We start from the raw sequence: 72089 nt of genomic DNA on the forward strand, positions 1-72089 counted from the left end.
GTCATGTGACGCATATCGGTTAGTCAAATGAGTCATGAGTAATAACCAAGTTATGATTTAACTAACGTATTATTGTATTCAGGAGTTTAAATTATTATTGTATGTTTTTAAGTTTGTTGAACTTACCTTGATAACAAATACGTTTTGGAAATTGTGTAATGGGACCTAAAGTGTTATTTAATGTATATTAAAAAGGAAAAAATTTTATGGGCCGGAAATGACGGGTTGAGTCGTTACATCTTTAGATTGAAACTTAATGCATTATAAGACATATTACAGCCAATAGAGTATCCACATGCAGTCAAGTTCCATTGTTGTCTACTTTCCTCCACAAAATCATTCTCAAAAACCACAAATTCATTGCCAGTATCATCAATATCTGGAGCAACATAATCCAGTTTCATAGTAATTCCTCCTTTGTTAATAATACTAGCATAAGTAGTAGTTTTAGCCTTATCATCACAATGATCGGAATATGCTTTAGCATCATTAACATGTAACATGTTATTAACACTATCAGTTTCTGCAGTAGGTTGATCAGTTATGGACTTACCACAATCAATAACATCTCCACACTCTTCTTTTGAGCCTCTTTCGATTCAATCAAGTCTCTAGGTTTCTTCAATCCAGTCATCTGACTTTGATCCTTGTTCTTATTACTAAGGCCATGAATTGTGTCCACAAATTTTTCAGGAATTTTGCCCTTACGAGATGATTTCCTAGGTTGTGTGTTCATGGTTCAATTCACAGAATCAAAGCAGGTTAAAACAAATCAAACCTTACAGAGATGCTCGCCTCTCACTAACGGGAAGATTTAGTGCAGAAATTATGTAAAATGATGGATTAAAGGTGGATCTATAGTGGATCAATGGTGGATCAATGGCGGATGGAGGTGTAACTAATTTTCCCGCCTAAATCACCATAGAGAGAGAAAGTTTTTTAATTCATGTATTTATCTTAATAATCGTATTTTAACTTTAAAAAAAAATTCTTAACTTTAATTTTCAATAACTATGTTTTATAAGCGATGAAACCCTCCAATGAATGAGGACATTGGCTCCATCACAAAAGGTAGAATCTCGGGTAATCAAGTCCCCCCGAGTGCGAGACCTGGTACCAGGTGAATTGCGCATTATGCGCACCCTCTAGTCACACTCTCTTTTTGAACAATTTGACATAGTCAGGAATCAAACTCGTGTGATGTGCTTCATAGGAAAACTCGGTGACCACTTAGGCAAGCCTGCACGGTTATCATCAAATATTATATAACACAAATTTTTTTATTAAAAGTCAAAGTTAATAAACAAAGACTTTTAAAAGTCAAAAGAAGACTATTAATTTGAGACAGAAGCAGTATTTATATAGGTAAAATTTTAAACGAGAACCACAGAAAATTGCGAGAACTGCAAAAATTTAGAGATTTTTGAGCAAAATATGAAAACTTTAGGAAAAATATGGAGACTTTTGTGCACACAAAAAATCAATAGGGGCAGGTGCCCCCTACCCCTACATCTTTTCGCCCGTGATTGTGTAAAAGCTCCTTCAAGTAATGGATTTAGGCCAACAAATAAAAGGCTCGGAGTTGTAAAAAATAATAAAGAATAATATGAAAGGAATAACAATTGAAACAATAGAGATTCAATTCGAAAAACCCTAAACACTAAAGACGAGTATAATTCAAGTGTCCCAATTGTCGGAAAGATTAGTTTCCATAAATTGAAAGTGTCAGCACGGAAGAAAGTGAAAGATAAAGGCAAGGTCAATTCACAAAAATCATTCACAAACTTGAAGGTACTCGGACCTTATATATTTATTCAAATCAAATATAAATATCGTTGGGCTCTTATTTAAGTACTAACATTAATAACATTAACTACCCGGACCTTATATATTTTTTAAATTTGTAGTTTATTTGAAGGTAAAGAACTACTAAAATAATATTCAAATATAATTAGTACTAAAAAAATTCACAACCCATTGAGTTCTGACCATAAATCGCCACTCCATATGAATATGTGTGTCAAAATCTCAACAATAATACCAAAGCGCTTACACATATATTCCACTTTACACCTATTGTAAGCACATTATTTCTACTAAAATAATATTCAAATATAATTAGTACTAAAAAAATTCACAAAATATGATCATAAATCGCCACTCCATATGAATATGTGTGTCAAACTCTCAACAACAATAACAAGGCGCTTAGACATATATTCCACTTTACCCCTCTTGTAAGCAACTTGTTTTCAACCACTTTATTTTTAAAGCTTCAAATCGATCGAAGAAACTCAACCCGAACACGATAAAAAAAGATAACTTAAAATAATATCGTATATCGCTACAGGAAGCCATATTTTGACCAAGTGTTCAGTCGATGTTTATGAGAACACAAACAAAATATTCTTTTTGAACCACCGTATAAAGAGCGTGCAATTATTTTGTGGATACACCGCGACAAGGAGAACAGATGAGCAAAAGATGAAGTAAAATTCAAAAAGATGTCAATATATTTATAGGCTTCTACACCAAACTTGAAGCTCATTGGCAAAGTGAAAATTCAACGCGGACATTATCTCAAATGTACGGGTGATGTTTAAGGAACAAACGTGGTTTGTGACGTGGTAAATATATAATTGGTAATTGGGTAAAAAGTGGTAAAACATGATTGGTAGTTGAATAAAAAAGTGGTGAAATAGTAATATATTATCATAATATCATTAATTTAATAAAGGAAAGAAATTTGATTGGTTAAGAGAATTTTTGTAAAATTCCAATTTTATTTTTTATTTTTTAATGAGTTTGTTTAATGATAGCCCTTAAGACTACTCTTAAGAGAATAATTTAAGCATTAAAAATAGTACATTGATGTTAGAGAGGTAGTTATTTGAGGTACTTTTAAACAAAGTACAAATGCATATTGCATTTTCTAACACCTATAGTCCTAAAGGCTATTCTTAGAAAAACTCTTTTTTATTTTTTTATTATCAACGCCTCACATTTGTTCCTACCCACAACGCCCCTTAGAGTCCGTTGTTTGTGTTGTCAGCAGGCTAGATCTGCCTAATGAGCGTTTTTGCTCGTACAGTGACGAAATTTGAACCCGAATACAGATGGGATGTGTGTAAAATTTAATAAATTTTTTATTTTCAGCCGATGTAAACAAAAAAAAAAACCTTATTTTCTAATAAAAAAAAATTTAGTATAATTTTTTTCCCTGTTAAATCTAGGTGTGACGGATACTCTCTTTCGGTAACATTATGTTCGCGTACGTTCTAATATTCATCACTTTAAATGACAATCTACTTTATAAGTCATCATAATCATAGTTTCTTTAACGTTTGATTTATTTAAATCTAAAACTTTTGCCACCTCTACTAAATATAATTTTTAGATGATTAAGGAAGTTAATATTTTAAATTTTATTTTGAAAATCAAATATAAAAGGAGGATAGGGATAGTAAAATGGATATCCCTGGTTCCACGTCGCCTATGGTGGTGAAGTTTGTTAATATCTAAATTTTTTTCAAATAATAATGACTTTAAACAAACTATCCAACACTATATTATCAACAAATAACCGTACGTACGAACTTACACTTCTAATTAACTAAACTAATTACCATTTTCTAAACCCTAATCAAAATGTCTCTCAGTGTATCATCAATCACTCACCACCTCTCCTATCAAACACAATTATTCGGTCTCAAACTATGGATCATAATTGTAATCTGCGTCGGTTTACTAGTCCTCATTTTCTGCCTTACATGTCTTTGTTCCTCGTGTTGTTATCCTCACAAACGTCATAAAAAATCCATTTTAGACTCTCGTCGAACGACGGATAGAAGGTACGTTCCACGTAGGCCGACACGGGATGAACACGTGGTTTACTCGGATCGTGTTCGTTGGTCCGGAAGTGTTGGTCGCGATCACTTGGTTGATATGCAACGGATGAGTATTAGTAGTAATGCATGGCGTTGCAATAGTTATAGTGCAAGGGAAATTGAGTTAGCAACGAATTGGCATGGGAATGTAATTGGAAATGGTAAACATGGAGTGGTTTATCATGGTGTTTTGTTGGACGGTAAAAGAGTTGCAGTTAAGGAATTATTAAACAACAGGTTTGGTTTGTTAATTTTAAAGTATTGTATCATATATGTATGATTTAATAACCACCATTTTAAAAGTAATAAATAATCACTATATAAAATAAATTAATGCTTGTTAAGTAGAAGTACAATTTTTTTTAATTAATTTTGCATTTCTCTAATTATGTTAAAATACATGAATGGTGATATTTAATTTCTTCCTAGTGGAAAAATGTTGGATTATTTCTTACTCTAACCACGTTTTTTTTATAGTTGATATATGTTAGCAAAAATAATATTTCTCAAACCCTAACTATTTAAAACTTAGTTTGATTTCACGAATGAAAACCTTTTTATATATGTTTGACATAATTACTGTACATCTATAGTTAATATTAAATCACTAAAATGATGATGTAATAAATAAACATTTTCTAAGCATAAAAATAATTTAAAAGAAAAAAGAAAAATTTTAAAACATCTTTGATGATGTCATTATTTTATATTAAATTTAATTAAAAAAATAATACGAAATATTTTATAAAAGGAAATATTAATCTTAAACAAAACACCAACCTATTTACAAATTTTAAATCATATTGTACAACCTTTATATAATAATAGTATTTAGTTTTTAAAAAAAAAATTCAAAAGACAGTTATTTTTACTAATAATTATTATTAAAAATATAAATACTCAACTTTAAGCAAACTTTATTATTATTATTATTTATTTTTATTATAGTAATTATAATTATAATTATAATTATCATAATATTAATATTCAAATATGGATTCTCTTTACGAGATTAATTACGTTATATATGTATGCGAAAGTACATGTCTCTATGTATTTGTAAAAACAACGACAAGTTTCTTAGTAGAACGGGTCATTAAAATAAATGACTTTAGCATTTAGATTTAGTTAATACCTAAAACATGTAATTAAATTATTTCGTTTAAATAAACCCGTAATTTCACGGGTACCCGTGATTCCACGGGTCATTTCACTAGTAAGTAAGAAAGTATATACATAAAAATTTACACACTGATTTGTCAGTTTTATATTGTCACATATAACATTTTTTTCTCTCTTAATGGTGCTATGACGTGCCAAATCATTAAGTCAATACAATAATGTAAGATTCATGTAGCCAAAAATAGTTTTTTTTCCCTCTTTATTCTTTTGTCAAACTTTGACTTTAATACGGAATACGTTATTTTGAATGAAAATCTCCCTGAAAGGTTTAACTGATTTATTATACAATCGGTTCTATTAATTAGTGGTAGTGTTGAAGAATTTATTGAAGAAGTGGAAGCAATTTGGTGCATTAGACACAAAAATTTGGTGAAGCTACTTGGTTACTCTATAAATGGAGCCAAAAGGTGGTGCTTATTACTTATCTAATATTTTTGGGCCCAATATTTTTTTACAAATATATCATGTATATACTTGATTCCAATTCAATAAGTAACAACAAGGGTTGTTATTGTTATATTTTAATTTCTTTTAGGATGCTTGTGTACGAATACATCAACAACGGCAATCTTCAACAATGGCTACACGGAACTTTAGGAAGAGTAAGCCCATTAACTTGGGACATTCGAATGAGCATTATACTCGGAATCGCTAAAGGGTAATTAGTATCGTTTTCTCGATCTATTTGAACATCTCTACGCAAAAACAAGTAATCAAGTATGATCGATAATTATATTGTTTCCTTGTAGTTTGGTCTATTTACATGAAGATAGTGAGCCTACCGTTATTCTTAAACGTTTGAAATCTAGTCATATACTTCTCGATCACCAATGGAATCCTAGGCTATCAAATATTGGCATCACACGACTACTAGCTCTTGGACCAAATCAATCTGTATCCGGAATGTCAGGGTACGTCAGTTTAATTTGTTGTCCATCATATCGTATTTCAGTCATCGATTGCTAGTTTACTATTTTTTGTTGCATAAAATTAATATCTTACGTGTTTTTGTAGCTATGTTGCACCAGAATATGTTGTTACACATAATTTTAACGAGAAGAGTGACATTTATAGCTTTGGTGTGCTGATAATCGAAATAGTATCAGGAAAAGCTCCCGTAGAATATCTCGAATCGGGTCAAAAGGTTAGACTTTTCTAAATTTTTTTACAAAGACTAACTTGTAATATACAGTACTGCTAGTAATACAAATATTCCTCCTCTCATATGGCTAGGACTTATCTTATTTCTTGTTAAGAAAGACTCAAGCTTTACTTATGAATCTTGTAATTATTTATAGGAGTACTTGGTAGAGTGGCTAAAAGAGATGGTTAGTGATGAAATGTTTGATGAAATACTAGACCCAAAATTAATACAAGAACCACCATCTTTAAAAGAACTCAAAAGGGTCACGTTGATTGCTCTCCGGTGTGTAGACCATGATGTTGAAAACAGACCTACAGTTGGCGATGTTATTCATATGCTTGAACCACGTGATTTGCTTCTTGATGACGTAAGTGACATATATTATGACTTCTCTTTTCTGTAATTAATTATTTAATTAATAATTTTTTTTTTTTTGATTAATAATTGCTTAATTATTTAGCATCAACTTAATATCTATTTCCTTGCAATTTCGTTATAAAATCATAATTTGGATGTTGATCATGCAGGATTCTGTTATTGATATGTAGATATAAACGAGTTAAATGATTGCTTCTTCTGAGGTACGGAGTGATCCGTAACTTCTTTTAGTTTAGACATGAATATGTGAAGTTACATAAATTGATGATTTCTGGATATCATCTTTTTTATTAACTTTTAACTTTTTGTATGTATATTAATATTATTATTATGGATTCTAATGATAGTCCTAGCTGTAATTACAATTTAATTTCTATCAAAATTGATGGTATATTGAGTTGGTTGAGGTTAGTTATTTTTATAAAATGAATGGTAATTATTATTGTCAAAATAAATAATGTATGTATCATTAGACCATTCTCTAAGTTAATTTTAATTGTTGTGGTGTTGTGAAAAGAATTTTTACTGAAGTGACATTGTTGTAGAATGAAAGGGACGTTATGGTTAATATATTGTTGTAGTGTTGTGATATTGTGGGTAAAATATAATTGATATTGAGTTAATTAATATTATATTTAAATAAATGAAAAAGAAAAAAAAAATTGATTGGCTTTACTCTTCGTTGTGAGCTCGTGGTCCTTTCCCACAACATTACAACAATGCTTTCTACAACAACCCTATAATGTCTGTTATGGGTTGTTGTAGCACAACAATGCTTAATGTTGTGAAACGTAACAAATGGTCTTAAAAGAGTCCTAAAAGGATTCTTAAGCGCCAATTGGTCTTCTTGATCTTAGTTATCAAATGAAAATAACAATAAGATTGTCATTTGTCAACGCTCGGTGGTAGGCGCTTGCTTGGTTAAGGGATAGAGTCGGGTTCGATTCCCACGGTCCTTATTTAATTTGTTTTTCACATTTTTTGAATATATTATATTATATTAACATATATAATTCATACTAATTATACTTATCTACCTAACTAACTAATTAATTATAATTTTATTTTTGTAAGCATTACTAATATATAAAATATAGTTGTTTTACTATAAAAGTATTCTCTCGTTTGTTAACGTGCTTAATGTAGTCATAAACTATTTCTTTTAGATTTTTTTCTTTTAAAAAAAATCTCTTCCACAACACGTGAGCTTTCTAATTCGAAGTATAATTACAGCTCATAGTTATAACGAGTTACGTGTGACTCGCGCGTCGTGAAGGAGAAGTTGTTGTTTTATATAAAAGGTACTTTAAAAAGTATTATCATTATCAGTTTTTAAATATAAAAGTTTATTATACTACAGAGTACAGTGGCATAGCTATGAATGACACCACTCAAATGAAAATATCTAGACTTACAACATTGTAATTGTAATTCATGCTATAATTTATTAATTGTTAAGCAATGACACCAGCCTTTTTGAAGATTGTTAAGTAAAGACACCAGCCCATTAAAATTCATATACCCATATTTAATTCACCGATATTTTGACGGCTGAATTAGGTTTATAATCGTATACATTCCATATTATGTACGTTGTATATTTATATATTTACAGTAAAACAATCTATTTAATAATATTTAATGCATTTGACAAAACTGCCTTATCTTATTCCACATGAATCGTCTAGTTCACTGAATAGAAAACATAAGTCGTCTAGTTCAATATAGTAGCAACAAAGACCCAATACCCCCATTGAATTTCTTATTATTCAGTTGCGGTAACTATCATTCTATTCTTATTTATCATTTATCAGCTTTGTATTGTGTATATATATGACCTCATTCATCTAAAATTCTGGCTTCGTCACTAACAGAGTAATTATTAATTATATGGTTTTGAAGATATTATTTTATGTGTTGGGGTGCAAACCCAATTCCACATAGGAGGAAGATAAATTTCAAGGGAAATATATAAGTTAGTGGGCTACTCTCTCTATCACCAATTGGTTTTAGAGTGGAACCTCATTAGCTTATATGATTGTGATACTTGGTGGTTAATTGGGCTAGTAAAAAAGGATCCTACAATCTGGTATTAGAGCTATGGTGAGCCCAATGGTGCCTTATATCGAAAGTCTTCCTTCCAAGGCGTGGAAGTGCGGCGTGTCCCGATGGTGAAAGAAAAGTGAAAGAAAGAGATCGACGGTATTAGAGGCGTGTCCCGGTAGTGAAAGAAAAGTGAAAGAAAAAGAGACCCGCGATATAAGATGGCGGGAGTATCGTTGAAGGGGAGGCTCGGTGATGTGGTCTTCGGTATGAGGGGAGGATTGTTGGGGTGCAAACCCAATCTCACATAGGAGGGAGATAAATTCCAAGGGCAATATATAAGTTAGTGGGCTACTCCCTCTATCACCAATTAGTTTTAGAGTGAAACCTCATTAACTTATATGATTGTGATACTTGGTGGTTAATTATGCTTGCAAAAAAGGATCCTACATTATGTTATTTACAAACCTTCTATTATACCTTTAATAACTCTTAGAGAACCTTACAAATATAATGTTTATAATTGAAATTTTACAATTTTATAATTATAATGTGCATGTAGTAGTATTAAATATTGAATAGGAGAAATTGAAAAGGTAAGATCAAAAAGTAAAAAAAATTGAAAAAGAGGAGAGTGAAAAAAATTAATAAGAAAGTGTCATAAAACTAATTAAAAGTGATAATTATAAAATTTGTTGAAGAAATGGGAAAAAGTTGAGTCTAAGAATTGAAAAATGAAAATTATAAATTTTGTAAGCATTCCAATATCAGTTAATTAATATGTACTAGTGCAGAGACCCGTGGAATCACGGGATTTTAAAGAAATTTTTTTTAATGGTACATTATATAATCACCATGTAGATAAAATAACATAATTCATCAAGTTTTACGAAATATAAAACAACAATGTTTAACCGAATCATTTTGTTTGTTAACTTTATGTAAACTCTTATAACCTTTGTAGGGATTCCTTGTACATTCTTTGCAATACTACCAACTTTCATATCATCATTATCATATGTAAGTACTTTTACTTCCTTATTACTTGTAACTCTCGAAATAGCCCAAGCACATAGGCAGTATAAATCGACAAATTATCGAAGTCATAATCGATCTTTCAAATTAGCAAACGTACCTTTCTACATCAATGGGCGAAAAGCGAACCAATAACATTAAAACCGACACACTTCATCAAGCAAAAATATCATACGCAATAGGAAAGCAAACTGAATCATCCTACAAAGCATAAGCTAAGGCCTGAACATGACCATAGAAGGCTATGCCTAAACATGTAAACCGCTGGTGTGACCAAACCATTCTCAACCTTTGAAGAGATAATTACGCCTCCCGAATTAAGATCCACGGGTTGTTGGAACAAATGTAAAACTGATGACTGAAGCCGCACAAACCGCTCATCGAAAGACTTTCAACTTAATAGTCCTCACCATTGAAGCCCAACATGAAAAGTCTACTTCAAACACAGCCTTATTTCTGGTCATCTAAATGGCCTAAATCATTAATGATTACTTTCTTACTTTATGTACACAAATAAAAGATGAAAGAATCATAATAACAATAACGATGATTTATATATAAACATGAATAATAAAAAGAGTAAACTGTCAGATTTTGTTCCATTGTGAGAAAACTTATAACATTTCGGTCTTGGTTGTGAAGACTGTTTCTATGCCACTTCCACCTTACTAATGATTTAGCTCTTGCTTGCGGAGATCATTAAGATCAAAATACATTTGGTATAAAAAAAAATCATAATACACTACTTATGAAAGAGAACAGTATAAACACTTAGAAATCATCAATGTAAAGCATCAAATCCCTTAAACTGTTTTGTTCAAAGATATATGGAGTAGTGACTTATAGGGTAATGTTATTATTGCCCTTCTCTACTATGTTAAGCATAAGTCCAGCTCCCATTTAAATACATTCCAATCTTGTAACTTACCAAATCTATTATCACATGATTCACATCATATAAATAATAGGCTTAGAGTAATTTGATGGAGTGGATCCCATTAATTTTTTGGATCCTTACCCTTATAAATTCGAAACTTGTTAAGAATGGCATATGATACCTCACTAACAAACATATAACCAGATATACTTATTGGTGAAGAAAAACTTGTAAGTAAGTAATATTGTAATTGTATTTTGTATTAATAAAAGTGTTCTTTGTTAAGTTTCCCGGTTGAGCCTTAGTTTGTGTTTAAGTTCTTAGTGCACTTGTGTTGTTCTTATTATATGGCCGGCACTGCCGCCTAAGTGATACATGGTCGGTTATACCGCCTAAATGATATATGGTCGACACTGTCGCCTAAGTACTATTGTGCACTAAGAATTCATAAAATTAAAGGCTAATCAACGTCAAAGTGTTGGTGTAGTGAGTCTAGTATAGTCTAGATCCTCTATAGTGGGTGTGTTGGGCTCGTCAAAGCTTCCAACAATTGGTATCAGAGTGGGTCATTCGGGACCATTTCTAGTGGAGGAAATCGGTAAACGTTGGACGTTTACATCGACTTATTTTCACCAAGGCTCTAAGGGAGATTCTGTCGGAGCACAGTTAGGAACTGTGAAAGCTCATCGGTCAGGGACCAAGCTTATTGGACGTTGGACGTCATGATGGCAGATCTTGCAAGTACGAGCTGTGGAATCAAGAGTCTCAATAACCACAACTATGGTTATTGGCGGACTTGCATAGAATCCTACCTACAAGGACAGGATTTATGGGAAATAGTTGCTAGCAGTGACACAACGCCTCCACCGAAAGAAAATGCCGAAGCCTTGAGAAAATGGAACATCAAGACCGGGAAGGCTTTATTTATACTAAAGACTACGATCGAGGAGGATCTATTGGAGCACATCCGTGACGAGAAAACACCAAAGGCAGCTTGGGAAACTTTTGAGAAATTATTTTCAAAGAAGAATGAAGCACGCCTCCAGCTCTTGGAAAATGAGCTCGCGGGTATCTAACAAGGAAGTCTGTCTATTTCTCAGTATTTCACCAAGGCTAAATCTATTTGCCGTGAGATATCTCAACTTGCTCCTGAAGAGAAAGTGAGTGATGCAAGGATGAAGAGAATTATCATCCACGGCTTAAGATCCGAGTATAATGGATTTATAGCCGCTGTGAGAGGATGGCCTACTCAACCATCATTAATAGAGCTGGAGAATTTATTGGCTAATCAAGAGGCATTAGCCAAGCAGATGAATGAAGTAACCATAAAATACGGAGAAGAAGCACTCTTCACCAATAAGAAGAAAGCTATGTCTCGAAGACAAGAAGTGACGAAAGAAAGACATACATATGGAGGCAAAGGTCATATAAAATCAAAAAGCAATGCTTCAGGGGGAGCTCAACAAGGAAGAAAAGATCATCGCCAACAATATGGAGAGAATGATAAGAGAAAGAATGGTGAATGCTTCAATTGTGGCAAGAAGGGTCATTTTGCTCGAGATTGTAGATTCCCCAGAAGGCGAACTTTCGAAGGAAATGTGGCCGCCACAAGAGATGAGAAGAAAGAGGTCACATTCGAAGCATCCATTAATGAGGAAACATGGGATGCAGAAGCTGGACTCTCTGTTGAAGCTGACATAGATGATCAAGCTCTTACAACAACTTTAAAGTCAAAAATAAACTACAAAGATGATTCGATCATCGATTCTGGGTGCTCAAATCATATGACCAATGATGAGACGAAGCTGCAAGAAATGGATGATTACAAAGGAAAGAGAGTCGTGTTGACAGCCGACAATTCAAGGTTGTCTATTTCTCACATTGGAAAGACAATAATTCCAAGTGAAGGTGGATCTCATAAGCTTCAACTCGAGAAGGTGTATCTTGTCCCTGGCCTAAAGAAGAATTTACTGTCAGTACCACAATTGACAGCAGAAGGGAATTATGTGCTCTTTGGACCAGAAGATGTGTCCGTATTCAAGAGAGTGAAGGTGGTTGGCAATCCAGTTATGCATGGAAGAAGAATAGAATGTGTCTATGTATTATCTGCTGAAACAGCTTATGTGGATAGGACTCGAAAGAATGAGACGGCTGATCTGTGGCATGAACGTCTTGGGCATGTGAGCTACAACAAGTAAAAGGAGATGATGGTGAAACACATAGTAAATGGGCTTCCTCAAATTGATATCCGAACAGATACAATTTGTGCTGGATGTCAATTTGGTAAAGCTCACCAATTGCCATTCAAGGAGTCAGCGCATCAGTCCAAGACACCACTAGAGCTCATACACTCAGATGTCTTCGGCCCAGTGAAACAAACATCACTTGGAGGTATGAAATATATGGTGACATTCATTGATGAATTCTCAAGATATGTGTGGGTTTACTTCATGAAGGAGAAGTCGGAGACTTTTCTGAAGTTTAAAGAGTTCAAGAACAAGGTAGAAAGTGAGCTCAATACTAAGATTCGATGCTTGCGCACAGATAATGGAGGAGAATACTAATCAACCGAGTTCAATATCTATCTTGAGAAGCACAAGATCAGAAGGCAATTAACTTGCCCTAATACTCCACAACAGAATGGAGTGGCAGAACGTAAGAATCGTCATCTTGCTGAAACTTGTCGAAGTATGCTTCATGGTAAGAATGTACCAGGAAGATTTTAGGCCGAATGTATGAGGACGGCTTCATACGTGATTAACAGACTCCCACAAACAAAGTTGGGATATATTTCACCGTATGAAATATTATGGAAGATCAAGCCAACCGTCAACCATCTCAAGGTTTTTGGATGTGTATGCTACGTCTTCGTGCCAGATCATCTAAGAAGCAAATTTGATAAAAAGGCAATTCGGTGCATTTTTGTGGGTTATGATGAATCAAGAAAAGGATGGAGATGTTGTGATCCAAATACCGGAAAGTGTCATACTTCAAGAAATGTGATATTTGATGAAGCTTCTTCATGGTGGTCACCTCAAAAGATAGAGCTTCCAGAATCTCATGAATTAGAAGAAGGTCCAGAAGAAAAAGAAGAGCCTAAAGAGCATATATTGGATCCAATAAAAGAAGGAGAAGAGTCGTACTCTAAGGAAAAAAGTCCATGGAAAACTGGTGTACATCAATCTATATCCGAGGAGGTTCGTCCAAGCCAAAAGGAAGTCGAGGAGCATGCACAAGAATTAAGGAGGTCAGCAAGGCCGAGACAACCTAATCCAAGGTATGCCAATGCTGCTCATGTGGATGAATCAATACCTATTGAGCCTTGCACTTATGAAGAAGCAGCACAAAGTCAAGAATGGCAGAAAGCGATGAAAGAAGAAATTAATGCACTAAAAGAAAACCAGACATGGAGTTTAGTTCCAAAGTCAAAAGATGTAAAGCCAATATCTTTTAAATGGGTTTACAAGGTGAAGACTCGACCAAATGGCTCCATTGAAAGGTATAAAGCTCGACTTGTTGCTAGAGGTTTTTCTCAACAATATGGGCTGGATTATGAAGAAACGTTTAGTCCAGTGATGAAGATCACAACAATTCGAGCTCTACTAGCTTTAGCCGCTAGCAAATCTTGGAAGTTATGGCAGATGGATGTCAAGAACGCTTTCTTATATGGAGAACTTGACAAAAACATTTATATGGAGCAACCAAGAGGTTTTGAGAACAAGATCCATCCTGAGCATGTCTGCAAATTAAAGAAGACATTATATGGCTTGAAGCAGGCTCCAAGAGCTTGGTACGGGAAAATTGGTGAGTTCTTGGTACAAAGTAGTTTTACAGTTGCTCCTTCAGATTCTAGTTTATTTGTGAAACAAGATCAAGGAAAACTAGCCATAGTGCTAGTATATGTGGATGACTTAATCATCATGGGAGATCACTATGAGGAGATCCAAAGAACAAGAGAGAATCTGTCTATCAGATTTCATATGAAGGAGCTTGGAGAACTCAAACATTTTCTTGGACTCGAAATAGAGCAGAAAAGAGAAGGATTATTTCTGGGACAACAGAAATATGCGCGTGATCTTTTACAAAAGTATGGAATCCTTAATTGCAAACCTATCTCAACTCCGATGGATCCGAATACAAAACTACGAGCATATGAAGGAAAAAGTCTTCAAGATGTTACCATGTATCGAAAGATGGTCGGAAGTCTTATTTATCTCACACTAAGCCGGCCAGACATATCTTATGCAGTTGGAGTGGTTAGTCGATACATGAGCAATCCGAAGAAGCCTCACATTGATGTTGTACAACGCATCTTAAGGTATGTTAAAGGCACTATTAACTTTGGCATTTTGTACAAGAAAACAAAAGAATGTCACGTGACAGGATATTGTGACGCTGATTACGCTGGAGACTATGATACACGACGATCAACAACTGGATACATGTTTAGTCTTGGATCAGGAGTAATATCATGGTGCAGCAAGAGACAACCAACTGTATCCTTATCAAGCACCGAAGCAGAATATCGATCGGCAGCATCAGCAACACAAGAAATTACTTGGTTGAAGCAGCTAATGGAAGATCTTCATCAATCAACAGATTATCAAGTAAAGCTTTTCTGCGATAACTTATCAGCTATACGTCTAGCAGAAAATCCAGTCTTTCATGCGAGAACAAAACATATAGAAGTGCACTATCACTATGTTCGCGAGAAGGTCCTTGAAGGGGAGATCAAGATGGTGCCAACAAAGTCAGATGAACAAGTTGCAGATATATTCACCAAGAGCCTAAGTAAACCAAAGTTTACAAAATTCAGAGAATCACTTGGAATGGTCTGTAAGTCATCGTTGGAAGAAAATTTGCATTGAGGGGGAGTGTTAAAATGCAATGCAAATTTAGATAATATGGAATTAGTAATGTATGTAAATATCTAGATATTAAAATAAAGAAATATCTAGATATTAATGAGGAAAAATCTAGATGTTAAAATGTAAAAATCTAGATATTTTTATGTGGTAAAAATATCTAGATATTTATCCATGGAAAAATCTAGTGTGTAGAAGTTTTCATGGAGTAGTATAAATATGGGTGGTGATTTCATTTGTGAGTAAGTTGTGAAAAGAGTGAGTTGAGAAGTAGAGAAGAAGTGAGAAGAGTGTGAGTAGAGAAGAAAAACTTGTAAGTAAGTAATATTGTAATTGTATTTTGTATTAATAAAAGTGTTCTTTGTTAAGTTTCCCGGTTGAGCTTTAGTTTGTGTTTAAGTTCTTAGTGCACTTGTGTTGTTCTTATTATATAGTCGGCTCTGCCGCCTAAGTGATACATGGTCGGTTATACCGCCTAAATGATATATGGTCGACATTGTCGCCTAAGTACTATTGTGCACTAAGAATTCATAAAATTAAAGGCTAATCAACGTCAAAGTGTTGGTGTAGTGAGTCTAGTATAGTCTAGATCCTCTATAATGGGTGTGTTGGGCTCGTCAAAGCTTCCAACAGGAAATGATGGTTAAAGAAATCTGTCCAAACCTGCACCAATATAAGCGAAGAACAAAAATAATTACTCAAACAAAAATAATTTATAAGACCCTCAAAAAGTTAATTTTCGTCGACAATCTGAAAGAAGCTAAAAAGCAAACCTCACATTGGAGAATTCATCTTACTACATATAGGACCTGTAAGAATCGATCAAAAGCAAAATTCAACATGCCAAAGACTTCCTATCTATAATCTTCTTGCAGTAAAAGAATCACATTTGAATTTGAATATGAAGAAATAGGAGTGAACAAAATTAAAATAGTGAGTAATTAAAAGATAGTCCAATGTTTAGGTGAGTGATACATGAAGAGAAACAGGTCAGGCGTGATTTTTAGGGCAGTGAGTTTTTGCGCAGTGCAATAATACTCTGTATGCTTTTACAGTAATACTTCATAAAAGATACGAAGTAGTCAGAAACTTTATATTTTCAAGCAGACTAATAACATTAACATACATCAAAAATTTAATTTTTTTCTTTAACAATTATTAACAAATTTTAAATGGAAGATTTTGACATCAGTTAAATTAACAAAAACATCTTCAAATTATGATTTTTGGGATCTTTTGATGAAGAGCAAAACCCTAATTCATTTGATGGTGGCAGCGTGAAAATTCCAATTGGAAAACACCAAAGAAAAAGCAAAGCCTGAAATCCCTAATTTCTTTTTAGGGTGAGAGTAAATTGAGAAAATGAAGAGATGACTGAGACAAATTTCAAAAATTGGCCTGTTCCAACATCTCATAGAAGAAGCACGAGTGTTTGTATGCGTGTTTGTTAATAAAAAGACTGCAGATATGCAGATAGGAAAGATATATAAAAAAGGATATATATCGTTGATTTTTAGTGATTAAAAATCTCTTCAAAAAAGAATGAAACCCTAACCTGAAAGTGAGGTGTCTGTTAAGAAGCAGATGAAGAAATCGCTTGAAGATCAAGATGACTTCAAAAATAGCTTGAAGATGAAGATGAGTGAAGGTTTTTTTTACAATGGAAGATAGGTTTTGAGATGGATTTAGGGAGCGAGTTTCAGGGTTTGATAGCAGATGAAATTGAAAGAGGAGAAAAGGGTTAGGGTGAATACATGAAGATGAGAGTGGCGTGATATTTGAATATACATCAAAAATTTAATTTTTTTCTTTAACAATTATTAACAAATTTTAAATGGAAGATTTTGACATCAGTTAAATTAACAAAAACATCTTCAAATTATGATTTTTGGGATCTTTTGATGAAGAGCAAAACCCTAATTCATTTGATGGTGGCAGCGTGAAAATTCCAATTGGAAAACACCAAAGAAAAAGCAAAGCCTGAAATCCCTAATTTCTTTTTAGGGTGAGAGTAAATTGAGAAAATGAAGAGATGACTGAGACAAATTTCAAAAATTGGCCTGTTCCAACATCTCATAGAAGAAGCACGAGTGTTTGTATGCGTGTTTGTTAATAAAAAGACTGCAGATACGCAGATAGGAAAGATATATAAAAAAGGATATATATCGTTGATTTTTAGTGATTAAAAATCTCTTCAAAAAAGAATGAAACCCTAACCTGAAAGTGAGGTGTCTGTTAAGAAGCAGATGAAGAAATCGCTTGAAGATCAAGATGACTTCAAAAATAGCTTGAAGATGAAGATGTGTGAAGGTTTTTTTTACAATGGAAGATAGGTTTTGAGATGGATTTAGGGAGCGAGTTTCAGGGTTTGATAGCAGATGAAATTGAAAGAGGAGAAAAGGGTTAGGGTGAATACATGAAGATGAGAGTGGCGTGATATTTGAATAGCCTGAAATTTTTATCTGAAGCTTGCAATTTTTGAACAGTATCTGTTTTCAAGGAGCATGCGTGAAAATGGTTGGGAGCACTCTTATTATTGTTTTTTTTTTTTAAGCATTAATCTTATTAAAACCTCTAAAAAGTAATTCAAAACAAAAAATGTTTTATGACATCATCTAGGAGGCTTCTCCTTTTTTGTTTTTTCTTTATGATTTTTTTTTACAAAGGAAAAATCATATATATCACATCATTGTTTTAGACAAATATTAGAATAGAATAGATAAGAGTGATAGAATTTGTTAGTGGGTGGTGGTCATCTTTTATGAAGTTGGTAGTTAATTTTGATCTACATACAATTAAGCATATATTGTATTAATTTTCACAGTCGTTATAGCTATGATTTAAGGTAGAAGGATTTTCTTGTTCATGCTACTCGGTAGAGCGAATAATCCTACCTCATACTCTGATATACGCAACTCAACAGAATTATTTCCTAGGTATTTTCAACTCTTCCCTGACCACCACTAAATATTCGTCCTTGAAAGTTCAGGCTACCCGGTATGGCGAATAATCCGACCTCATACTCCACAGCGTAGCAGGATTATTCCCTGACTGTTTTCAACTTTTCCCTGACCACCATTAAATATTCGCCATTGACAGGATTAGAACCTGAAACTTCTTACAAGGAACTCATGGTCCCAATCACTGGGCTATCTTGTGACGGTTTAGCTTTAAAATTAGAAGTTTTTCTCTGTTCAAGCTACCCGAAAGAGAGAGTAATGACTTTATACACTGATGTACGCAACCCAGCAGGATACTCTCTCGCTATTTCTAATCCATTTCTGATTATCACTAAATATTCATCTTAAACATGATTTGAAGCTAAGATCTCTTGTAAGAAACTCGAGACCCGTCGTTATAGCTATGATCGATTTGTAAATTTTGTTTGAAGAAATGAAAAAAAAAATAAGGAAAATATTGGGAAAGATAGATAATGCATAACGAAAAAAAAAAATAAATAAATAAATAAAATACTCCGTATAATGCTTGTTTGCTTTCTAATCAACGTCACCTGGAATTGTCCAAATTACCCTTCACTTCAATTTACCGATCATGTGATCGTGTATGTATATATCGCTTACATATCTACCCACACTCTTCCTTTCTTCCTTCCTTCTTTTTGCTTTCTTTTCATCTTTAGATCCAGTTTTCAATTTCAATAATCAAAACCTCCCAATTCAATCTCTCATCTCAAGGTTTGGTTTCATTATTTATCAATTCAATTCAATTCAATTATGCTTGACTGTCCTGTTAATTGTATCATATCGAAAAAGTTTAGTATTGTAGTTTACTGTTTTTTTACAATTGCGTATATGATTTTATTACAATTATAATTAGTTAATTAGGGTTTTTCTTTCTTACTTTAATGATTGATTACGTACTTGCTTTGATTTCACGGATCTTTGATTTGATTCGTTGTGTTTGATTTGAATATGGTAAATCATGATCTGAATTCTGTTAGTGAATAACCTTATTTTCTTTTCAATCGATTAATATATCTGCTGGCTAATTTTCAGATCTTAATTATTAAAGGTACCAAAGTCAAATTAGTGCATATAGAAAGTTGTTAGTTTGACTAAATCAACAATTGTTAATTTGATAAATTATTTGATCAAATAATCACTGATCTTAATAAAGTTGTTGATTTGGTTTTTGTTTCATGTAGGTTTGCTCATGTGACTATCAGACTATGTGAGTTTGAATAAAATTTATATCTTGTTATTTGAGTTCCCAATTAATTTATTGTGTGAAACAAAGACGGTTGTGGAGAAGAAAAAGAATGATGCGCAGCGCTGGTTTAATGTGTGCTCGATCTTCCCTTACGCTTTCTCCCGTTCTTTCTGTGTGGGAATGTATTGTACGTAAAATGAGGTATTCGTTCAGACCCGAGTGGGTGTAGCAGCAGGGAAAAATAGTGACCCTTTCATTTGTTTAGTTTTTCAGTTTTATAGTAATAGATAGCAATAGAAAGAAGGGAATTAAATCCAGTTATAGTGACAATTTATACTTTTTCATTAAAGAAAGGAGTTCTAGATTTGATTAATTAAGAAAGTGTTAAAAAGTTTTAGTTCTTACATAGAATTTTAAGATATGGAGTGCGGTAAAGCACCATCCGTTGTTAGAAAAGCTAAGAAGAAGCAAGTGAAGGACGAACTGGATCGTATCAAACAAGCGGAAAAGAAAAAGAGACGTTTAGAGAAAGCCCTTGCAGCTTCAGCCGCCATTATATCTGAGCTTGAAAAGAAGAACCAGAAGAAGAAAGAAGAGCAACAGAGGCTTGATCAAGAGTGTGCTGCCATAGCTGAGGCTGTTGCTTTGCAAGTACTTGGTGAAGAACAAGACATGTTTATGCAGAAGGAAGAACATAGGCATCCATGGGGATATTGTTCCCGTAACATTGATGTGTTTGTTGGTGACAGTCATGCTAGAACGACAGCTAGAGTCGTTCCACACTCTCATCTCGTTGGGAGCCCGAATGGTAATATGGGTTGGGTTTCGGAAGGTTTTGGAGGAAGAACCAGACACGAATGGAATGGATACGGGTTGAGTGATGACGGGTATTTATTGAATCATGTTCAGGCACCGTATGTTGTGGGAAGAGAATGGGAATCGGTAGATGTATCACATGCTATATCTTCTCTCCAAATTGCAGATGATGGTGTCAATGCCTTTGTTTTCAACAGAATGATGAGAGGGTAAATGAATGCTTGTTCAAGTCTTATGTTTGATGTGATTGTGGGTTGTTTTGTGTCTATTTACAGAGATTATTATATGGTGCATTTTGTGTTCTTTTGATCTGGTTTCTTCTTGAAAACATCGTTTACTAGTGAAGTCAAATGCTGTTACTAGAGTGCTGATGTTATCAATATTACTGAATAACTTGTGAACTTATATGATAATGTAGTTGCTTTGATGTCTAATTTAATTTTTATTTTTATTTTTTTTTTTTTTTTTTTTGTTTTGTTGTTGTTGTTATATGTTCTTGTATTTCTCAACATAATGTCGTCCATACCCGTTGTTCATGTTCTTCGTTTTCAGGATGGACCTGATCTAGTTACGGTAATGAAAACGAGACAATGTAAACTAATGCAACCTGGGATCAGTTTCTTTGAAGTTAACTTGTATTATACAAATTTCATATGCAAAAGCGGCGATGTATAGTCCTTAAAATTCTTAAACCATTCATGTGTAACTTATTCGTGACGTAAACTGATATACATTTGAACAGTCTATCTCAGACTGAAATTTCATTTTCTTTCTATATATTAAAAAAAGGTAATATAACCAGTGTATACATATTTGATAAATGGCGAACTGGTCCAAACGAACTTATTGTGCATGAATGGAAAATTGTTTAAAGAAAACCAACCGCTCTAAATGACCTTTTGTGCATGAATGGAAAATCAGTTACCAATCCAGGTGCTTGCTTGTTCGCACCCTGTGAACAAGTGTTTTCGGTCGTAACGGCTTTTTAGTCTTGGTGTTATTTCTAATAAAATCCACAGCTTTTCAAAAATTAAAAATAAAAAAGTTACCAATCCTTGCATAAACCCAAAAATGGACGTCTATTAACTAGTACACAAACAAACAAGCGGGTACCAAACGTTTTACATCTCACGCGTTCGTAGTAATGCTGCTTCAGGCTCTTGTCTTTGCTGTTGAGGTTTCTGAACTTGCCCGTCTCCGTTATCAAGTGTAGTACTAGATGATGGTTTTGCTCCTGCATCCACAAGATTTTTGAACCAAGCAGGTTTCTGAAATTTAGGGCTGTTCCTATTTGCACCACCGGGGGAGGAATCTGGAGACCCGGGGTTAGTATTGTTGGATGCAATGCCAGCAAGAAATCGATATGCAACTTTGCTTGCTGTCACAATCTCTGCTTTAGCTTGTCTGAACTACATTCATTTGAAAAACAAATTTGGATTAGGTCAGAATTTTTAGACGCTACATGGGGACATTTGCAGCCAAATAAGGTGAAATTTTTGGTCAATTTAGGCATTAGTTTAACCGATAACATGTCAAATTTGTAATGAAAATTTCAGACCTATAATGAAAGAATTCAAAGAGCTTAGAAATCTTCAAAAATTATATAGAACTATTTTGATTCTGTAATTCATAGTATCTTTTACATGTTCACAAGTTTAAAAGATTCATAACAAATGATGAAACTATTAATTGCCAAGATAACAAATGAGACTATTGCTGATACCATAGAATATAGAAACACAATAAACACATTAGAGAACTGATGCTCACCCGAATAGCTGCGTTTTCTGCTATTTCCACAGCTGTGTCACCGGCATTAGCAAACCTGTTCACCCAACCTGTAAAAATAGTAGTTCGTGAGGTTTACATAAATGCCCAACTCCCAATTTTCTCAGTTCCAAATTGTTAAACTAATATATGCAACAATCTGACATGGTCTATTTATAACTCGAAACCAATACAAAACCGTACATATTGAAAAGCACTACAAATTCAGCCAGATTTCCTATAATGAAAATCAACCTTAATTAAGTGGTTCGTTTCCCAAAATAAGAGAGAATATTGTTGGGAAAATATTCCATACATATTTGGAATTGATTAAATAAATCGGTAGTCAAGTATAAATCCCTTAATTGTTGGGATTTACATTTATTGAGGGCGTTTTGTTTACTAATACTTATCCTTAAGACTGTATAAATAAAGAGTTCTTGGGGTGAGATTAGTTGTCTTTGCCTAGTGCAAGAACCCATCTCATAACTTTGAGATCGTCTTCTCCCTCACTTTATCTAAGTTTGTACTTATTTAATCGATATATACATATAACTTGGATAAATAGTTTGTGTTCTTCATTTCCGCACTTATAAATGTTAATTTCTTTTGATTGAACAACAAAACGGGGTCTGTCAAATATACCTAAATATTATACCGGCACAAAAATAGTATATTGTGGAGCATACTTAAAGCTTAATCATCTCAAGGAATGCACATCGAATTCAAGAAAAAATAACAGAAATAAGTATTATGATAGAAAAGTTATGGCTCACGATGGAGATGGATATATTTGATAGCAAACATTAAACCAACCTGGAAGTTTAGATACACCAAGAAGTTCACATAACTCGTTGCAAAAGTGATTGCAGTTTTTCGAAAGCAAATCATAACTGTTTCCAGGCCACTCTCTGCTAAGTTCCCTGAGGATTTGGTTCACCATAGATTTAGATAAGTTTGTCTTCCCAAGCACAATGCATTCACGATATGTGTACATTGGATTCTTTTTGGCAGGACAACAGAAAACTCCAGTTCCTTGCTCGCAGAACCCAAATGACCATTCGTCCTCTCCATAAATCTGTCAATTCAAACAAAATATATAACAAAGTACCCAATAGAAAACGTAACCTCAATTAAGAAAACTTGCACCAAACTACAATCGTATCCCGTCTACAAAATGTTTACTACACTTTTTTTCCCAAGGAGCGCAACTATAAGGATTGATATCTATTATTCCCCGGGCAAAATGTTGTCACTCGCACAAACTCTCCTAATTATTATCAGAAATCTGTTCTTACAAACATCGGTTGTCTAGTAGCAATCAACCACCCGATTCTAAATGTTAGACTACAGAGATAGCATATTTATCAATCAAAATCGATGCATAATAATCATTAAATTCCTTATATTTAGCATTACTCCATGCAGCTGCATTGAGATCCATAGTAATCAACAATTTCCAAATTATTACACACATAACAGGTTTATAATAAATGAACTCTACAATTAGGTGGACTTCACATATCAACAACTAGATTAGTAGATATAGAAACCCTACATCGTCTTAAAAATAAAATTGATTATTGAGATATAAATATAGTGCGTGTGTGTGTGTTTTAGGATCTAATTAGAGCTCAAACACAAGTAAGAAGTGTAATGAACTAACTCAGAAATAGATATATAGATATATAAGAATATATATATGTATAAGTATTTGACCTGAACGGCGCTGTGGAAAATGCCGCCGAGAGCGATGCCGTCTTTGAAAATCCGGTTGATCTGAACGATGGTGTTGTTAGTTTTATCGGAGCTGCTATTTGTTACGTCATATATATGGAGCATAACTTCCGCCATGTCCGCTGAACTTGATTTTTACAGACCTTAACTATTTTTTTTTTTTTTTTTTAATTTCAATTTCAAATCAAATAGCTCCGTGACAAATTGAACAAATTCAGATCAAATTATTATATACCGATTATGGATAGGAATTTCATAATCATGGCGACTAGTAGCTTCAATCGAGGGTAACTTTATCGCTGTTGCACGTCACAAGGACAACGTGGTTCAATTATTATGAGTAGAAGTGAAACGATTTACTCCCGTTTCTTTAGGTTTTTTAAATTTCAAGTACGAGTTTAATTATTTATCTTTTACTTTTACATTTTCCCTTTTATTTAATTTAAAAATAAAAAAGAAAAGATTCAATTCAATTCAATTCAATCTATATCTATATCTATATGTATATTATTTATATTTATATTTATATTATATATAATAAGAAAGTAACTTTTTGCTAATCAATATTCAAAAAATTTTAAATGAAGAAAAATGGACCATTAGATTAAATAGCATCTTTCAATAATGACTATTAGATTATTTGATCACTCAACATTTGTCTCTCTCCTAAAATTCTATTGTTTATTGTCTAAAATACCCTCTAAAAAACGCTCCACACCTAATGAAAAAATAGGGGATTACTTACTAGATTTCATTCAATTGTTGAATCTAACCAAAAACAATACGCTCCTTCACATTTCAAAAACAAATTAGGGTTCTTAGTTTGCAATCCATGATCAAGAGCTCATTCACGATTGAAAAATGAATTTAGGGTTCCACACAAATAAAAAAAACGGGTTCGAGCAGGTACAATCAGAGTAAATTTGGGTCGTGCATGATCTAAAATAAAAGGCAAGTCGAAGCCTTCATCCATGTACAATTAGGGTAAATCTACGATTCCCTTAACTACGGTCTGTGCAATTTACAACCAATTATCAAGTTATATATATTGATTTTCATGAACATTAGGGTTTGAATTTATTTTGGATGTTCTGTATGTTTCTTACAGGTTAATCTGGGTCTCACTGATTCTTGGCAATATATTAAATTGAAGCTGTTTTAGGTTGGTTAATTAATTGTCAACAAGAAGAATTACCGAGACATCTTTTTTGCAGTCCAAGGCAATTTACTTAATTGTGAATGGTAACAAAGCTTTTGAATGGTAATCGTCGTTCGTTTTCCTGTTTGCATTAGTTAAATGACAATTTCCTTTTCTAAACTGAGTTTTTGAGGAATGCTAATAGTGCATATGTTCATACAAGATGTTAGATGTATGTATGCTGAAATCCCCTCTCCATAGGTGTAGGTATGTATTTGCTAAAACTGGTGTATGTATTAATTTTTTTAAAATTTGTTATTGAAGATTGGCTCAAAACAATTTTGATCTGAATGTAGGGATGAAGAACCAAATTCAAAGGAAACAAGGCAAAAAGAAGATGATTGAAAGACGGTTTATATCGTTTTTAAACATAACCCATCTTATTTTGAATACCAACTTCATAAATCAAAACTATTTATCTACTATGCTTATGTTTCTTTCAAATAATATTATTTATTGCAATCTTGATCTGAATGTAGGGATGAAGAACCAAACGCAAAACGAAACAAGGCAAAAAGAAGATAATCGGAAGACGATTTATTTCGTTTTTAGGCGTAACCCATCTTTGGCGGTTGACATTCTTACTCATTCTCCTCAACCTGCACTGCTATATATGGTATCTTACTATTGAAACCTTTGAAACTAAGCTACCCCTTTTTGTTGATGGTTATTTTAACTAAGATGTTTAGTTTTCTACATATTTAATTTTTCAACCAAACCAAGTACTTTGGTTCTATATGGTATAATTATCGTCATCGCGTCCTTTTTTAGTTGGTTGGTTCTCTTAATTTCAAGTTAGACCGTCATTCAAACAATTTTCATTAGAGCTGACTATATGTGCGGGTGGGGTAACAAGTCAAAATGAGCTCATTATTAAACTTCACCCTTGGGGTTATTGAATCATATGATTTACTAATTTGTATGCATAACATAATTAATAGATTTACTAATAAGCAAAATTAATTTTAAATGTATGGAAATGTAATGAAAAAAAAAAAACTGAATAAAAAGGATATGCCAAATTCATGTTGTTTTGATTAGAAGCGCATAAAGCACTCCATTTACATATGAATTGGTAGATTTGGGTTATGATTTATGTTTAATGGATCAAATGGGTCGACAAAGTTATACTATTTATTTAATACTACTTGCTCAATTAAATACATATTCCCACATATTGATACTTATAAATGAGTCAGGATGAAAGTTATGTTGGTCAACTCAACCCCTCTTTGATGGTTTTGAACTGCACATACACATTACCTGTTTTGACCATACTTGCATGGGTCTTGACACAACCATTTAGTTAGCTATAACTTTTTCTTCAAGATCTAATCGACGCACGCCTCTTATTATTTTTATTGCAGGATTTATCTAAAGCATAACTGCAGTTTTGTTGCACTTGCACTGCTTTTTCCACTCTGACCCAAAGTTTGGCTGATTTCAGAATGTGGCAACTGGTAATCTTCATATTATATATAATAACTTTGTGAAATTTTACATGGTCCATTGTTTTCGTAAAATAGAGCTTGCAGGATTTTAAAAATGCTTACGAAACCAAACTCTTGAATTGTTATTCGATTTTTTACTATATGAGATTTCAATGCAGATGTTTTATAATGTTAAAAATCCTGGATTTTTAAAAAATTAAAATCAAATCCTGTTCAACGAGTTTAAAATTTTTAATTTTTTTTAAATTAAAAAAATATATTATAAATTGTTTTAATAATCCAGGATTTTAAAAAATATATAAAAATTTACTTTCAAATATATTGGTTCAACAACTCAAATCGTCCTTTAAGTTTTGTAGATTCTATAGCATGTGTTGTTTAATTTTTTTGTCGATTTACTAAACCTGAAGGTGGAAAGAATGTTTGGTTGAACAATGTGTCGCCTTTTGTGTTATGAATTAACTTGAAAATGTCTATGCATAAAACGTTGGCAGGTCTTGGTGCATTAGCTTGATAGCAGTGCTTTTATTTTAACATTATATCAGTGAAAAAAATACGTAATGTAACGTTTTTAGCAGTCTGCTTTCTGTCGATGACCTCAAAGTAATTCCCCATCCATTATTATATTTCCAATCATACATTTAGTTTATTTATTGAAGGAATTGGTGTATATTTCATCTACTTTATTCTTAAAATGGTTTTTATTATTCTATTTCATATTCATCAAATTCTCATGTGATTAGGTGAGATGTGTTTTAAGCCTTTTTTATGGGCATCTATATGCATATAATCTATTTCACTTTGCGACGTATCTTATGTATTTATGTGATATGCATGTACTTTGTATTGGAAGCGGGTGGCATTTAATTTCATTGATTTCGATTGGGATGTGCAGGTTGTCAATGAGCAATTGAATGGTGAGTTTTTTTTTTTTTTTTTAAACTTAGTTTTTGTTGTAGCAAATTAATGTCTACAAGTTATAATGTTATATCTTATCATGTTGATCTACATGTCATGTGGATTTATATCATGTGTATTTATATGTTGATCTACAAGTCATGTGTATTTATATGGTGTTAAAATGATATGATAAAAAAGTGTAGTCTTTTAGTCAGTATCTTCGTTGCTCATGGATTTGAAGTTTATATTAGGGTTATGGTTATCTCATTATTCATTAAAACATGTTTTATTCCTGATATCAGATTGAATGAACTCAATATGTCATTAAAGGGCCGGTTTTCGATCAAAATGCTTATCTTTTTTTTCTTGAAATTTTCTAAATAGTCTATGCTACCAACGGGTCTCTACTTCATTCTATCATCACACAGGTCAGATGTCTCTTTACTTCAAATTTATCATCAAACAGGTCACTGTTTTAATTTGTCATCACACGGGACGGGTCATCACTCTAATTTGCCTACACACAGGTTAAATGTGTCACAAGGGGCACCACTAATTCATCAACACATTGGTCAAATGCCCCAGAAGTTACAGATATTTTATGAAGGGTTGTTACTCCCCTCTGTAGCCGATACTCTTTGATTTATCCCCAATCTAGACTGTTTAAATTTGAAACTTTTTTACTATAATTGACACATAATAATTAAAGTTGGCTTGGAAGTGGTGGAGATTATGGTACAAGTAGCCAGGTATGAAAAAAACTCGGATGAAAGAATTGGAATGAAATACAGTAGTAAACAAAATAATTTGTATTTAGTCAATAAGGGCAATAAGGGTATTTTAGGAAGTTACATAAAAAATAGTGGATTTATAAAAATGGAGTGTGGAAATATCACTTTCCTTGTGATATGTGTGGAATGTATGTGATCATTCATAGATATTTACAAATTGTGTAATGTCATTTACCATATTATTTTTTTAAACTACTTTTAAAGCTTTCCATGAATATTACGGGTTCCACTTCTGTTGTTTTGTTTGAGGAACATCTCTCGAAATCTATCAACATAAGTGTTAGACTGAAATGTATGTTTTTTATTTGTTACTAGCTACTCCGATCACTACCCCCTTTGTAATTTAGAATACTGTGTTATTACTAGGCCACCCACATATACTACCAACCAATTTGCATGAATTTTTCACTTATTTATATATTGTAACATATGATGATTTGAACAAATTAATTAGGGAAATAGTAATAAAATACGTATATTATATTATGTTACTAAAATACAATGAACTATATGATACACCGTATTCTTAGAAGAAGCTATAAAAGTCTTCTATGCATAATCCCGCGAAGTCGCGGGTTATAAACTAGTTCAATTCAATTCAATATTCTTTATCTTGACGTTTTCCATTGTGTGATTTTGAAAAGAAATTGAACCCAACCGCAATTGGTAATTATATGTTGGGAAGAAAGGAAAAGAAGCGAGATTAAAACTTGATAAATTATATTGATGGTTCCGAATTTTGTATTAAACATTGCAACTTATCATAAACTAATTCTTGACTTAGTTATATATATATATATATATATATATATATATATATATATATATATATATATATATATATATATATATATATATATATATATATATATATATATATATATATATATATATATATATATTCCTAATCTTTTTTTTTTTTAACAGCTAAGATTTTATTAAGAGCCAAACTACCTAGCGAGAAGCTAGGAAGCGGCGAGCAACAAACAACTTACAAGGGCTTTACAAGCCAACCGTTCCAACTAATAGTACTTCTGCTTCTATTACAAAACCAATTAAAAGAAAAATAACGAATAGAATCAAAAATTAACTCTTTCTTCATGCAGGGCTCTGCGAAAATGACATCATTTCTGAACCGCCATATATGCCAAAGGGACGTAGCAACAATCTTTTAATATATTTTCTGGATGATCTTGGATTTAACAAATACTAAATTTGTTCCGTTAATTTGGTCACGTGAGTAGAGCAGCTGAAGGGTATTTTGGTCAATTTTAAAAAAATATATATATTGGCTATCAAACCGTCATTCATAAACGTCCCCAAAAAACAAAACCCTAATTTTTTCATCGTCCCCAAAGAGTCAAAACCCTAAATCGACTTCGAAATGGTTGTTTGTTGATGTGGTCGAATCGTTGCGCTTCATACACCATAGACCGAAAGAAATCAAGGTCGTAGGTTTTATGCTTGCCCGATTAAGGTACTTCAGTTTAATAAATTGTTTGGTAGTTGTCTGACTTTTTTTCATTCAATTCGAACATATGTTTTTTGTTTCAGGATTCCACTTGTAGGTTTGTTGGTTGGTTTGGCCCATCAATATGACTTGTTTCAACTACATTCTTTCTTACATGATCTTTAATTTCTTCTCGTGTACCAAACTCTTGCTCAACATAAAAAAAAAAAGTCATACTATCATCTGCTTTACTTCTTTCTTGATGACTTAGTTATATATATATATATATTTTTTCTTTCTTGTTAATTCATCAGCATACAGACCCTGGATCACTACCAAACTGATCATTATCCAACTCTTCAATGACAATATATTTCTTTTCTTGATCAACTTCTGACATTTTCATGTTACAATTACCCATGTACTCACAATCCTTATCTATTGCAAAATGAAAGTCACTCATATCTATCTCATCATATTCAAAGTTATTGTCTTGGTCCACTACGTAATCCTTATCTTCACTATCATTTTGTGCATTCTTTTTTATTTTGGTTTTATGTTCTTTTTCAGCATGATCATTATCACTGTTAACCTGAGTTGCTAATTCATCCAAACAACTAACTTGACTAACTCGAAGAAGTTCATCATATTTAACAAACATGCTTATTTTCTTATGCTTATCAATATAATCCCTTAAAACATTCACATCTGTAACAACCTAACCCGTTATCCAACTGAATACGCAAAGTATTTTTTTTATACAGAACAGTGCGCGGCGCGCAGCACCTTAGGGTGCGCGGCGTGCACATGCCAATTCAGCTTCTGTCCGGTTTTGTCAATTTTGAAATAAAGATTTCCCACTTTCCGACATATTTAGAGGAAACGCTTTTCACAACATGTTCTAATATGTAAAACTAACACGTTTCAATAATAAAACAAGTTTTACGAACCGGACCCACATATGGCCGAAATACGAGTTTCATACAAAATGCAAGTTTCGACCACACTAGTTTAATTTTCAAACGACACTAGAGCATGATGTTTGGGGTTAAACTACCCAAATCTCGGTCAAACTTCCAAAGCTAACACATCCAAAAAGCGTCCCCTATCAAAACAAAGCGGGATCACTAATTCAAACGAACGCCCTTACCCTTGTCTATGCCGGAGCCTATAAAAAGGTAAACAACGAGAGGGTAAACAAAACGTTTAGTGAATGCAATAATTATACATATACATATATAACTTACTTACTTGAAAACACTTATACCAAATCTGCATACATACTAGCAATATAATTAGCATACCTTCAAAATGTATAACGCTAAATCCTCGATAACATAAACTAGTATAACAATAGCATATAACGCAAACAATACAATATGCTACAACACAATACACATCATTGATGTTCACAACATCCATTAGTATTCAAATCTCAAGGCTAGCCCTACGAATGGTATCGTCAACATCGAACTTAATCCCCATTCGTCCCAATAAATGTGGTATCGTCAACATCGAACTTAAACCCTCATCAAACAATTGTCACTACAATAGTGGTATGGCTTCGTCAACATCGAACTTTAAATCCATATTTGAGGTATCGTCAACATCGAACTTTAACCCTCAATTAAACAATCAACAATATACTCTAGGATATGGTATCGTTAACATCGAACTTTAACCCATACCCCACAAGCAAATAAATCATAGACATACATATATAATTATTCCACTCACCTTAACGATTCGGTGATGGTTTTATACTTCCGAAAGCTTCAAAGCAAAGTACCTAATACAATAAGTACTCAATCAACATACAAACTAGTTGGACTAAACACCAACAATTTACTGATGTGCATTTAATGACTTAAATGCATTAAATGTCCCATTTACACCAAAACCGTTCATTTAATGTCAAGACCACCACGAATCACTATAAGCTAGTGATTAATGTCCAACCACACTAACTAATATATAATTAGGGTATTTCATACCCATCTTTCCCAACTAGGTCAATTATTACTCATTTGACCATGTTAAAGTCACACACCCATTTCGGGTCATCCACTAACCCAATTAACACCCATTTACTTAACAACTAGGTGTGCTAGAAATTAACTAACCAATTATGACTCATAAGCCCATTTATCATTTCAAAACCCTAGGTTAGTCATCCTTGAGTCCTCATGACTCAATCTTACCCAAGAACACCCAAAATCACCAAATATGGGTTTTATGTTCATCACTAACCCAAACCCTAACCATTAAACAAATTATAATATGGAAATCAAAGTTAGAGCTTACCACCACAATCACAACGTAGCTAGTGATTAGATGAACAACTTTAACACACGCGCTTTGGCCCGAAATTAACTTCTTCCTCTTTGATTTGAGCTTTCTCACTCAAGAACTCTCCTCTCTCTCTAGAATTCAAGTGGAATGGATAAAGGTAGGTGATAATGGAGTTATGACACTCCACTAGCTGATCTTGTGGCCTTTAACTCGTCCCCAAGTGAATTTACCAAAAAGCCCTTCCAAAATATCAATTAAAAGAAACAGAACCCGGCTACAGTAGTAGTGCGCCACGCGCACCCTTAAGTGTGCGATGATCGCACCCTGGCCTGGACAGCTTCTGACCTCTGTTTAAATTCCCAGTGATACCCACACTCTATGCACCATATTTACACTGTTGCATCATAATAATTTGGGTCTTACAACTTTACCCCACTTGAATTGGAGCGCGTCCTCGCGATCCAAGCCGCATGACAAGAGGGAAGATAAACTAACACAAACTCTTCGGCCTCCCAAGTAAACTCGGAACCTTTACTACGACGCCATTGAACTTTAAAAGTTCTCACCTCTTTATTTCTCAACCTTTTGACCTTCTCATCGAGTATAGCAATCGGCTCCTCAATATACTCTAACTTATTGTTTAGTTCAATCTCGTCTAAAGGCACCCATGAAGAATCATCCGCAAGACACTTACGGAGATGGGAAACATGAAATGTATTATGGATCCCCGCAAGCTCTTCGGGTAATTCCAAACGATACGCAACTTCACCAACACGAGCTAAAATTTTAAATGGCCCAATAAACCGAGGAGCTAACTTTCCTCATTTTCGAAACCAAATAACACCTTTCCATGGAGAAACTTTAAGTATCACCATGTCACCTTCTTGGAACTCAATTTGTCGTCTACGCTTATCGGCATAATATTTTTATCTATCTTGGGCCTTTTTCAAATGAGTCCAAATCATATCAATCTTGCTATTCGTCTCTAAAACCAAATCGGTGCTCCCAATTTCTCTTTGTCCCACTTCACCCCAACAAATTGGAGTTCGACACCTATGCCCATAAAGTATCTCATAAGGTGGCATTCCAATACTAGTGTGATAACTATTATTGTACGAGAATTCCACCAATGGTAAGTGCTCATCCCAACTACCGCCGAAATCAATAATACACGCCCGTAACATATCCTCCAATGTTTGATTTGTACGTTCGGTTTGACCTCCGTTTGAGGATGGTACACCGTGCTCAATTTAAATTGTATACCCATATCTTCATGAAACTTTTCCCAAAATTGAGATGTCAAACGAGTATCTCGATCCGAAATAATAGATATAGGAACCCCATGTCTCGATATCACCTCCTTGATAAACAAATTAGACAAAGTCTCTGACGATATCGCTTCCCGAATGGGAAGAAACAAGGCACTTTTCGTCAATCGATCAACTATCATTCAAATCGAATCAAATTGGGTCCTCGCCGTCTTTGGTAACTTTGTAATGAAATCCATGGTAATGTGCTCCCATTTCCATGTCGGGATTTCTAACAGTTGTAACATACCATACGGCTTTTGGTGTTCGACTTTAACTTGCAAACACGTGACACATTGTTCAACATACTTAACAACATCACGTTTCATGCCCGGCCACCAATACTCCTTCCTTAAATCAAGATACATTTTCATCGCTCCCGGATGAATAGAATACTTTGACTTATGTGCTTCATCAAGTAGCACTCGTCGATAATCCACCATCTTAGGCATCCACACTCTTCCTTGAAAGGACAACAAACCATGCGGGCCTAAGGTAATAGACTCCGTTTGCCCCACGATTCGTTCCTCATGCTTGTTGTTAACAAAAGCTTCAATTTGAATCTCACCAAGCTTCACAAGAAAATCGTTAGTAATAATCAAACGTAACGATCCTACACGTATCGCCGGATGTTGACTCTTTCTACTCAACGCATCCGCGACCACATTCGCCTTACCCGGATGATATAAGATTTCACAATCATAGTCTTTTACTACATCTATCCATCTACGTTGACGATAATTCAAATCTCGTTGATCAAAAAAATGTTTCAAACTCTTATGATCCGAATAAATCGTACATTTGACACCGTACAAATAGTGGCGCCAAATTTTCAACGCATGCACAACCGCCGCCAACTCAAGATCATGAGTCGGATATCTCGTTTCGTGTTCCTTTAATTGTCGAGAGGCATAAGCGATGACTTTACCTCTTTACATTAGAACACACCTGAGCCCATTTAAAGACGCATCACAATAAACCGTCATGTCTTCTACCCCTTACGATAACACTAACACCGGAGCATGACATAACTTCTCTTTTAACAATTGAAAAGCAATTTCTTGCTCGTTCTCCCAATTAAATCTCGCGTTCTTTCTCGTCAATTTCGTCAATGGAGAATGTAGTGACCCGAACTTTTCCATGTTTATATATATTAAATGAAATTGATATTTATATGATTAAGTGTTTCCAACATGTTAAGCAATCAAACTTGTTAAGACTTGATTAATTGGAATAGGTTTCATATAGACAAATGACCACCCAAGTTGACCGGTGATTCATGAACGTTAAAAATTGTAAAAACTATACGATGACATATATATGGTTATATATATAGTTAACATGATTTTATTATAAGTATGTATCTCATTAGGTATTTTAACAATGAGTTATATACAAAAAAAATGAGACTATTAAATTAAGAAACTCGAAAATGATATATATATAACGATTATCGTTATAACAACGTCTTACTAGGTACATATGAATCATATTAAGATATTGATACACTTGGTTAATTATGTTAAATGATAAGTAAATATATCATTAAGTGTATTAACAATGAACTACATATGTAAAAATAAGACTACTAACTAAATGATTTCGAAACGAGACATATATGTAACGATTATCGTTGTAACGACATTTAACTGTATATATATCATACTAAGATATATTATATATCATAATATCATGATAATGTAACAATTTAACATCTCATTTGATATAATAAACAATGGGTTAACAACATTTAACAAGATCGTTAACCTAAAGGTTTCAAAACAACATTTACATGTAACGACTAACGATGACTTAACGACTCAGTTAAAATGTATATACATGTAGTGTTTTAATATGTATTAATACACTTTTGAAAGACTTCAAGACACTTATCAAAATACTTCTACTTAACAAAAATACTTACAATTACATCCTCGTTCAGTTTCATTAACAATTCTACTCGTATGTACCCGTATTCGTACTCGTACAATACACAGCTTTTAGATGTATGTACTATTGGTATATACACTCCAATGATCAGCTCTTAGCAGCCCTTGTAAGTCACCTAACACATGTGGGAACCATCATTTGGCAAATAGCATGAAATATCTCATAAAATTACAAAAATATGAGTAATCATTCATGACTTATTTACATGAAAACAAAATTACATATCCTTTATATCTAATCCATATACCAACGACCAAAAACACCTACAAACACTTTCATTCTTCAATTTTCTTCATCTAATTGATCTCTCTCAAGTTCCATTCAAGTTCCATCTTCAAGTTCTAAGTGTTCTTCATAAATTCCATAAGTATAGTTTCATAAAAATCAAGAATACTTCCAAGTTTGCAAGTCTACTTCCAAGCTTTCTAATCCATTCCAAGTAATCATCTAAGATCAAGGAACCTTTGTTATTTATAGTAGGTTATCTTTCTAATTCAAGGTAATATTCATATTCAAACTTTGATTCAATTTCTACAACTATAACAATCTTATTTCGAGTGAAAATCTTACTTGAACTGTTTTCGTGTCATGATTCTGCTTCAAGAACTTTCAAGCCATCCAAGGATCCTTTGAAGCTAGATCCATTTTTCTCATTTCCAGTAGCTTTATCCAGAAAACTTGAGGTAGTAATGATGTTCATAACATCATTCGATTCATACATATAAAGCTATCTTATTCGAAGGTTTAAACTTGTAATCACTAGAACATAGTTTAGTTAATTCTAAACTTGTTCGCAAATAAAAGTTAATCCTTATAACTTGACTTTTAAAATCAACTAAACACATCTTCTATATCTATATGATATGCTAACTTAATTATTTAAAATCTGAAAACACGATGAACACCATAAAATCGAATATACGCCGTCGTAGTGAAACCGGGGGCTGTTTTGGTTTGGATAATTAAAAACTATGATAAACTTTGATTTAAAAGTTGTTCTTCTGGAAAAATGATTTTTCATATGAACATGAAACTATATCCAAAAATCAAGGTTAAACTCAAAGTGGAAGTATGTTTTCTAAAATGGTCATCTAGACGTCGTTCTTTCGACTGAAATGACTACCTTTACAAAAATGACTTGTAACTTATATTTCCCACTATAAACCTATAATTTTTCTGTTTAGATTCATAAAATAGAGTTCAATATGAAACCATAGCAATTTGATTCACTCAAAACGGATTTAAAATGAAGAAGTTATGGGTAAAACAAGATTGGATATTTTTGATCTTTTTAGCTACGGAAAATGTTTAACAAATCTATACAAATCATATCCTTACTAACTTATATTGTATTATACATGTATTCTAATATATTATGTAATCTTGGGATACCATAGACACGTATGCAAATGTTTTGACATATCATATCGACCCATGTATATATATTATTTGGAACAACCATAGACACTCTATATGCAGTAATGTTGGAGTTAGCTATACAGGGTTGAGGTTGATTCCAAAAATATATATATATTGAGTTGTGATCTAGCCTGAGACGTGTATACATTGGGTCGTGGATTGATTCAAGATAATATATATCGATTTATTTCTGTACATCTAACTGTGGACAACTAGTTGTAGGTTACTAACGAAGACAGCTGACTTAATACACTCAAATCTTTAAAACATAATAAAAATGGTTGTAATTATATTTTGATCATACTTTGATATATATGTACATATTTGTATAGGTTCGTGAATCGATCCGTGGCCAAGTCTTATTTCCGAGGAAGGAAATATCTGTGAAAGTGAGTTATAGTCCCACTTTTAAAATCTAATATTTTTGGGATGAGAATACATGCAGGTTTTATAAATGATTTACAAAATAGACACAAGTACGTGAAACTACATTCTATGGTTGAATTATCGAAATTGAATATGCTCCTTTTTATTAAGTCTGGTAATCTAAGAATTAGGGAACAGACACCCTAATTGACGCGAATCCTAAAGATAGATCTATTGGGCCTAACAAATCCCATCCAAAGTACCGGATGCTTTAGTACTTCGAAAATTATATCATATCCGAAGGGTGTCCCGGAATGATGGGGATATTCTTATATATGCATCTTGTTAATGTCGGTTACCAGGTGTTCACCATATGAATGATTTTTATCTCTATGTATGAGATGTGTATTGAAATATGAAATCTTGTGGTCTATTGTTACGATTTGATATATATAGGTTAAACCTATAACTCACCAACATTTTTGTTGACGTTTAAAGCATGTTTATTCTCAGGTGAATACTAAGAGCTTCCGCTGTTGCATACTAAAATAAGGAGAAGATTTGGAGTCCATGTTTGTATGATATTGTGTAAAAACTACATTCAAGAAACATATGTCGATGTAATATATTTCTATTGTAAACCATTATGTAATGGTCGTGTGTAAACAGTATATTTTAGATTATCATTATTTGATAATCTACGTAATATTTTTAAAACCTTTATTGATAAAATAAAGGTTATGGTTGTTTTAAAAATGAATGCAGTCTTTGAAAAACGTCTCATATAGAGGTCAAAACCTCGCAACGAAATCAATTAATATGGAACATTTATAATCAATATGAACGGGACATTTCAGTTGGTATCCGAGCGTTGGTCTTAGAGAACTAGAAAATTTGCATTAGTGTGTCTTATCGAGTTTGTTAGGATGCATTAGTGAGTCTGGACTTCGACCGTGTTTTCTTTAAAAATGATTGCTTAACATTTTTGTTGGAAACTATATATTATTAACATGTAAATATTATGTGATATATTAATCTCTTAACATGTTTGATATTGTGTGATAGATGTCTACCTCTAGCACAAATTCCATTGACTCACCTAATAATAACAAAGAGTCGAATATATATTGGAAAGATTCACAAGTTCTCGAAGAACTGGAAGAAGAGGAAACAGAACCGGAAGAAGAGGAACCAGAAGAAGAGGAACCAGAAGAAGAGGAACCGGAAGAAGAAGAGGTTCCGGAGGGGGGAATAGTAGGAACCACAGAAAACCGGTCAAATAAAAGAAAATCCTCAACCAATGGACCAAAGTTAATAATGGTCAATGGTGTTTCCGCTAAGGAAGCAAAATATTGGGAAAATTACCAATTTTCCGATGAATCGGATCCGGATGAGGATTCCGATGATGTTATATAAATTACCCCGACCCAATTTAATGAGGCAAAAGAAAATAATAAGGAAAAAGGCATCAAAATAGAGAAATTTGATTCCGACCCCGATGAACTTTATATGTACCGTCAACACCCGTATTTTCAATATCGTGACAATAACCCGGGAACCTCTAAACCACCAGGTTTTTCTAAACCAATGTGGAAAATGACGACTCGTATTAGAGGAACACCATATATTCCTAGAAAATTAGGAAAACGAACCAAGTCCGAAGAAGAAGAAACCAGTGATTCAGATTAGAGGGTTGTAATCATGTTATGTATTATATGTATTGTAGTGTGCTTGTACTTTTATGTTCTATGTAAAAATTGCTTGTATTGTTTGTTAATTATCTTTTACGAATCTAATCCTTGTCTATTTTACAGTATAAAAACAAAGTGGATGTTAAGGGTAGACAACCGAATATTTTAGAAGACTTACCAGAGGATATGATTGAGGAAATCTTGTCTAGAGTCGGTCAGAATTCATCAGCATATTTAGTTATGGCGAAATTAACTTGTCAAACATTTGACAGACTTTCCAGAAATGCCTTAATTTATAAAAGGCTTTCCTTTGATAGGTGGGGTATATCACATTGGGGAGACCATAAGTTACGCCGTGTTTTCTTTAAAGAGTTAAATGCGAGGAACCCAAATGCAATTTTACGCTACGGGTTAAGAACCTATTTTGACTCAACATATCCCAACATAGGATTTCGTGAATTAGAAAGAGCTTCTAACATGCAACATAAAGAAGCATGTTATGCTTACGGGTTAGTGATGTTCGCTTCTTAACAAAGTGAGAAAAAGAACATCGGATTGCAACTTTTAAATAAAACCTTCCCACAAGTAACGGATTCAGTAGTTGGGGTGAGAAACAAGGTTTTTAGATTATTACGAGGCTGTTGGACATTACGAAACCCTCGTCCTTTTAACGACATTACAACATGCTGCCTAGCTAATGGTCATAACGGTTATTTTCCACAAGACCAAGGATGGGAAGTCATCTTAGTAAAACCAGAATGCATGACTTGTTTCTGGACTTATGAATTACGTGTCTTTATTTCCTTTGCTGAACAACTTGCGTATTAACTAGATTTATCTTCAAAACTGTCATGTATCATAGTGTACTATATTTCATGTTATATGTAATATATCAAAGTTGTAAGTTTGAAGAATATTTGTATGTGATATATTATTATAATCAGTTTTTCATATGGAATTGTAGTAGTTGAATTGTATATTAGCTACTAAGTATGAACTTAACGGGTAGGTAGTACCCGAATTTAAACTTATAAAATGCTAATATGAAGAAAAAGCTTTTATAAATGAGTTCATATTATGCTACGAAATACTATTGACTACTCTTAATATTCTGTATGATTAACTCGATTCAATTGGCTATTTTGAAGGAAATGGCACCGACTACTCGACAGACCATGAATATGAGCGAAGAGGAATTTCGTACCTTTCTTGCTGTAAACATAGCCGCGGTACAGGCTGCGCTTCATACCAACAATAACTCTGAATCTAGCAATGCAGCTAACGGCGCAAGAAATCGTGTAGGATGCTCCTACAAAGAATTCACTGCCTGCAAACCTTTGGAATTTGATGGAACCGAAGGACCAATTGGATTGAAACGGTGGACCGAGAAAGTTGAATCGGTGTTTACCATAAGTAAGTGTACTGAAGAGGACAAAGTTAAGTACGCTACGCATACCTTCACAGGTACTGCGTTAACATGGTGGAACACCTATCTTGAGCAGGTAGGACACAATGCTGCTTACGCACTACCGTGGTCGGTATTCAAGCACTTGATGAACGAGAAGTACTGTCCCAGAACCGAGGTCAATAAGCTCAAGTTAGAACTTAGAGGGTTACGAACACAGGGATTCGATATTACTTCGTACGAAAGATGATTCACAGAATTGTGCCTATTGTGTCCGAGAGCGTTCGAAGATGAGGAAGAGAAGATCGACGCGTTTGTGAAAGGGTTACCGGAGAGAATCCAAGAAGATATAAGTTCACACGAGCCTGCCTCCATACAAAAGGCATGTAGAATGGCTCACAAACTAGTGAACCAGATTGAGGGAAGAATTAAAGAACAGGCGGCCGAAGAGGCCAACGTGAAGCTAGTCAAAAGAAAGTGGGAGGAAAACGGTGATAAGAGTCACCAATACAACAACAATCCCAACAATCGCAACATCAATCGCAACTACAACAAACGGCACAACAACAATAACAACAACTACAACAATCATCCCAACAACAATAACAACCACAACAACAAAAACAATCAGAAGCAGCTATGCCAAAGGTGTGAAAAGTATCACTTGGGGTTCTGCACCAAATTTTGCAACAAGTGTAAAAGAAATGGTCATAGCGCGGCGAAGTGTGAGGTCTACGGACCAGGGGTTAACAGAGCAAAAGGAACAAATGGTGTCGGAACGAGTAATGGCGGAGCAAGTAGTGTCGGAGCAAGTTATGCCAATGTAGTTTGTTATAAATGTGGAAAATCGGGCCACATTATTAGAAATTGCCCGAACCAGGAGAACAAGAATGGACAAGGCCGCGGAAGAGTTTTCAATATTAATGCGGCAGAGGCACAGGAAGACCCGGAGCATGTTACGGGTACGTTTCTTATTGACAATAAATCTGCTTACGTTTTATTTGATTCGGGTGCGGATAGAAGCTATATGAGTAGAGATTTTTGTGCTAAATTAAGTTGTCCATTGACGCCGTTGGATAGTAAATTTTTACTCGAATTAGCAAATGGTAAATTAATTTCAGCAGATAATATATGTCGGAATCGAGAAATTAAACTGGGTAGCGAAATATTTAAGATTGATTTCATACCAGTAGAGTTAGGGAGTTTTGATGTAATAGTTGGCATGGACTGGCTGAAGAAGATGAAAGCAGAGATCGTATGTTACAAAAATGCAATTCGCATTGTACGAGAAGAAGGAGAACCCTTAATGGTATATGGAGAAAAGGGCAACACGAAGCTACATCTTATTAGTAATTTGAAGGCACAAAAACTAATAATAAAAGGTTGCTATGCTGTTTTAGCACACATCGAGAAAGTACAAACTGAAGAAAAGAGCATCAATAATGTTCCCGTCGCAAAAGAATTTCCCGATGTATTTATGAAAGAATTACCGGGACTACCTCCACATTGATCTATTGAATTTCAAATAGTTCTTGTACCAGGAGCTGCACCAATAGCTCGTGCTCCTTACAGACTCGCACCCAGCGAGATGAAAGAACTGCAAAGCCAACTGCAAGAACTATTAGAACGTGGTTTCATTCTACCAAGCACATCACCATGGGGAGCTCTTGTTTTGTTTGTCAAGAAGAAGGATGGTACATTTAGGTTGTGTATTGACTACAGAGAGTTGAATAAACTTACCATCAAAAACCGTTATCCACTGCCGAGAATTGACGACTTATTTGATCAACTACAAGACTCGTCGATTTATTCGAAAATCGATTTACGTTCTGGATATCATCAAATGCGAGTAAAGGAGGATGGTATTCCAAAAACTGCTTTTAGGACGCGTTATGGTCATTACGAGTTTATGGTTATGCCGTTTGGATTGACTAACATACCAGCTGTGTTCATGGACCTTATGAACCGAGTGTGTGGGCCATATCTTGACAAGTTTGTCATTGTTTTCATCGATGACATACTTATTTACTCAAAGAATGATCAAGAGCACGAAGAACATTTGAGAAAAGTGCTAGAAGTATTGAGGAAAGAAAAATTGTACGCTAAGTTTTCAAAGTGTGCATTTTGGTTGGAAGAAGTTCAATTCCTCGGTCACATAGTGAACAAAGAAATTATCCAGGTGGACCCGGCAAAGATCGAAACCGTTGAAAAGTGGGAAACCTCAAAAACTCTGAAGCACATACGTCAATTTTTAGGATTGGCTGGTTACTACAGAAGATTCATCCAAGATTTCTCCAAAATAGCAAAACCCTTGACTGCATTAACGTATAAAGGGAAGAAATTTGAATGGAAGGATGAACAAGAGAAGGAATTTCAGTTATTGAAGAAAAAGCTAACTACGGCACCTATATTGTCATTGCCTGAAGGGAATGATGATTTTGTGATTTATTGTGACGCATCAAAGCAAGGTCTTGGTTGTGTATTAATGCAACGAACGAAGGTGATTGCTTATGCGTCTAGACAATTGAAGATTCACGAGCAAAATTATACGACGCATGATTTGGAATTAGGCGCGGTTGTTTTTGCATTAAAGACTTGGAGGCACTACTTATATGGGGTCAAAAGTATTATATATACCGACCACAAAAGTCTTCAACACATATTTAATCAGAAACAACTGAATATGAGGCAGCGTAGGTGGATTGAATTGTTGAATGATTACGACTTTGAGATTCGTTACCACCCGGGGAATGCAAATGTGGTAGCTGACGCCTTGAGCACAAAGGACAGAGAACTCATTCGAGTAAAATCTATGAATATAATGATTCACACTAACCTTACTACTCAAATAAAGGAGGCGCAACAAGGAGTTTTAAAAGAGGGAAATTTAAAGGATGAAATACCCAAAAGATCGGAGAATCATCTTAATATTCGGGAAGACATAATCCGGTATAGGGCTGAAAGAATTTGGGTACCAAAATTTGGAGATACGAGAGAAGTGATACTTAGAGAAGCTCATAAAACCAGATACTCAATACATCCTGGAACGGGGAAGATGTACAAGGATCTTAAGAAACATTTTTGGTGGCCAGGTATGAAAGCCGATATTGCTAAATATGTAGGAGAATGTTTGACGTGTTCTAAGGTCAAAGCTGAACATCAGAAACCATCAGGTCTACTACAACAACCTGAAATCCCGGAATGGAAATGGGAAAACATTACCATGGATTTCATTACTAAATTGCCAAGGACTGCAAGTGGTTATGATACTATTTGGGTAATAGTTGATTGTCTCACCAAGTCAGCACACTTCCTGCCAATGAGAGAAGATGACCAAATGGAGAAGTTAGCGCAATTGTATTTGAAGGAGGTTATCTCCAGACATGGAATACCCGTCTCTATTATCTCTGATAGGGATGGTAGATTTGTTTCAAGGTTCTGGCAGACGTTGCAACAAGCATTGGGGACTCATCTAGACATGAGTACTGCCTATCATTCACAAACTGATGGGCAGAGCGAAAGGATGATACAAACGCTTGAAGACATGCTACGAGCATGTGTTATTGATTTCAGAAACAGTTGGGATCGACACCTACCGTTAGCAGAATTTTCCTACAACAACAGTTATCATTCTAGTATTGAGATGACGCCATTTGAGGCACTTTATGGTAGAAAGTGCAGGTCTCCGATTTGTTGGAATGAAGTGGGGGATAGACATATTACGGGTCCGGAGATAATACAAGAAACTACCGAGAAAATCATCCAAATTCAACAACGATTGAAAACCGCCCAGAGTCGACAAAAGAGCTACGCGGACAGTAAAAGAAAAGATATAGAATTTGAAATTGGAGAAATGGTCATGCTTAAGGTTTCTCCTTGGAAAGGCGTTGTTCGATTTGGTAAACGGGGGAAACTAAATCCAAGGTACATTGGACCATTTAAGATTATAGATCGTGTCGGACCAGTAGCTTACCAACTGGAGCTACCTCAACAACTCGCGGCTGTACATAACACTTTCCACGTCTCGCATTTGAAGAAATGTTTTGCTAAAAAAGATCTCACTATTCCGTTGGACGAAATCCAAATCAATGAAAAACTTCAATTCATTGAAGAACCCGTCGAAATAATGGATCGTGAGATTAAGAGACTTAAACAAAACAAGATACCGATTGTTAAGGTTCGATGGAATGCTCATAGAGGACCCGAGTTCACCTGGGAGCGTGAAGATCAGATGAAGAAGAAATACCCGCATCTATTTCCAGAAGATTCGTCAACACTTTCAACAGCTTAAAATTTCGGGACGATATGGTTTACAGTCCCACATGACTATAAAAATTTAGATCCATTAAGGAAATTGGATCTTTATGAAAACATTTGATCTTTTGAAAATTAAATCTAGTTTTTACCCTAGATATGTTTTCCGAAATAACCCTTTACCGGTGTTTGCAAATTATTTTTGTGGGTTTGGTGGGTTTCAGATTTGAAAATTTTAGCTCAAAACTTGCAGTTTTGTGTCACCCACTTGCTAACCTTGTATTAGGAAAGCAACACGTCCAGTTTACTTGTCCCGTATATTACCTTTCGGTAAACTACCGTCCGGTTGTAAAGGAAAGCGTTGAACAAGCAACTGTTAAGGCAATGTCCCCTGACATGCTTTTAATTATGGTCTATAACGTGTCGGACGCAATTACTATCCTTGGTAGGAGCAATAGTAAAGCTCACCCTTATAATTTTCTGGTCTGGCACAAGGTCCTGTCTTTGACCATGCTATGCAACCACCGTTCTTACGGTTGACACCCGATTTGGTTCAGGTGACCTAATGAATTCCAGGTGAATTCCTAGGATTTTACGTTCAATGGTAATGAACGCATTGAAAATGGGTTTTTAGAAAACAAATCGGTTTGTAATTTTGATCAAAATATTTTCTCGTTCAGGCTCGAGTTTAGATATCATTGAATTCCATGAGTTTGTAATTCTCAATCTTTAAGGTCAATCTCAAGGATTGAGTAATATCAGGCTTAAAAGCTGATTTTTGATCTTTTAAGGAGATTATCCTTTCTGGGGATCTGATTCATTAGTCTTATCCAGCTAATTTTCATGGTGCCCCCCATTGTACGAGATAAATCCTTCTCATGGTTAGGATAAATCTGACCACTTGGCGACCCTATTTAATGCTGAGGTCCATGGATTTCCTGCTGATTTTAGTGATGACTTTTCTAGGTTTTTCGTCAACCTACAGCTGGTCTGGACGACAACTTCCTGACCTAAATCAAGAAGCGCGTTTCTTTTTCGGAAGACTTTACTTCCTTTTAATGATGGAATTGATTCATCGTGTAGATCCATCTCTTCTTTTATTTCATCGGGTAAAACAGTTTAGTTTAGTCCAAAGCAAAAGTATTTTCAGTTATTTGTTACCGATATATGTGACATATGTTTAAGATAACTTGGTAAATTTTCCGACACTTGACTTTTATTTTCCTTTTTATTGTCCTCTATTCCATTTTAAATGAATTTTAACATTTTGGTTTGTTTCTCAATTTATGTCCTTTCCGAGGTAACAATAATTTCGGTGTTAAAACCTAGTTTTATCGTTCATAAATATGTATAAACATGATTTTGAGTTCATTTAATTGAAAATTTTGAAAAATTTTACTAGAATTGGGTAGTCAGTATATAAGACTAGGGTTGTTCTTTATTATCAGAGAGCACTAGATTCTAATACAACTACTGCTTTACTAGTATTTTTAATGGTAACCCAGTGTTTAAGATAAAAATTTTAAAATCCGAAAGAATTTAACCCCTTCCCACACTTAAGATCTTGCAATGCCCTCATTTGCAAGAAATCAGTAACAATTTAAATTATTGAGGGTGATTTGTGTGAAAATGATTAAATTTTACCAAAGTTTCCAAACATATTCGTGTTTGCTTGCTGAATGATAAATGGTGCATATCATTTGTTCATTCCGTCTTGTTGTTATTTCACATATATTTTGCATCTTGTCGTCAAAATTAGTTGCTTTTGCTGAACTTAATGCCAGTCTTTGAAAATGCGTTGTTTTACCCTGTTGTGTACATAAGATAAACTGCATACATATATACATATTTTTGAAGTTTGGTATATTACCCCACATTCAAAAATTATTAAAATCTAAGAATAAAAGTTAGAAAATTATAAAAACTATTACAATATTAAATAAGTATTAAACGTATCAACATTACAAATTACAAAATAAATAAAACTAAGTAGACTAGGGATGATACTGATACCCGTAGGGGTTCCATGCATAACCATAGGTGCTATAAAATGCTTCGGCTGGGTTATACGTAGGATACGGTGGTTGAATCTCTATAGACCAGGGAGGGAATATGGGCGATGGAGTAGGAATATAGTTTCTACCTATATGTTGGCAATAAGCTATGATTTGGTTTTGATGAACTTGCCAATCTTCAAATGCTCTATGTCTAGCATTTTCATACTCTTGTGAAGCTATAAACCTTTGCATTTCTGCCATTTCATTTCCCCCTCCTACATTACCTTGCTGTTGGTTTCTCTCAACCTGTGGATGTCTACCATGGTATTGTACTGCGGCGTTATTTCGCCTCTTCAAAACTTTCGCACCATGGTATACATTTAAACCTATTGTATCGCGGGGTTCTGGTTCTTCGACTAATAATCCCCCCCGACTTATATCCACACCGACATATTCAGCAATCAAAGTAATAAATATACCACCTCCTATTATGCTATGCGGTCTCATCCCCCTAACCATAGCTGATAAATAATAACCCACACAATAAGGTATACTTACAGCGCTTTGTGGGTCTCGAATACACATATGGTAAAACAAATCCTGTTCATTTACCTTTTCCTTGTTCTTACCTCTTTGTGTAATCGAATTAGCTAAAAACCTATGAATTACTCTTAATTCAGCTCTATCTATATCCAAATAAGAGTAATTTCCCCCTTTAAATCGGTGATGGCTAGTCATTTGACTCCATACACCATGCGTATCAAAATTTTCGTCTATCTTTCTATCATTTAGTATCAACCCTCTACAATCGGCAGATGCTAACTCCTCAGGCGTATATATACGTAAAGCCTGAGCCATGTCTAGTAAAGACATGTGGCGCATCGAACCTCCTAACAAAAATCTAATAAAAGATCGATCGGTTAAACTAGCTACCCGATCATTTAATTCTATACTACAAAACAATTCTTCACACCATACTTTATATACAGGTCTACGCATGTTGAATAACCGTACCCAATCGTTAAAAGTAGAATTACCATACCTCTGTGCAAGTAATTCTCTAATTGGCCCGGCCAATTCTACAGCTTCTAATGGTCCCCATTCTATGACCCTAGGTACCTCAACAACTTTAGAATGAAGAGTATGCAAACCCCTTTGGTATTTTGGATAATCTATCCAAAGTCTGTCAAATCTCAGGTTCGGGTGCAAATCTTCCAAGTGCATATCAGAAAATGTCATGACTGGATGAGGTATATCTTGTTTGTAGTAGTTATCCACCTCCTGTTGTTCCGCATTTTCAGCAGGAGCATTGCGAGCTTGGGATGAAGATTCACCCCTTTCAGTCTGCAAAACACATCAAACACAATTTTTGTGCATCCAAATATGCATTAGTGTCAGCAAAATCATCAATCAAAATAATTACAATGACATGATCAATTTATATCAAACTTAAGCTCATTTTCATATTTTCATCAAATCTACACTTTTTCAAATAAGCATATACGAAAATGTTAGTCAAGTTCATAAGCATTCAACTCAAATAACATGTCAAAATAATCATTACTAGCAATTAAACAAGTTTCAAATGGCATTATCTTTCAAAAATCAAGTTCATGAATTTTAGACTTGAAAAAGTACACTTTAATTCTCAAAATCATGTTTAGGCTCAAAGTTTGGATCATTTAACTACCTAAACATGTTACACTACTTAATTTAGCAACAATTCATGACAAAAATTGGCCATAACCTGTTTATATCAAAAAGCCCCAAATTGCTCAAGAACACAAACCCTAGATTACTCAAAATTTGAAGTTTAAGGCTTCTAATCATGTTAAATAGCATCAATCTAGGTTATACAAGCATAATACATAAACAATTTAAGCATAATTACACTAAAAAGCATCAAAATCAAATTGGGGAAAAAATTGCTCAAGAACACTAATTTTAGGATTAAATGGTGTTTAGGTGTAGAAATTTACCGTTTTTCTTGAGTAATTCCTTGATAGCATCCTTCTCAACATGATTTTAGTAAAAGATTTGATGATTAACGGTCAAAAATTGTGAATTTGGGGGTGTTTTTTTGGGTTTTTGCGGGTTTTATCACAGTGTTTTGTGTGTTGTGGTGTTCAACTGATCAGTTTTTTGCGTTTTATTTTTTTTTCTGTATTTCGCTCCCTCCGCGAGTCGCGGTGTTTGACCCATCAAACTCCGCGAGTCACGGAGTTTGTATTATTTTTTTTTAAATATATCTTATACTAATTAAAACAATTAAGTAATTAATTTTAAAATTTTGTTTCCCTTGTTATTTAGGACGAGGTCGTTTCGGATCGATGTCCTAGTCCGTCCTTCGACAAAATTTTAAAATTTGTCTTTTTCAAGCGATTGTTTTAAAAGCTTAGATTTTTTTAGTTTTTTAATGTTTTTGGCATACTTTAATTCAATAAGATTAAAAATAATGATAATAAAAGTTCTCGTCTCTCCCTCGGGTAAAGCAATTTCGGTTCAACGACCTAGTCTTCAACTTACGACGAATTTTAAAAATCATATTTTTAACTTAATGAGATAAAGTAAATTTTTGTTTTTAAATTCACACCAAACTTAAAATATAAAATTTAAAATTAATATTAAAAATTCACACCAAACTTAAAATTTAAAATGCATAAAAATAAAATTCATATTTTAAAAATTAAAAATTCACACCAAACTTAATTTAAAAATTCATATTATAAATTCACACCAAACTTATATTAATTTTTCAAATATTTACAATTTTAAATATATTGATTTTACAAAGTTTACAATATTAATTTAAGATTTATATATTAATTTTAAAAACATGGTAAAAATAAAATTAAAAATCTTTTTGGCTTTTTTTCCCACTTTAATCAATCAAATATTATCAAAAATATGCGCCCCTCTTTTCGGTAAAGTAATTTCGGTTCCATGACCTAATTTAACTCATGACGAATTTTTGAAATATTTTGTGTTGATTGATTAAAGATATTTATACCTTAAGAATAAACGTTAAATTTCGCAGTGATGTAATAAATTTTTGAATGATATCAATAATTTCGGTCGCCAAACCTAATTTTATTTAATACCAATTTAATACTTTATAGCGAACAAATTAGCGTTTATTATCAAAAGGTTAAAAATAAAAATAAAAATAAAAAAAACTGTACAGACCTACCTGTGAGATAGTATTCTAAGTTATATGATCTATCCCATTCATAAGATAGTCGGTTTAATTTTTTTTCCATGGCTACATAGGCGTAACCTCGAGCATTCAGTGTTTTTTCTTCTAAACATATGAACGGTCCGTCTCTGCATAAAGTAACAAATTCGGTGTTTGAATAGGTTTGATTATTTGAACATTTACCTCCATGTGACCATTTTCCGCATTTGTGACATCTTTCAAGGTGTCGTGCTCTTCTTTTGGCTGTGGATTTTAATTTTCCTTTACCAAATTGTGACTTATTATCTTCGCATCTGGATTCTTTTCTTACTCCGTCCAATCTTTCTCTGATTACTGATACTATTTCACTCGGAAGTGTGTCATTATTACGTTTAGTGATCAAAGCATGTAGCATTAGACCATGGTTTAGTTCACAGGCAGTCTTCATTTCGTAAAAACCTAAAAAAATAAAAATTCAGAATGGGGGGAGAAGACTAGTTCTTTAGGGTCTGCTAGGGAAAGACCATTCGAGTTCCATTTTCGAGAACTACACGAAAACAGATAATCTAACTCTAACAGAAATACATATTATCCTTTAAAGACTTGATTCTCCCCACACTTAGTTAGCTGTGGTATCGAAATTGTGATTAACTTCATTGTCAACTTCCATCGGACCATGTATGTAATGTTTAACTCTGTGACCATTAACTTTAAATTCAATTCCATTTGAATTTATTAATTCTATCGTTCCGTATGGGAAAACTCTTTTGACTATGAATGGTCCAGACCATCTTGATTTCAATTTTCCAGGAAATAGCTTGAATCGTGAATTGAAAAGAAGAACTCAATCTCCTTCTTTAAATTATTTTGAACTTCTGATTCTTTTATCATGCCATTTATTCGTTCTTTCTTTATAGATTAATGAATTTTCGTATGCTTCATGTCTTAATTCTTCTAATTCGTTTAGTTGACTTAATCGTAGACGTCCAGCTTCATGTAAATCAAGATTACATGTCTTCAAAGCCCAAAATGCTTTGTGTTCAATTTCTACTGAAAGATGACATGCTTTTCCATAAACAAGTCTAAAAGGTGTGGTTCCAATTGGAGTTTTGTAGGCTGTTCTAAAAGCCCAGAGTGCATCCTCCAATTTAATGGACCATTCCTTCAGATTTGATCCTACGGTTTTCTCTAGAATACGTTTTAAAGCTCGGTTGGTATTTTCAACTTGTCCACTTGTTTGTGGATGATATGCGGTAGAGATTTTATGAGTTACTCCATATCTTTTAAGAACTTTCTCAAGTTGATTATTACAGAAATGAGTACCCCGATCACTTATTAAAGCTTTCGGTGTTCCAAACCTTGCAAAAAGACATTTTAAAAAGTTGACTACAACTCGTGCATCGTTAGTTGGGAGAGCTTGTGCTTCTGCCCATTTAGATACATAATCAATGGCAACGAGAATATATAGATTATTATGAGATTTTGGAAATGGACCCATAAAGTCAATACCCCAAATGTCAAATACTTCACATACTTGAATGACATTTTGTGGCATTTCATCACGTTGACTTATTTTTCCGGCCCTTTGACAAGCATCACAGGATTTGCAAAGAAGGTGTGCGTCTTTGTAAATTGTAGGCCAATAGAATCCAGCATCATAAACTTTCCTTGCTGTTAGTTGAGGCCCATAATGCCCTCCTGTTGGTCCTGTGTGACAATGGTTTAAAATTTTACTAGCTTCATCTCCGAATACACATCGGCGTATTATTCCATCGGGACAACTTTTAAACAGATGTGGATCTTCCCAAAAATAGTGTTTTATATCACTAAAGAATTTCTTTCGTTTTTGGTACGATAATCCTTTTTCAAGGAATTCACATACTAAATAGTTTGCATAGTCTGCAAACTATGGAATTTCATTATAATCTATCTTCAATAGATATTCATCAGGAAAGTTGTCTTGTATGGCCGATTCATTTAGAACTTCTAATTCGGGATTTTCAAAACGTGAAAGATGATCAGCGGCGAGATTTTCTGCTCCTCTTTTATCTCGGATTTCAATATCAAACTCTTGTAAGAGTAAGATCCAACGGATTAATCTTGGTTTAGCATCTTGTTTCGAAAATAGGTATCTAAGAGCAGAATGGTCGGTATAGACCACCGTTTTTGCTAGAACGAGATATGAACGAAATTTGTCAAAAGCAAAGACAATAGCAAGGAGTTCTTTTTCAGTAGTTGTGTAATTTGTTTGTGCTCCTTGTAACGTCTTACTAGCATAATATATAGGTTGAAATCGTTTTTCAATCCTTTGTCCTAAAACGGCTCCCATTGCAAAATCACTTGCATCGCACATTAATTCAAAAGGTAGATTCCAATTTGGTGTTATCATGATCGGCGCATTAGTGAGTTTCTCTTTAAGAATATTAAAAGATTTGATATATTCATCTGAAAAGATGAATGGAGCATCCTTTTCTAGGAGTTTATTCATAGGAGTGGCAATTTTAGAAAAATCTTTTATGAAACGTCGGTAAAAACCGGCATGTCCTAGAAAACTCCTAACTCCTCTAACATTGGTGGGATGTGGAAGTTTAGCAATTACATCTACTTTAGCTCTATCCACTTCAATTCCTTCTTTCGAAATTTTATGACCAAGAACGATGTCTTCTTTAACCATGAAATGACATTTCTCCCAATTAAGTACTAGATTTGATTGTTCGCATCTAATAAGCATTCGTTCAAGATTAGCTAGACATGATTCAAATATATCACCGAAGACTGAAAAGTCATCCATGAAAACTTTCATGCATTCTTCTATCATGTCGTGAAAAATTGCCATCATACACCTTTGAAAGGTTGCAGGGGCGTTGCAAAGTCCAAATGGCATGCGTTTGTAAGCAAAAGTACCATAAGGGCACGTGAATGTGGTTTTCTCTTGATCTTCGGGTGCTATTGGAATTTGAAAATATCCGAAAAATCCATCTAGAAAACAATAATAACTATTTCCGGCTAATCTTTCCAACATTTGATCTATGAAAGGTAAGGGAAAGTGATCTTTTCTGGTGGCGTCATTTAATTTTCTATAATCAATACACACACGCCATCCTGTTACAGTCCTAGTAGGAATAAGCTCATTTTTTTCATTTGTAATGACAGTCATGCCACCCTTCTTAGGCACGCATTGAACTGGGCTTACCCATGGACTATCAGAAATTGGATATATTAAACCTGCATCTAGCAGTTTAATAATCTCTTTCTTAACTACATCTTGCATATTAGGATTTAGTCTTCGTTGGCGTTGCACATACGTTTTATGACCTTCCATAAGGATTTTATGTGTGCAATACGAAGGACTTATTCCTTTAATATCATGAATCTTCCATGCAATGGCTGGTTTATGAGCTTTCAACACAGAAATGAGTTGTGATTTCTCATTTTCAGTAAGAGAAGACGATATTATTACAGGTAATTTAGATTCACCATGTAAATAAGCGTATTCCAAATGGTTTGGAAGTGGCTTTAACTCTAATTTCGGAGGTTCTTCTATCGATGATTTGTATCGATATCTGTCTTCTTCTTTTAGCATTTGAATTTCTTCTGTTGTTGGTTCATATCCATTAGCTATAAGTGTAGCTAACATTTCAGCTTTATCAATTTGTTCTGTTCCTTCTCCTAAAGAACATTCTCCTGTTCCTTGTAATTCTGGAAATTCTTCTAATAATTCTGCATGTGCATCTATAGTTTAAATATAATAACATGTATCATCTGCAGATTGTGGTTGTTGCATTGCTTTATCAACTGAAAAGGTAACACTCTCATCCTCTATACTTAGGGTCAATTTCTTACCGAACACGTCTATCATTGCTTTAGCCGTGTTTAAGAATGGTCTTCCTAATATGAGAGGAACTTGAGAATCTTCTTCCATGTCCAGAACAACAAAATCTACTGGAAATACTAAAGTACCAACTTTAACTAGCATGTTCTCCATTATTCCTCTAGGATATTTTATTGATCGATCGGCTAGTTGTATACTTATTCTGGTTGGTTTCAATTCTCCAAGGTCTAGTTTAGCGTATAGTGAATACGGCATTAGATTTATACTAGCACCTAAGTCTGCCAATGCTTCTATTGAACTAAGACTACCCCGAAAACATGGAATTGTGAAACTTCCTAGATCAGATAGTTTTTCTGGTATCTTATTCAACAGCACTGCTGAACAATTAGCATTCATAGTAACAGCCGAGAGTTCTTCCATTTTCTTTCTATTTGAGATTAGATCTTTCAAGAATTTAGCATATCTAGGCATTCCTGAAATCACATCAATGAAAGGAAGATTTACATTTATCTGTTTAAACATATCCAAGAATTTGGATTGCTCGGCTTCAAGTTTCTCTTTCTTTATTTTACTCGGGTAAGGAAGTGGTGGTTGGTATGGTTTAACATAAGGTTTAGCCTTAACTGTGTTATCTTCATTAACCTTTTCAACTACCGGTTCTTTTTCCTTATCTTGTTCAGGTTGTGGTTCTTGTGGAGTAGGAATAGCTTCATCAGAAGTTACAGGTATTTCAGGTGGTTTAAGTGTTGTACCACTTCTTGTGGTAATAGCTTTAGCTGTTTCATTCCGGGGGTTAGCATTTGTATCACTAGGTAAACTTCCCGGTTTTCTTTCACCTATTAACCTTGCTAGGTTACTTACTTCTTGTTCCAGATTTTGAATAGAAGCTTGTTGATTTCTAAATGCTTGAGCATTTTGTTCATTAGTTTGTTTCTGAGATGTGAAAAACTGCGTTTGAGTTTCAACTAGCTTCGTCATCATATCTTCTAAATTCGGCTTTTTATCATCGGTTTGTTGTGGTGGTTTGTTTTGAAAATTAAGTCTTTGCTGGTTGTAAGTATTGTTGGATACTTGTTGATTGCTAGGACCTTGTTGGTTGTTGTATGGAATATTTCTATTATGATTCTGGTTTTGATTGTAGATTGGTCTTGGCGGTTGATAATTATTCTGATAATTATTTCCAGGCCTTTGGTTTATGTATGAAATATTCTCTCTTTGTTCCATTGTTAATTCAATACTGAGACAATCTTTTGTCAAATGTGGTCCTCCACACTGCTCACAACTAATTCGTATTGAGTGAATATCTTTAGTCATCTTTTCCATTCATCTCTTGACAGCATCTATCTTTGCGGAAATGGAATCTAAGTCATGGCTAGAATCGGCTCTAGCTGCTTTAGATGATCTAACGATATCTTTTTCTTGGTGCCACTCATGTGAGTGGGAAGCAGTGTTATCAATAATTTTATAAGCATCAGTTTCGGTTTTCTTCATAATGGAACCACCAGCTGCTATATCTATGTCTTTTCTTGTAGTGATGTCGCATCCTTGGTAGAATATTTGTACTATTTGACAGGTATCTAAACCATGTTGCGGACATCCTCTCAATAACTTTCCAAATCTTGTCCAAGCCTCATATAGAGTTTCATTTGGCTTCTATGTGAATGTAACAATTTCTCCTTGAAGTCTTACGGCTTTAGATGCAGGAAAGAATTGTTTAAGAAATTTTTCAACTAAAACGTCCCATGTATCAATCGCCCCTTCAGGTAACAATTCCAACCAATCTTTGGCTTCTCCCTTTAAAGTCCAGGAAAATAACATGAGATATATCTGTTCATCCTCCACTTCTCGGATTTTAAATAGTGTGCAGATCCTATTAAAGGTACGAAGATGTTCATTTGGATCTTCCTTCGGCGCACCACTAAATTGGCATTGATTAGTCACCATGTGTAGAATTTGTCCTTTGATTTCATAATCTGGCGCATTAATGTCTGGATGAGTAATTGCGTGACCTTGGCCAGTGCGTTTAGCTCTCATTCGGTCTTCCATACTTAAAGGTTCCAGATTCTCCATAATTGAATTTGTTGAATCGGAATCACTAGAGGATTCTGATTTAATGGTTCGTTCCTCAACAATCTCTGTTTGAATGATTGGTGGTTCCGGAGGAAAATTTAGTGGTTCAGGATCTATGAATCGTCCCTGAATATTCTCCGGATTCTCAATTGTGAGGTCGGGTTCAAAAAATGGATTATCGGAAATTTGAACTGGAGTACTTGGTCGACTGGATGACGATTCTAAAGAAAAATCAACGGCGATAATATTTGCTAAAATGTCTTGATCTAGTTACAGGTGGTGAACGTACAAAAGGTGGTGAACGTCTTGCTCGGTGCATTCACTGAATATCCTATTAGTTTTTAAAAGGAAAGAAAAATTATATAAGTTATCCAATCAATAGACTTTTCTGATTTTGCCCACGTTTCGAATAGCCAAAAGATGCAGCAGAGGGGCAGGACTCGTTTGGTCTCAATATAATTGATGACTGTTTTGCTCCAATAACCCGGTCCACGTACAAATCCAACTATTACTACGAACCAGAAAATTTTGATGTCTATCAATTTAACCACTTAAAATAAATTTTCGTAATTTTAAGAAATTTAGATAAGAAGTAGAATAAAAAAATCTATGTCCTAAAACTAGAATGACGAGAAATAAGAAAGAAAAAGAGCGTGTCGGAAAAAGATCGAAAAATAAAAATAAGAAAGAAAAAAGTGTGACTTATAGAACTTAAAAACACTAGACTAACCCAACCTTATTACTATTACTAACTTAAAATTATAATCGCAAATTGAGATTACTAATTGGAATGATAATTGATACATAGGTAAAAGGTGTCTAAAAATATTAAAGCTTACAAGAAAAACTATATCCCAAATGGCAATAACTTAAAAAGAAACTAAAACTTAAAAAGGCGTCGCAAAATTCTAAAGTACCTAAATCTTAGTCTAAAGAAAAAGCACTTAAGGGATTTTACGGCAAAGCCTAAAAATCTAGAACTAAAAATAACTATGGCAAAAACTAAGTTTAAAACTAAATATGAGCTAAAAATACAAATATTACGCTAAAACGATTAAAAAGGGACAAAATATAAAAATATACAAAAAGTTGTAAAAAGTACAAATTTTATAAAAATATTATTTTTATATTATTTATTTTATAAAACTATTAATTTTATATATTAAACTAATTAAAACTAAATAAAATAAGAAAATTAAAACTAAATATTATACTAATAATACCCTAATTAGGGTTTAAATAATAATAATTAATTAATTACTCCGTATTAAATGCGAGATTAGGGTTTCAGTCACGGGTGTCAGGGCTGCTCCGCGAGTCGCGGGGTTCCAATTTTCAACTCAGGTACAGTTTAAAATTCGACGCGTTTTTTTTTTATATTTTTTTCTGTTTTCTGGTTTAAAATCTAAAATATTTATATAATAAAAACTTATATTTAAAAACTAAAATAAAAATAGAACTACTTTATAATTTTAAAAATATCTTAAAAATAGATTTATATATATATATTAATTTTTTTTCGGTTTTTTTTATGTTCTAAATAAACACAAAATATTTAAATAAAACTTATATTTTTATAAAATACAAATAAAGAAACTTTACAAAACTTAAATATTTAATAAATTCTTAAAAATATTTATATTTTTGTTTTCTTTTTATGTTTTCGAATAATTAAAAACGTATTTTTACAAAAGTGAATTTTAATAAAAGTAAACTAAAAATAAAAATCTTTTTTTTTAAATATTTAGCGTTGCGCTTTCGGCGTGTAAGAGTTCCCCGGCAGCGGCGCCAAAAATACTTGATAGTTAAAGCTAAGGGGTATAAAATACTATAAAATTTTATCAGGAAATACTATTAAATACGATACAATTTTACACAAGATATTTATTTATTTATTGAATGGATATACTTAAACCTTGCTACAACACTTATAGGCAGTGTACCTAATCGTACAGTAGTGTAGTTTTTAGTAAGTCCGGTTCGTTCCACAGGGAATCTTTTTCACAAAGCTTAACGCTATATTAGTTTAAATTTGTAAAAATACAAATATATATATATAAGTAATATTATTATTATAAAGGGGGGTTTTTACCGTTTAATGACCGGTTTGTCGATTTTAAAACTTTAGTCGCAGTTAAAACCAAATGTAAAATATTAAAAGGACTTTAATTTAAAGCGTAAAGTAAATAACGATAATGAAATTGCGAATAATAAAAGTGCGATAAAATAAACTTGCGATAATTAAAAAGTACGATAATTAAAAGTGCAATTAAATACAATAACAATAAATAAAAATGCGATAATTAGAAGTGCAATTAAATATAAAATAAAGGAAATTAAATATGAAATAAAAGAATTATGCTTATTTAAACTTCCGTAATCATGATGTTTGACGTGTTGATTTTAGTTTTATGCCCATGGGTTAATTGTCCTTTGTCCTGGATTATTTAATATGTCCATACGGATTTGTCCATAATAGTCCATCAGTCATAAATATAAAGAGCGAAAGCCTTCGTCAAATTATTCTTATTCCCGAAGTCAAATATTTCAACTAATTGGGGATTCGAATTGTAACAAGGTTTTAATACTTTGTTTAATGAATACACCAGGTTATCGACTGCGTGTAAACCAAGGTTTTACTACTTTGTTAACAATTACACCAATTACCCTTGAATGTAATTCACCCCTGTTTCAACAAGCCTATTAACTATTAATCCAGTTCCGTGTCCGGTATAATGAATAATTATTGGTATTTATAGATATCCCGCCCACCGTACCCAGTCAAGCGTATGTGGTTATATATAAATACGTCGAATTATAAGTTTGTATATTAAATTAACAAGGTATTGTTTAGTTAATATAAAACCCATTAATAGCCCATAGTCTAATTTCCACAAGTGTCGTTCTTTTATCCAAACCTCAATTATGGTACAAGGCCCAATTACCCAATTTTAGTAATTAGCCCAACATCATGATTACTTCGGATTAAATAAGCATAATAATAACTTAGCTACGAGACATTAAATTAAAAAGGTTGAACATAACTTACAATGATTAAAAATAGCGTAGCGTTACACGGACAGAATTTTGACTTACACCCTTACATCATTCGCTAACATACCCTTATTATTAGAATAATAATTAAAATTAAAATTAAAATATAAATATAAATATATTTACGTATACATATATAGAGAGAGATTGAATTATGGATATTTTGCGATCAAACTGCGTTTGCTTTTATAGGGAATTGAGTTCAGGGGGTCTCCGCGACTCGCGCCCTTTTTGCTCTTCAAACTCCGCGAGTCGCGGAGTTTGTAATTACAGCTCACTCCATTTTGGCTCTTTGTTTACCGATGGTTTATTATATAAATATAATATATATATAATTTATATAATTAATTATATATTATATTATATTATATTTATATACATAGTTAACTTGTAATTTTTAGTCCGTTGCGTCGAGCGTTGAGAGTTGACTCTGGTCCCGGTTCCGGATTTTCGAACGTCCTTGCGTAAAATTTAATATCTTGTACTTTGCGTTTTGAATCTTGTACTCTTGTAATTTCGAGACGTTTCTTATCAATAATTGGAACCTCTTTGATTGTATTTTGTACTTTTGAGCTTTTTGGTCGTTTGCGTCTTCAATTCGTCGAATCTGTCTTTTGTCTTCACCTTTTAATATTTAAACGAATATCACTTGTAAATAGAACAATTGCAACTAAAAGCTTGTCTTTCTTGGGGAATAATGCTATGAAATATATGTTCGTTTTTAGTATTATCAAATATTCCCACACTTGAGCGTTGCTTGTCCTCAAGCAATATCATCTTGAAATACTAGAATCACTTCTTTATTCTTCACACTTTGTACATCAGTGACTTCTATACGGCGGTATAAACAATGGTAGTAACGATATGGTTTACAGTCCCACATGACTATAAAAATTTAGATCCATTAAGGAAATTGGATCTTTATGAAAACATTTGATCTTTTGAAAATTAAATCTAGTTTTTACCCTAGATAAGTTTTCCAGAATAACCCTTTACCGGTGTTTGCAAATTATTTTTGTGGGTTTGGTGGGTTTCAGATTTGAAAATTTTAGCTCAAAACTTGCAGTTTTGTGTCACCCACTTGCTAACCTTGTATTAGGAAAGCAACACGTCCAGTTTACTTGTCCCGTATATTACCTTTCGGTAAACTACCGTCCGGTTGTAAAGGAAAGCGTTGAACAAGCAACTGTTAAGGCAATGTCCCCTGACATGCTTTTAATTATGGTCTATAACGTGTCGGACGCAATTACTATCCTTGGTTGGAGCAATAGTAAAGCTCACCCTTATAATTTTCCGGTCTGGCACAAGGTCCTGTCTTTGACCATGCTATGCAACCACCGTTCTTACGGTTGACACCCGATTTGGTTCAGGTGACCTAATGAATTCCAGGTGAATTCCTAGGATTTTACGTTCAATGGTAATGAACGCATTGAAAATGGGTTTTTAGAAAACAAATCGGTTAGTAATTTTGATCAAAATATTTTCTCGTTCAGGCTCGAGTTTAGATATCATTGAATTCCATGAGTTTGTAATTCTCAATCTTTAAGGTCAATCTCAAGGATTGAGTAATATCAGGCTTAAAAGCTGATTTTTGATCTTTTAAGGAGATTATCCTTTCTGGGGATCTGATTCATTAGTCTTATCCAGCTAATTTTCATGGTGCCCCCCATTGTACGAGATAAATCCTTCTCATGGTTAGGATAAATCTGACCACTTGGCGACCCTGTTTAATGCTGAGGTCCGTGGATTTCCTGCTGATTTTAGTGATGACTTTTCTAGGTTTTTGTTCAACCTACTGCTGGTCTGGACGACAACTTCCTGACCTAAATCAAGAAGCGCGTTTCTTTTTTTGGAAGACTTTACTTCCTTTTAATGATGGAATTGATTCATCGTGTAGATCCATCTCTTCTTTTATTTCATCGGGTAAAACAGTTTAGTTTAGTCCAAAGCAAAAGTATTTTCAGTTATTTGTTACCGATATATGTGACATATGTTTAAGATAACTTGGTAAATTTTCCCACACTTGGCTTTTATTTTCCTTTTTATTGTCCTCTATTCCATTTTAAATGAATTTTAACATTTTGGTTTGTTTCTCAATTTATGTCCTTTCCGAGGTAACAACAATTTCGGTGTTAAAACCTAGTTTTATCGTTCATAAATATTTATAAACATGATTTTGAGTTCATTTAATTGAAAATTTTGAAAAATTTTACTAGAATTGGGTAGTCAGTATATAAGACTAGGGCTGTTCTTTATTATCAGAGAGTACTAGATTCTAATACAACTACTGCTTTACTAGTATTTTTAATGGTAACCCAGTGTTTAAGATAAAAATTTTAAAATCCGAAAGAATTTAACCCCTTCCCACACTTAAGATCTTGCAATGCCCTCATTTGCAAGAAATCAGTAACAATTTAAATTATTGAGGGTGATTTGTGTGAAAATGATTAAATTTTACCAAAGTTTCCAAACATGTTTGTGTTTGCTTGCTGAATGATAAATGGTGCATATCATTTGTTCATTCCGTCTTGTTGTTATTTCACATATATTTTGCATCTTGTCGTCAAAATTAGTTGCTTTTGCTGAACTTAATGCCAGTCTTTGAAAATGCGTTGTTTTACCCTGTTGTGTACATAAGATAAATGATAATGCTAAAAACGAACATATATTTCATAGCATTATTCCTCAAGAAAGACAAGCTTTTAGTTGCAATTGTTCTATTTACAAGTGATATTCGTTTAAATAATAAAAGGTGAAGACAAAAGACAGATTCGACGAATTGAAGACGCAAACGACCAAAAAGCTCAAAAGTACAAAAGACAATCAAAAAGGTTCCAATTATTGATAAGAAACGTCTCGAAATCACAAGAGTACAAGATTCAAAACGCAAAGTACAAGATATTAAATTGTACGCGAGGACGTTCGAAAATCCGGAACCGGGACTAGAGTCAACTCTTAACGCTCGACGCAACGGACTAAAAATTACAAGTTAACTATGTATATAAATATAATATAATATATAATTAATTATATTAATTATATATATATTATATATATATAATAAAAACCGTCGGCAGCAGGAAACTCCAAGGGTGTGAGCTGTAAATATCTCTCCGCGACTCGCGGAGTTTTAAGGCCATTTTGCCGCGAGTCGCGGAGCCCCAAATTTCAAGTCTGGCTATAAAGCCAACCGAATTCTGATCAAATATGATCATCTTTTTTCTCTTCCTCTTCATACGTAAATATATTTATATTTATAATTTATATTTTAATTTTAATTATAATTCTAATAATAAGGGTATGTTAGCGAATGTTGTAAGGGTGTAAGTCGAAATTCTGTCCGTGTAACGCTACGCTATTTTTAATCATTGTAAGTTATGTTCAACCTTTTTACATTAATGTCTCGTAGCTAAGTTATTATTATGCTTATTTAAAACGAAGTAATCATGATGTTGGGCTAATTACTAAAATTGGGTAATTGGGCTTTGTACCATAATTGGGGTTTGGACAAAAGAACGACACTTGTGGAAACTAGACTATGGGCTATTAATGGGCTTTATATTTGTTTAACTAAATGAAAGTTTGTTAATGTTAATATAAAGATTTACAATTGGGCGTCCCTATAAACTACCATATACACTCAATCGGACACGATGGGCGGGGTATTTATATGTACGAATAATCGTTCATTTAACCGGACACGGGAATGGATTAATAGCCACTAGAATAATTAAAACAGGGGTGAAATTACATTCAAGGGTAATTGGTGTAATTGTTAACAAAGTAGTAAAACCTTGGTTTACACGCAGTCGATAACCTGGTGTATTCATTAAACAAAGTATTAAAACCTTGTTACAATTCGAATCCCCAATTAGTTGGAATATTTATCTTCGGGTATAATAATAATTTGATAAGGACACTTGCAATTTATATTTATGACTGATGGACTGTTATGGACAAAAACCAGACGGACATATTGAATAATCCAGGACAAATGACAATTAACCCATGGGCATAAAACTAAAATCAACACGTCAAACATCATGATTACGGAAGTTTAAATAAGCATAATTCTTTTATATCATATTTAATTTCCTTTATTTTATATTTAATTGCACTTCTAATTATCGCACTTTTATTTATTGTTATTTTATTTAATCGTACTTTTAATTATCGCAATTTAATTTTATCGCATTTTTATTATTCGCAATTTCATTATCGTTATTTACTTTACGCTTTAATTTAAAGTCTTGTATTTATTTTATATTTTACATTAGGTTTTAACTGCGACTAAAGTTTTAAAATTGACAAGCCGGTCATTAAACGGTAAAAACCCCCCTTTATAATAATAATATCACTTATATATATATTTGTATTTTTATAAAAGTAAACTAATATAGCGTTGAGCTTTGTTTAAAGATTTCCATGTGGAACGAACCGGACTTACTAAAAACTACACTACTGTACGATTAGGTACACTGCCTATAAGTGTTGTAGCAAGGTTTAAGTATATCCATTCTATAAATAAATAAATATCTTGTGTAAAATTGTATCGTATTTAATAGTGTTTTTCTGCTAAAATTTAATAGTATTTTATACCCCTCTGCTTTGACATCAAGTATTTTTGGCGCCGCTGCCGGGGAACAACTCTTAAACGCCGGAAGCGCAACGCTAATAATAAAAAAAAAAAAAAAAAATTTTATCTACTTTTATTAAAAGTCGTTTTTGTAAAAATACGTTTTAATTATTCAAAAGTATAAAAAGAAAAATAAAAATATTAGTATTTTTAAGATTTTATTAAATATTTAAGTTTTATAAGTTTCTTTATTTCTATTTTAGTTTATAAAAATATAAGTTTTATTTTAAAATCTTTTATTTATTTAAAAAAAAGAAAAAAAACAAAAAACAGAAAACATAAAATAAAAAAAATAAAAATAAAGAAAAACGCGTAAAAAATTAGCAGCTGTCAACTGAATTCCTGAACCCCGCGACTCGCGGGGTTTTCTTCTTTATTTGCCGCGACTCGCGGAGGGTTTCTGACACACGGACAAAAACCCTAATCAAGCATTGATTACGGGTTTTAATTTATTATTATTATTATTAAAACTTAATTATTATTATTATTATTATTAGTTTTATTTTACTTTTTACTTTTTATATTTTAGTTTAATTAGTTTTATTAAAATTGTAAAATTAGTAGTTTTATTAAATAAATAATATAAAAATAATATTTTTATAAAAATTGTACTTTTTACAACTTTTTGTATATTTTTATATTTTGTACCTTTTTAATCGTTGTAGCGTAATATTTGTATTTTTTTTAGCTCATATTTAATTTTAAACTTAGTTTTTGCTATAGTTATTTTTACTACTATATTTTTAGGCTTTGCCGTAGAATTCCTTAAGTGCTTTTTTCTTTAGACTAAGATTTAGGTGCTTTAGAATTTTGCGACGCCTTTTTACGTTTTAGTTTCTTTTTAAGTTATTTCCATTTGGGATTTAGTTTTTCCTGTAAGCTTTAATATTTTTAGACCTTTTACTATGTACCAATTATCATTACAATTAGTAATTTCAATTTGCGATTATAATTTTAAGTTAGTTGTAGTAATAAGGTTAGGTTAGTAAAGTATTTTTAAGTTTTTATAAGTTTCTTTTATTTTTCCGTCACCTTTTATTTTTCAACCATTTTTTTCTTTTTCAACCTTTATCGACAAACTCTTTTTCTCTCTTATTTCTCGCTATTCTAGTTTTTAGGACTTAGAATTTTTTCTACTTCTTATCTAAATTTCTTAAAATTACGAAAATTTATTTTGAGTGGTTAAATTGATAGACATCAAAATTTTCTGGTTCGTAGTAATAGTTGGATTTGTACGTGGACCGGGTTATTGGAGCCAAACAGTCCTCAATTATATTGAGACCAAACGAATCCTGCCCCTCTGCTGCATCTTTTGGCTATTCGAAACGTGGGCAAAATCAGAAAAGTCTATTGATTGGATAACTTATTATAATTTTTCTTTCCTTTTTAAAACTAATAAGATATTCTATGAATGCACCGAGCAAGACGTTCATCACCTTTTGTACGTTCACCACCTGTAACTAGATCAAGACATCGTTTAACAAATATAACCGCCGTTGATTTTTCTTTAAAATCGTCATCCAGTCGACCAAGTACTTCAGTTCAAATTTCCGATAATCCATTTTTTGAACCCAACCTCACAATTGAGAATCCAGAAAATATTCAGGAACGGTTCGTAGATCCTGAACCATTAAACTTTCCTCCGGAACCACCAATCATTCAAACAGAGATTGTTGAGGAACGAACTATTAAATCAGAATCATTTAGTGATACCGATTCAACAAATTCAATTATGGAGAATCTGGAACCTTTAAGTATGGAAGACCGAATGAGAGCTAAACGCACTGGCCAAGGTCACGCAATTACTCATCCAGACATTAATGCGCCAGATTATGAAATCAAAGGACAAATTTTACACATGGTGACTAATCAATGCCAATTTAGTGGTGCGCCGAAGGAAGATCCAAATGAACATCTACGTACCTTTAATAGGATCTGCACACTATTTAAAATCCGAGAAGTGGAGGATGAACAGATATATCTCATGTTATTTCCCTGGACTTTAAAGGGAGAAGCCAAAGATTGGTTGGAATCGTTACCTGAAGGGGCGATCGATACATGGGACGTTTTAATTGATAAATTTCTTAAACAATTCTTTCCTGCATCTAAAGCCGTAAGACTTCAAGCAGAAATTGTTACGTTCACACAGAAGCCAAATGAAACTCTATATGAGGCGTGGACAAGATATGGAAAGTTGTTAAGAGGATGTCCGCAACATGGTTTAGACACCTGTCAAATAGTACAAATATTCTACCAAGGATGCGACATCACTACAAGGAAAGATATAGATATAGCAGCTGGTGGTTCTATTATGAAGAAAACCGAAACTGATGCTTACAAAATTATTGATAATACTGCTTCTCACTCACATGAGTGGCACCAAGAAAAAGATATCATTAGATCATCTAAAGCAGCTAGAGCCGATTCTAGCCATGACTTAGATTCCATTTCCGCAAAGATAGATGCTTTCGAGAGACGAATGGAAAAGATGACTAAAGATATTCATGCTATACGAATTAGTTGTGAGCAGTGTGGAGGACCACATTTGACAAAAGATTGTCTCAGTATTGAATTAACAATGGAACAAAGAGAGAATATTTCATACATAAACCAAAGGCCTGGAAATAATTATCAGAATAATTATCAACCGCCAAGACCGATTTACAATCAAAACCAGAATTATAACCGAAATATTCCATACAACAACCAACAAGGTCCTAGCAATCAACAAGTATCCAATAATACTTATAATCAGCAAAGACCGAATTTTCAAAACAAACCACCACAACAAACCGATGATAAAAAGCCGAATTTAGAAGATATGATGACGAAGCTAGTTGAAACTCAAACGCAGTTTTTCACATCTCAAAAACAAACAAATGAACAAAATGCTCAAGCATTTAGAAATCAACAAGCTTCTATTCAAAATCTAGAACAAGAAGTAAGTAACCTAGCAAGGTTAATAGGTGAAAGAAAACCGGGAAGTTTACCAAGCGATACAAATGCTAACCCCCGGAATGAAACAGCTAAAGCTATTACCACAAGAAGTGGTACAACACTTAAACCACCTGAAATACCTGTAACTTCTGATGAAATTATTCCTACTCCACAAGAACCACAACCTGATCAAGATAAGGAAAAAGAACAGGTAGTTGAAAAGGTTAATGAAGATAACACAGTTAAGGATAAACCTTATGTTAAACCATACCAACCACCTCTTCCTTATCCGAGTAAAATGAAGAAAGAAAAACTTGAAGCCGAGCAATCCAAATTCTTGGATATGTTTAAACAGATAAATGTAAATCTTCCTTTCATTGATGTGATTTCAGGAATGCCAAGATATGCTAAATTCTTGAAAGATCTAATCACGAATAGAAAGAAAATGGAAGAACTCTCGGCTGTTACTATGAATGCAAATTGTTCAGCAGTGCTGTTGAATAAGATACCAGAAAAACTATCTGATCCAGGAAGTTTCACAATTCCATGTTTTCTGGGTAGTCTTAGTTCAATAGAAGCATTAGCAGATTTAGGTGCTAGTATAAATCTGATGCCGTATTCACTATACGCTAAACTAGACCTTGGAGAATTGAAACCAACCAGAATAAGCATACAACTAGCCGATAGATCAATAAAATATCCTAGAGGAATAATGGAGAACATGCTAGTTAAAGTTGGTACTTTAGTATTTCCAGTAGATTTTGTTGTTTTGGACATGGAAGAAGATTCTCAAGTTCCTCTCATATTAGGAAGACCATTCTTAAACACGGCTAAAGCAATGATAGACGTGTTCGGTAAGAAACTGACCCTAAGTATAGATGATGAGAGTGTTACCTTTTCAGTTGATAGAGCAATGCAACAACCACAATCTGCAGATGATACATGTTATTATATTCAAACTATAGATGCACATGCAGAATTATTAGAAGAATTTCCAGAATTACAAGGAACAGGAGAATGTTCTTTAGGAGAAGGTAATGAACCAATTGATGAAGCTGAAATGTTAGCTACACTTATAGCTAATGGATATGAACCAACAACAGAAGAAATTCAAATGCTAAAAGAAGAAGACAGATATCGATATAAATCATCGATAGAAGAACCTCCGAAATTAGAGTTAAAGCCACTTCCAAACCATTTGGAATACGCTTATTTACATGGTGAATCTGAATTACCTGTAATAATATCGTCTTCTCTTACTGAAAATGAGAAATCACAACTCATTTCTGTGTTGAAAGCTCATAAACCAGCCATTGCATGGAAGATTCATGATATTAAAGGAATAAGTCCTTCGTATTGCACACATAAAATCCTTATGGAAGAAGGTCATAAAACGTATGTGCAACGCCAACGAAGACTAAATCCTAATATGCAAGATGTAGTTAAGAAAGAGATTATTAAACTGCTAGATGCAGGTTTGATATATCCAATTTCTGATAGTCCATGGGTAAGCCCAGTTCAATGCGTACCTAAGAAGGGTGGCATGACTGTCATCACAAATGAGAAAAATGAGCTTATTCCTACTAGGACTGTAACAGGATGGCGTGTATGTATTGATTATAGAAAATTAAATGACGCCACCAGAAAAGATCACTTTCCCTTACCTTTCATAGATCAAATGTTGGAAAGATTAGCCGGAAATAGTTACTATTGTTTTCTAGATGGATTTTCCGGATATTTTCAAATTCCAATAGCACCCGAAGATCAAGAGAAAACCACATTTACGTGCCCTTATGGTACTTTTGCTTACAAACGCATGCCATTTGGACTTTGTAACGCCCCTGCAACCTTTCAAAGGTGTATGATGGCGATTTTTCATGACATGATAGAAGAATGCATGGAAGTATTCATGGATGACTTTTCAGTCTTCGGTGATACATTTAAATCATGTCTAGTTAATCTGGAACGAATGCTAATTAGATGCGAAAAATCAAATCTAGTACTTAATTGGGAGAAATGCCATTTCATGGTTAAAGAAGGCATCGTTCTTGGACATAAAATTTCAAAAGAAGGAATTGAAGTGGATAGAGCTAAAGTAGATGTAATTGCTAAACTTCCACATCCCACAAATGTTAGAGGAGTTAGGAGTTTTCTAGGGCATGCCGGTTTTTACCGACGTTTCATAAAAGATTTTTCTAAAATTGCCACTCCTATGAATAAACTCCTAGAAAAGGATGCGCCATTCATCTTTTCAGATGAGTGTATCAAATCTTTTAATATTCTTAAAGAAAAACTCACTAATGCACCGATCATGATAACACCAAATTGGAATCTACCATTTGAACTAATGTGCGATGCAAGTGATTTTGCAATGGGAGCCGTTTTAGGACAAAGGATTGAAAAACGATTTCAACCTATATATTATGCTAGTAAGACATTACAAGGAGCACAAACGAACTATACAACTACTGAAAAAGAACTCCTTGCTATTGTCTTTGCTTTTGACAAATTTCGATCATATCTCGTTCTAGCAAAAACGGTGGTCTATACCGACCATTCTGCTCTTAGATACCTATTTTCAAAACAAGATGCTAAACCAAGATTAATCCGTTGGATCTTACTCTTACAAGAGTTTGATATTGAAATCCGAGATAAAAAAGGAGCAGAAAATCTCGCCGCTGATCATCTTTCTCGTCTTGAAAATCCCGAATTAGAAGTTCTGAATGAATCGGCCATACAAGACAACTTTCCTGATAAATATCTATTGAAGATAGATTATAAAGAAATTCCATGGTTTGCAGACTATGCAAACTACTTAGTTTGTGGATTCCTTGAAAAAGGATTATCGTACCAAAGACGAAAGAAATTCTTCAGTGATATAAAACACTATTTCTGGGAAGATCCACATCTGTTTAAAAGTTGTCCCGATGGAATAATACGCCGATGTGTATTTGGAGATGAAGCTAGTAAAATTTTAAACCATTGTCACACAGGACCAACAGGAGGGCATTATGGGCCTCAACTAACAGCAAGAAAAGTTTATGAAGCTGGATTCTATTGGCCTACAATTTACAAAGACGCACACCTTCTTTGCAAATCCTGTGATGCATGTCAAAGGGCCGGAAAAATAAGTCAACGTGATGAAATGCCACAAAATGTCATCCAAGTATGTGAAGTATTTGACATTTGGGGTATTGACTTTATGGGTCCATTTCCAAAATCTCATAATAATCTATATATACTCGTAGCCATTGATTATGTATCTAAATGGGCGGAAGCACAAGCTCTCCCAACTAACGATGCACGAATTGTAGTCAACTTTTTAAAACGTCTTTTTGCAAGGTTTGGAACACCGAAAGCTTTAATAAGTGATCGGGGTACTCATTTCTGTAATAATCAACTTGAGAAAGTTCTTAAAAGATATGGAGTAACTCATAAAATCTCCACCGCATATCATCCACAAACAAGTGGACAAGTTGAAAATACCAACCGAGCTTTAAAACGTATTCTAGAGAAAACCGTAGGATCAAATTCGAAGGAATGGTCCATTAAATTGGAGGATGCACTCTGGGCTTTTAGAACAGCCTACAAAACTCCAATTGGAACCACACCTTTTAGACTTGTTTATGGAAAAGCATGTCATCTTCCAGTAGAAATTGAACACAAAGCATTTTGGGCTTTGAAGACATGTAATCTTGATTTACATGAAGCCGGACGTCTACGATTAAGTCAACTAAATGAATTAGAAGAATTAAGACATGAAGCATACGAAAATTCGTTAATCTATAAAGAAAGAACGAAGAAATGGCATGATAAAAGAATCAGAAGTTCAAAAGAATTTAAAGAAGGAGACAGAGTTCTTCTTTTCAATTCACGATTCAAGCTATTTCCTGGAAAATTGAAATCAAGATGGTCTGGACCATTCATAGTCAAAAGAGTTTTCCCATACGGAACGATAGAATTGATAAATTCAAATGGGATTGAATTTAAAGTTAATGGTCACAGAGTTAAACATTACATACAGGGTCCGATGGAAGTCGACAACGAAGTTAATCACAATTTCGATACCACAGCTAACTAAGTGTGAGGAGAATCAAGTCTTTAAAGGATAATATGTATTTCTATTAGAGTTAGATTGTCTGTTTTCGTGTAGTTCTCGAAAATGGAACACGTATGGTCTTTCCCTAGCAGACCCTAAAGAACTAGTCTTCTCCCCCCATTCTGAATTTTTATTTTTTTTAGGTTTTTACGAAATGAAGACTGCCTGTGAACTAAACCATGGTCTAATGCTACACGCTTTGATCACTAAACGTAATAATGACATACTCCCGAGTGAAATAGTATCAGTAATCAGAGAAAGAATGGACGGAGTTAGAAAAGGATCCAGATGCGAAGATAATAAGTTACAATTTGGTAAAGGAAAATCAAAATCCGCAGCAAAAAGAAGAGCACGACACCTAGAACGATGTCACAAATGCGGAAAATGGTCACATGGAGGTAAATGTTCAAATAATCAAACCTATTCAAATACCGAATTTGTTACTTTATGCAGAGACGGACCGTTCATATGTTTAGAAGAAAAGACAATGAATGCTCGAGGTTACGCCTCTGGAGCCATGGAAAATCAATTAAACCGACTATCTTATGAATATAATAGATCATATAACTAAGAAATCTATTTCACAGGTATGTCTGTACAGTTTTTATTTTTATTTTTATTTTTAACCTTTTGATAATAAACGCTAATTTGTTCGCTAAAAAGTATTAAATTGGTATTAAATAAAATTAGGTTTGGCGACCGAAATTATTGATATCGTTCAAAAATTTATTACATCACTGCGAAATTTAACGTTTATTCTTAAGGTATAAATATCTTTAATCAATTAAACCAAAATATTTCAAAAATTCGTCATGAGTTAAATTAGGTCTTGGAACCGAAATTACTTTACCGAAAAGAGGGGCGCATATTTTTGATAATATTTGATTGATTAAAGTGGGATAAAAAGACAAAAAGATTTTTAATTTTTTTATGTTTTTAAAATTAATATTTAAATCTTAAATTAATATTGTAAACTTTGTAAAAACAATATATTTAAAATTATAAATATTTGAAAAATTAATATAAGTTTGATATGAATTTATGAATTTTTAAATTAAGTTTGGTGTGAATTTTTAATTTTTAAAATATGAAATTTTAACTTTATGCATTTCAAATTTTAAGTTTGGTGTGATTATTTTTTTTATTAATTTTGAATTTTATATTTAAGTTGTGTGAATTTAAAAACAAAAATTTACTTTATCTCATTAAGTTAAGAATATGATTTTTAAAATTCGTCGTAAGTTGAAGACTAGGTCTTTGAACCGAAATTGCTTTACCCGAGGGAGGGACGAGAACTTTTATTATCAATATTTTTAATCTTGTTGATTTAAAGTATGCCAAAAACATTGAAAAAACCCAAAAATCTTAGCTTTTAAAACAATCGCTACAAAAAGACAAATTTTAAAATTTTGTCGAGGGACGGACTAGGACATCGATCCGAAACGACCTCGTCCTAAATAACAAAGGAAACAAAATTTTAAAATTAATTTCTTAATTGTGTTATAAGTTAAAGATTATTATAAAAAAAAAAAAAAAAAAAAAAAAGGGTAAACTCCGCGACTCGCCCACACAGTTCACTCACCCACACACATAAACACCCAAATACTGCGAAAAAAAGACCCCGAAAAACCCGAAAATCACCCCCAAAAATCTCAATTTTTAACCGTTAATCACCAAATTTTTTGCTAAAATCATGTTGAGAAGGATGATATCTAAGAACTACTCAAGAAAAACGGTAAATTTCTACACCTAAACACCATTTAATTCGAATTTTAGTGTTCTTGAACTAATTTTTACCCAATTTGATTTTGATGCTTTTTAGTGTAATTAAGCTTAAATTGTTTATGTATTATGCTTGTATAACCTAGATTGATGCTGTTTAACATGATTAGAAGCCTTAAACTTCAAATTTTG

The 72089-nt window shown here is 33.5% G+C and overlaps 3 protein-coding genes across 3 annotated transcripts; 2 read left to right on the top strand and 1 right to left on the bottom strand.

Annotated features, from left to right (window-relative positions):
* Positions 1 to 879: 879 nt before the first annotated feature.
* LOC139862108 (probable serine/threonine-protein kinase At1g01540) lies at positions 880 to 6761 on the top strand. The gene is made up of 8 exons (XM_071850658.1): positions 880 to 892; positions 3827 to 4124; positions 5375 to 5476; positions 5605 to 5727; positions 5819 to 5980; positions 6084 to 6213; positions 6368 to 6580; positions 6741 to 6761. Exons 1-8 carry the CDS (start codon positions 880 to 882, stop codon positions 6759 to 6761), a joined length of 1062 nt encoding a protein of 353 aa, XP_071706759.1.
* A 12270-nt stretch (positions 6762 to 19031) lies between these two features.
* Positions 19032 to 20706, top strand: LOC139862195 (uncharacterized). The gene is made up of 2 exons (XM_071850753.1): positions 19032 to 19106; positions 19577 to 20706. The coding sequence occupies exon 2, from the start codon at positions 20002 to 20004 to the stop codon at positions 20608 to 20610; it is 609 nt and encodes a 202-aa protein (XP_071706854.1). The 5' UTR covers positions 19032 to 19106; positions 19577 to 20001; the 3' UTR covers positions 20611 to 20706.
* Positions 20707 to 21518: 812 nt separating this feature from the next.
* LOC139862109 (deSI-like protein At4g17486) lies at positions 21519 to 24261 on the bottom strand. Its single transcript, XM_071850659.1, has 4 exons — positions 23884 to 24261; positions 22981 to 23242; positions 22168 to 22235; positions 21519 to 21806 (listed from the first exon to the last, which is right to left on the bottom strand). Exons 1-4 carry the CDS (start codon positions 24016 to 24018, stop codon positions 21519 to 21521), a joined length of 753 nt encoding a protein of 250 aa, XP_071706760.1. The 5' UTR covers positions 24019 to 24261.
* Between the last annotated feature and the right edge of the window lie 47828 nt (positions 24262 to 72089).

Source organism: Rutidosis leptorrhynchoides, chromosome 8 (assembly GCF_046630445.1).
Source record: "Rutidosis leptorrhynchoides isolate AG116_Rl617_1_P2 chromosome 8, CSIRO_AGI_Rlap_v1, whole genome shotgun sequence".
NCBI classification, from domain to species: Eukaryota; Viridiplantae; Streptophyta; class Magnoliopsida; order Asterales; family Asteraceae; genus Rutidosis; species Rutidosis leptorrhynchoides.

Bases quoted from the DNA above. Each gene is read 5' to 3' on its own strand.
- LOC139862108 (XM_071850658.1), top strand. The intron at 4,125-5,374 runs GTTTGGTTTGTT...TCTATTAATTAG, and splicing joins AAGGAATTATTAAACAACAG to TGGTAGTGTTGAAGAATTTA. The intron at 5,477-5,604 runs GTGGTGCTTATT...AATTTCTTTTAG, and splicing joins TCTATAAATGGAGCCAAAAG to GATGCTTGTGTACGAATACA.
- LOC139862195 (XM_071850753.1), top strand. From the start codon at position 20,002: ATGGAGTGCGGTAAAGCACCATCCGTTGTTAGAAAAGCTAAGAAGAAG.
- LOC139862109 (XM_071850659.1), bottom strand. From the start codon at position 24,018: ATGGCGGAAGTTATGCTCCATATATATGACGTAACAAATAGCAGCTCC. The intron at 23,243-23,883 runs GTCAAATACTTA...TTGAATTGACAG, and splicing joins TTTTCCACAGCGCCGTTCAG to ATTTATGGAGAGGACGAATG. The intron at 21,807-22,167 runs GTGAGCATCAGT...AAATGAATGTAG, and splicing joins CAGAAAACGCAGCTATTCGG to TTCAGACAAGCTAAAGCAGA.